At 45.3% G+C, this 70,970-nt stretch overlaps 2 protein-coding genes across 2 annotated transcripts; both read left to right on the forward strand.

The window, feature by feature from the left end:
- The first annotated feature begins 10,146 nt into the window (after positions 1 to 10,146).
- HMOX1 (heme oxygenase 1) lies at positions 10,147 to 19,635 on the forward strand. The gene is made up of 5 exons (XM_033162437.1): positions 10,147 to 10,419; positions 11,497 to 11,617; positions 16,190 to 16,681; positions 18,134 to 18,242; positions 19,311 to 19,635. The coding sequence occupies exons 1-5, from the start codon at positions 10,400 to 10,402 to the stop codon at positions 19,436 to 19,438; spliced, it is 870 nt and encodes a 289-aa protein (XP_033018328.1). The 5' UTR covers positions 10,147 to 10,399; the 3' UTR covers positions 19,439 to 19,635.
- A 3,462-nt stretch (positions 19,636 to 23,097) lies between these two features.
- Positions 23,098 to 47,731, forward strand: MCM5 (minichromosome maintenance complex component 5). Its single transcript, XM_033162140.1, has 17 exons — positions 23,098 to 23,163; positions 23,556 to 23,731; positions 24,187 to 24,313; positions 24,941 to 25,069; positions 25,714 to 25,886; positions 27,168 to 27,323; positions 28,680 to 28,846; positions 29,768 to 29,939; positions 30,676 to 30,787; positions 31,530 to 31,673; positions 32,341 to 32,406; positions 32,748 to 32,924; positions 33,540 to 33,652; positions 34,372 to 34,500; positions 44,003 to 44,145; positions 44,536 to 44,663; positions 47,325 to 47,731. Exons 2-17 carry the CDS (start codon positions 23,565 to 23,567, stop codon positions 47,424 to 47,426), a joined length of 2,205 nt encoding a protein of 734 aa, XP_033018031.1. The 5' UTR covers positions 23,098 to 23,163; positions 23,556 to 23,564; the 3' UTR covers positions 47,427 to 47,731.
- Positions 47,732 to 70,970: the final 23,239 nt, after the last annotated feature.

Consider the following 70,970-nt stretch of genomic DNA (forward strand, 5'->3'; position numbering starts at 1 on the left):
TTCTTTCTTTCTGCAGGGAGAACGATGTTGCTCACCGCGAGCGGCGGCCGCCGCTTCGCCGTCCCGGTTGGGGCATTTCCCCTATAGCCCAGCTCCATGGTCCCTTCACCCCCACTCCCCCTTTACAGGGGGAACGAGGGAAGGGTTCGGAGCCATAGTGGGCCCGCCGGGGAGCCCAAGGCACGGGACGCTCTTCCCGCGCCTTACCGGAGCCCCGCTTTGCGGTAGTGGGGCTCCAACCCCCGGGACAGCCTGGGTCGCCTCGCTGCCGAGGCAACCCACGACTGCCCGCGATGGTGTCGCCGCCGGAAGTCCCATTTGATCTCATTCTCTTCTACATATGCTGTGGTCTAAACCACTGAACCTCTTGGGTTTGCCAATCAGAAGATCGGCGGTTCAAATCCCCGCAACGGGGTGAGCTCCTGTTGCTCTGTCCCAGCTTCTGCCAACCTAGCAGTTCAAAAGCATGCCAGTGCGAGTAGATAAATAGGTACTGCTGTGGCAGGAAGGTAAACAGTGTTTCTGTGCTCTCTGGCTTCTGTCATGGTGTCCCGTTGTGCCAGAAGCGGTTTAGTCATACTGGCCACATGACCCGGAAAGCTATCTATGGCCAAACACCAGCTCCCTCTGCCTGAAAAGTGAGATGAGCGCCACACCCCATAGTTGCCTTTGACTGGACTTAAACATACAGGGGTCCTTTACCTTTACCTACATATGCAAGAGAATGAGGTGGTACAATCTGAAAAGAGTTGAATGGTCTACACCATTTCAGACTTCAGGCCTTACAACTTCCTTCCCCTGCAGCCTAAAGTGGAACAGTCTACTCTAGGCACACCAGACCAACCCATTTTGCTCCAATCCTAAATACTGGATATATATCTCCTAGCTTTTCAGAAGCAGAGGCATCTCTTGGAGAGTGCAGCCAATGCAATCGCACTGGGCATGGAATTTCTGGGGTGTTGGAGCAGGCTCTGCCACTATTACTCCAACGGAAGGCAAGAGGCATTGGGGAGGGGGCAGATTTTGGCGTCACACAGGGTGCCATTGATATCTGAGATGCCATGGTCTGTCACTGTTAGAAGTGCTGAGAATATCTGAGTGGAACTGGAACTCAATAGAAACTGCTGACAGTATCAACTTTTGTGACATGTCCATCAGTATATTCCCTTGCGTTTTCAGATAACTGCTGCTTGTAGCGGAAATGATTTCCTCTTATTATTTTTGCCAGTGGAACCCTTGGGGCTGAGTTCACATGACCGTTTTTAACCCACAGGAAGGTCATTTCCCCTTCCTCTTTTGTATGATCCACATAGAACTGGATCATTATTTCATGATGGCCCAAGATTAGTTGACCAAGCCTCAAGGTGAGCAGCTAAGAGTTAATAGAGACAGTCCAAGAATTAGAGCCGTTCTATAGTCTGGGGTCCAAATGGGAGGGCAAAAGAAGAAGGCAGAACAAGAAGCAGTTTAACTGCAGAGACAACACAAGAAATGAGGTCCAGAAACAACCTGGAGGATAAAGCTCTCAGAGGCTACTAGCTTTGATGGCTATGTTCCAACTCCACTAAGTGGCAGGCACTGGGAATCACAGGGGAAATGCTTTGCTCCCAGGTTCTGCTTTGGTGCTTCCCATAGGCATCTGATTGGCCACTGTGAGAACAGGATGCTGGACTAGACGGGCCATTGGCCTAACCCTGCAGGGCTCATCTTATGTTCTTACAGTCCACGGTCCAAACAAGGGGTGGTCTAGTGACCGTCAAGGTGGCAAGGTGCAGAGATATTGTTCCACCACTCTGAGCCTGAAACAGAAGGCTTTGAAACCTGGCCTTCCAAGGCTTCACCCAGAACACAAAGATACCTGTGTGGCTTGCATATTTCGCCTTACAGTACTTGTGAAGCTTACTCACATATACATTTACTCTGGAGGAGTTGCTCCTCAGGCATACAATCGGTCTTCTAGTGTCTGGCTGAGGTGTAACAACATGATCCTTATGTATTGTGCAGGATTAGTGTCGGGGGGGGGGGATAAGGAGTTAGGACCAATGGATGCTCTGCTACTCATGTACCAACTCTTCCTATTTGCTGTCCCCTTTTACTGACACATAAAAAACCCACATCAGTATGGAGGAGCCCTTCAGCCATATTTTCTGCATTATGAGTTCTAGCTACAAAACAACAGCACAATGTACAAAGAAAGAGCTAATGGTCTGAATTGTGCTGACTAACCCTCTCAAGAAGCTTCCAAGTCATGCATCTGTCTCTACATCTTGCTGTGTCATGGTAGGCTTTGTTTGCCTCTCTACACTTGCTGAGTAAGCGTTCCAGTCTTGAGGCCACTTTTGCTGAGTCACTGTGGTGGGAACATGTGAGCCTGTATGAATCAAATGGTTTCCTGCTGCTTTTCCTGAGATTGCAGCTGTATGCATTGGCTCACATCCCTCCTCCTCCTCCTCCTCCTCCTTCTTCTTCTTCAAACCCTCAGAATGATCTGGAAACAACTATTTTTTCCAAGCGATCTGACTGATGTGCCTTTAACTCTTTCTGTTCCTTAATGACTCCTCCAGGGGAAGGAAGTATGAATAATACATTCCCTTACTGCACCTATTTCTTATACAGAGTTTTTACCCTGTTGTGTTCTCTGTTGAAATAAAGTAGATTTAAAAAAAAAAAAACCTGAGTTGGGTTGCATTGGTTTATAAGCTGGCAAACTTCCAAACCTTAATGCAAGGCAGCATGAGCAGGAACAGTAAACTTTCTAAGAGATTATGAACTTGTTAAGAAAGACGGCTATGCAGATTTACTAAACAATGTCATGACTTTTGTGACTCTGGGTAGGTCATGTCTAATATGTCCCTGAATTTAGGACAAGGCAAATAGTACAGTTTTGTTTTTAAGAACATGTTTGCTCAGCTGGCATGAAAGGGGGAGAGATCTGCAGCAACTTCTATCCAGCCACCATTGCCACCTAGGTAAACCAACAGCTCATTCTGTGTTCTCAACAGATGTAATTAAAGAGCCAGTGAAAATTGGGGTGGTTGCGTTAGAAATTCAATTCAGTTCACATCTAAACATGAATCTACCTCCTTTGCCCTTTCTGAAACAATGCATGACCCTAAACACACCCGTTCTTCAAAACTGGCACTTTCTTCTGGCAAAATACATACACTAGAGTAAAGTGTGCATGTGATGTCCGTAAGCAGCAATTTTTTATTTTTTATTTTTTTGGAAAGGGAAATTAGTGGGAAAACACTCCAAGGTAAACATGAACACTAAGTTGAAATGCTAATTAGTAGAACTCAAAACCAATGCAATTTGAACAAATGAAACATAAAACAAATAGAACTTTCAATAAACAAGAAAAGGCAAATTAAACTCCTCCTCCCCCACAAAAAATGACTGTATTTTATTCTCGCATCTCTTACCTCTGCTTTTAACCAAGTTGTTAATCTGAAAAGACAAGAAAGCCATACTATACACATTTACCTGGGAGTGAGTCCTGTTGAACTGAATAGGACTTACTTCTTAATAAACATGCTTAGGATTGCACTGTAAGAGCCAGAAGTGTATGTTACTATTTCAAAAGCACAGAAGGCAGATCTCTTAGCCCGAGTTCATTTTTCCACTTTCCAGCTTACAGTGAAGGCTTTTGCCTGGTTACGTTCTGTTCAGTGGGGCTTAAGTCCCGAGTAAGTGTCTATAGAACTGAAGCCTAAATGTCCAGAGAAATTCCCTATCCTCAAGAACAATGGCTATTATATCTTCAGCCCACAGCCCTGAAGGACAGTTTCCTGCATTGTGTTCACTGTCAGTCCAGCTTCTGTCATATATGTTAATACGATGAGTCACTGGTGTGTATGTGAGTGTACATTAGTAAGGTGAGGGTTCATTCCAGAGATGTCGCGTATGCACTTGCACAAGTAATACTTACCTGGGACTCATTGTGTGCTCTCTTCTCTCCAGATGCATCATTAATACTGCAATTAGGAACAAGGTCATTTCTGGCATATCAGAGATGCTTTTTGTTTTTGAGCCTGCTAAAGGATAGTGTTCCTTGGTATGGCAGGACAAGCAGTAGTTAAAGGAGTCATAACCACCTGACCTCCAGTTTGCAGTGGAACAGCTTCCTGATTTCATAGAATTGTAGAATTGTAGAGTTGGAAGGGACCACAAGGGCCATCCAGGCCAACCCCCTGCAATGCAGGAATCTTTTGCCTAATGTGGGGCTCGAACCCACAACCCTGAGATTAAGAGTCTCATGCTGTACCAACTGAGCAGGTTTATTGGCCACCCTTGGAGCCCTTTAGAACTCACTATGCTCCTTCCCATTCCAATGACTTTCCTGAACTCACACCTACACAAAAAATGAGCCTCGCCTATCAAACTGCCTTTGTGATCTGTGGCAGTTCCAAGCCAATGACTGATTGACTTGAAATCAGTCTTAGGCTCTGTATTCACATCTGCTGTGAGTCTAGTCCAGAACCACATGCCCTCCCATCTAAGCTGAGTCAGACGCTCTGAAGCCTATATGATCTAGTGATCAACAAATATCATATAGGTGAACAGGTGAACCAAGGGATCACCATCTATTTTCATTTAATCAAAATAATTTGGGTCTGCATAGTGTGTATGCATTGCAGTTTCAGCCCAGATCCAGCAATCTGGCCAATTTTATTCTGACTGGTAGCTGCCAACCCAGTCTGTTCCAATACTGTTGTGTTCTGACTGGTAACAGCTCTCTGGCAGCTGAGGGGAAAAGACTTCCACGTCCCCTGCTACCTGGTCCTTCTAAGCCAGGGACTGAACCTGGAACTTTCTGTGTGCAAAAAAACATGAGCTGTCTACTAAGCTATGCGGTCCCTCCAGGAGTGGCTCATCCCATGGTGCAGAACAGCAACAACAGCTTCCTAGCAGTGGTATTGCTGGCACTTAACCAGGAGGGGAGGACTGAGGTGGTGGCAAGGTCAAAGCTGAGAAGATGCACTAGAAGAACCTATTGGGTCGGTGCTCCCACAAGTGCATCCACACAGCTTCCTCTCAGTAAGTGGCAGCAACATTGCTGCAGGGAGACTATTGATGCAGCTCTGACCCACCAAGTGAGCCACGCCTGGGTCTTTTTCTCCCAGACAGGAGGCTCATTGTCAAGGCATCAAACCACTTTTGCAAATGGAGAGATGCTGGCTACTATCCTAACAGGAGATGTTATTGTGGCTGTTTTTAACATGTGTATGTCACAGCAGGCTGCAAAGTGGCTTGGCTAGATTAATTTGGACAGTTTCCTGAGGGGGAAACGCTGCTGGTTTTGTGCAAATGAAACAAACCAAGGGAAGGCATTGCAAGGATGTGTGTGGTGCTCTGCTAAGGTCCCAGGAGCTACAGTTCTATTAGAAAAATGGACCATAATGACTGAAACTATAGCTGTGTTCAGGTGGTTGGCACCATGAACACCTGTCTGATCCCGAACACCCCTTTGCACATCAGCCTTGCCGACTCCAGTCTCCAGATGGTCTGAAGGGAGATCATCAGTGCACTTAGCTGAAAACATTAAGAATCTCTGAATGTGTGAAGATCAGGAGTGGAGAGATGGGTCCAATGTACAGGAGGACATTGGGGTGAAGCTAACAAACTTTGTGTCCTCACACATTTTGCTGAATGGGGTTCTAGAACAAGTGGCCCAAGTACAGGACTATGATGAAAAGGGAGATTGAGAGAACCACATCAGGAAGCACTATTGCTATGGTGTGGGACTGAAGGGAAAACTTTCCAATGTGCAAATTGGGGGTCCATTGGCCATTACTAATACAAGCATTTCCCAAAGATTTGATGACTTGGAGCAAGAAGGTTCTAATCCACAACTTTCCTGATTTGAAATATATGATCATTGCTTCACAGCTCCTTTCTCCTCTCTACACTGTGAGAATAAGAGACCAGGTACAGCCTCTTACACCCTGATATAACCGTGTTTATTCATAAATCCAATTTATTTCCCCATAATTTACTTTCAAGTAGATGAGCTTGGGACTTCATCCATGATATAGAAAACTGCAACCAGTAGCAAGCATACTCTATCAAATGTCTATATTTCATGGAGTGCATTGTTTAATGCTTGACCAAATGCATTACATTAGGCTACAGATCATTTGTAGATTTCTCATGAACTGGAGAAGACAGACAAGCACTAAGTTTGCCATGTAAAGTGGGGTACTGTATGTTGTAACCTCTGCTCTACTCAGCAGTTCTGGCAGATTTGTTAATTATCATGATGGCTAGAAAGCTGATTGCTTTGAATGCCAGCTTTGATTTTCAGCACTATCTTCTACACAAATGTCTAATGGGAAATGTCCTTGGAATTCCTCACTGTTTTCCTGGCATGTGAACCATGATATCAAGCTCAAAGTTTGATCTGTCTGTAGAAAAACAAACGACTACCCCATAGGAGTATAACATGTGAGTTGCCTGGCTGTGGGCAAACATAATTGTGGTACCAAAGCACTTGTGAAACTAGTTTTGCTTTCTTAATTGTTAAATTCACTCAATAATTGTTAACCTTTGTCCATTCCCTCTTACATTTCCCTTGCACTGACAAGGAGGCCTTTCAGCCTCTACAAACAAATCTGTTACCGCTTTCAGAAAAGCTGTTGCTTTTTCCTGTTGCACACAGCTGTACATTCTGTTTTCTGATTCAGCATTTCCTTTTGAGGCTTTAGCAGCACATTTTGCTGTGTCACGACATTCCCTTATAAGGAAGGCATTGCTTTTGCTGAGTAATTCCCCCGCCCCCCTCTCCGAGACTAACCTCTGGCATTGTTCCCTGAAGCTGGAAAAAACACAGCTAGTGTTGGGGGTAACTTAAGGCTGGTTTTCAGATTTACTGTCATGTGCTATAACTGGTAATGCTGTTGCATGTAAGTCCCAGTGTACAGTTCCAGGAACATCTAACCTTGTAACAATGGTGAAGCTAAGGAAATAGGGACCAGGGCAATCTTTAAATGAAAACGCAATGTAAGCAAACTTAAGCTTTCTAAAGGAAAAACAGAATGTAATGATAATTTAAGAAAATATTATTGTGCAGAAATACTTCAACGCTATTGTTGAACCAACCACTGTGGCCATTTTTTTCAGAGATCTGTCAGATTTAGAATAATAGAATTGTAGAGTTGGAAGGGACCACAAGAGGCATCTAGCCCAACCCCTGCAATGCAGGAATCTTTTGCCCAACATAGGGCTCGAATCCATGACTATAAGAGTCTCATGCTCTACTAACTGGATTTATTTTATTGTTATTTATGGTAAGGTGCTGTGCCTTCAACAACTAGATGAGGGGAGAAAGTTCAGCAAAGCAATGGGTACTGTTGAGCATCGTGGGGTGGGTTTTTTGTGATACTAGGAGTCACCAAAAGCATACATGCTGTTCACTAAGCATACTATTTCATCACTGCTTTCTGTTGTGGTGTGTATCTTTCTGTCACACAAAAACCACTGGTTGGTGCAGGTGGAAATAGGCATATTTCCCCAACTCCAGGTGATCCTAAAGTCTGCGCAGTAGGCTGGTTTCTACACAGACTCACATATTCCTCTCTAAGCTTCCATCCAGGCAAGCAGGAGGAATTATTAGAGTTCAGAGACACATTCTAGCTGGGCATGAACACGCAAAGGGCCTGGAAAGAAGGGCCGGTGAGGGGAGTCCTGAGGGCCAGCAGAGAAGCATGGGCATAACCAGGATTTTGTTAGGGGGCAGAACCATCATGATTGGTCAGTTAGTTAAGTATTTCTATTGTTTTATTTGATCTAGGGGGGCAGCTGCCCCCCCCCGCTATGCCCATGCAGAGAAGCTTCAAGAGCTTCATTTGCCCCTCATCCCCCAGACCTGAGGTTCCCATCCCATTCTATCAGCTGCCTACACCACACTGGAATTATTCTTAAATCCTGATAAATGTGGGGTCTTTGTGACAGACCAGGTTTTATACCCTGTTTTCCCCATACTGTTCTTTCTCTGTCCCTACATATTGAAGTGGGAAAACTGCTGTCACGTTAAAAACCTTGGACAGCCGTGATGAATAGATGAGTGATGCCAATGAAATACCTGTGAAAACATGATGGTGCTCCGTGAGGTAAATCCAATGCCTGAAAGTGAATGATATGTGAGTCAAGTGAACTGTGAGGTAGGCTGTCATTTGTAGGCTCCGATCCCTGCTCCTGCTCCTAAACTGGAATCTCTCCAGAACTTCGTGGTAATTGTCCTTCACGGTCATTCTCACATGGAACCATTAGACAGTCATCAGCATATATGGTACTTCGCTATATCAGCTCATAGAACGCATCACCCTCTTGTGACATCTCGTGCTGTTATATACTCATTTTACTTTACACGCAAAACGAGCACAGTGGCGGAACTGCTTGCCACATTTTGGCGCCTCAGGCAAAGGACAAGATGGCGCCTCCTTTCGTTCCATGTGAAACAATTTTGGCCAGAATGGCATTGGAATCTGACATTGACACAAGGAATGAATGGGACAACATCTGACAGCATTGCACCTGGCTAGCTAGTCATGCAACAGACCTGAGCACATTCATTATGGTGTTCTGGAATTCTCTGCTTGTGTCCAGCGAAGAAAAGTGAAGCTGTGAAGAAGCTTGACTGAGTCAGCTGCAGTGTCAACCCATTTGCCTTTCCCGAACTCCCAGCCACTTGGCTCAAAATGCCTTCCTCTTAACCCAAAACAAATGAAAATGGACACCCTCAGCTAGCCTTTTTCTACATGGCAGTACTGGAGAGGCCCTGCATCTACGCTGGACCAATCAGTCAATGAACCACCTTATATTATGATGTCGCTTAACATTCCATCCCGCCATTAATTTCTGCCAAGTGTTGCCACCTTTCTTATCTGCCCCTGCTCCTGTACTTTTCGCAGCAGCTTGATTGGCAGGTAGCATGCTGTGGTACTACTTCATGCCATGAAAAGCATCTCCTACTTATTTTCAAGAACACAATAGCCTTAGTGTTAGTGGAACAGACCAAAGGTCTTCTGCCTATCCCAGAGATGGGGAACCCTGTGACCCTTCAGATGTTGTTATCGATTCTCAACTCCCATCAATCTCAGTCAGCATAGCCAATGGTCAGAGGCGATGGGAGCTGGAGTCTAACAGCATCCAGAGAGCCACACAAGTTCCCTACCTCTGAGCTATCCCGATGCTTCAGGAAAGCCTACAAGCAGGACATGAAGACAATGACCCATTGTTTGTCCCCAACGCAGAGGTTGTACTTCTTCTAAACATCATAGCTAATGGCTTATATTTCTATAGATAAAATTGTAGTAAAAGGAACAAGGTCAATGATATGTGATCAAGTCCTCCCTCCCCTGCCCCGGCCAGTTGACAATACTATTCATTGCCTTTTCTGATTCAATTATACTTTATTTTCTGAAAATGGCCCCATCAGCAGTGGTGCATATTTTAGACTCTGGGGTTACTGGTCTTAGAAAGCAGGCCTCTATATTTTAGGCTGTTGGTATTTTGTTTAAAAATGAATTTATTTATTTATTTAAAACCCTTTGGTTTCTCTATTTGCAAAGCTGAGATACAAATATCTCCCCATCCATCTTCCTGACAGGGTTGGTGTGATAGGAATCATCCCCACTGAACTCATGGTCACTGTTGTTCCAAAGTAAACATGCATAGGATCAGGGGGTTAATCAGGGAAAACTGAGGATCTCATTGCGTAGTGGAACAGAGAACCTGGCGTCTTCTGATGCTTCAGGGTTTCAGGGAGGGGACATTCCCAGCTGTACCCGGAGATGCCATGGATTGAACCCGAGGCTCCAAGGCAGATGCTCTGCTACTGAGCTATAGTTCTTAATTAATAAATGAATAATCATAATGATTAAAAAAAATACTTAATGCACCGAAAAGCTGTTTCTCCCCAGTGTTTGCATGAAAACAGTGGCAGATATTCATGAGTCCTTGTACTAGTATTCCATAGAATATTCCAGGTTAGCCTGATTTAGAGGGAAGACAAGGAGTTAAAACCAGCCTGGGCAAAATGCCCAGGATTCTTGAGAGAGATGTCTCTCACTTGACATCCTGTTGTTGTGCTTAGTTGTCAAGCTGCGTCAGCTGACTCTCCCTCCTCCCTCCCTTTCCCAGAGGAGGAAGAAGAGGGACGGGTTCAGCTTCCTCATCGAGGGGAGTATGTGCGCGTGCATGTGCGTGGTGCAAGAGAACTGTACACTGAGGTCAGATGTTTCCTGGGCTGAGCACGTGACCTCGGAGTAAAAGTATAAAGAAAGATGCGGGGAGACCAGATGCCTAACTCAGTAGCTTCTCAGACTCTGGAGAGAAAGGGAGCAAGAAGCCGATAGTTAAGGAAGAGAAGAGAGCGGCCACAGAATAACAAGCGAGGAGAATGGCACAGCGCTCCGAAGGGTAAGTGGCAATCCTGGGTTGGACACAATCCTTTGAAGGAATTTACACAGACTCTCTCAGGTGTTACGATTAGCAGCAGGGAGGGAGGGAGGCTCTTGGTAGGTCCACCATCCTCGGAAGTGCGGTGTGTGTGTTGCCCAGGAGAGGGCATTCTCTGTGGCAGCGCCTAGCACTCCTGGAAACCCTTCTCACCCAGATGTGTGCCGTCTGGCACCTGAATTGGTATGGCTTTCATCACATGCTGAAGATGCACCTCTTTACCTTAGCCTCTGATTACATATACACCGTACATATTATGCACATTATTTCTCCCGAGGAATCATGGGAATCTGTACAGAACTACAGTTCCCAAGCAACAAACTATAGATCCCAGGATTCTCTGTGGAGCAATGTGTGTGAAATGTACGTCATTTTGTGGGACCTACCTCTATTGTCAGATATTTTGATTTTGCTGTGGAATGGCTTCATTTTATTTTTCAAACTGGGACCTTGTGGTGAAGGGCAGAAGAAATCTCATGAATAGAGTACTTTTGCATTTGTACTTTTAGTTTTATATGGCATCACTGTTTCTCTCGACGCCTGCATGCATATAACACCTGACAACTGAGGCTAACATTTAATGCGTATGAAGAATTAGACTACTCATGAAAGCTTATTATATCAATATACATTTCTTATTTGTTAAAGACTTTGTTGTTCAGAGGCATGCCACTTTGGGGGGGGTAGTATCTGAATTGCATATTTCTAGTTGCATAGACGCCAAACATTCAAAGCACATTCAGAATATCTCCCCTCCCAAGAATCCTGGGAACCGTAGTTTGTTAAAGATGTTGGGAAGTGTAGTTCTGTGGTGGGTAAACTACAGTTCCCAGGATTCTTGGGGGGGGGGAGGTGTGCTTTAATTATATGGTGCGTATGCAGCCCCTTGCTGAAGAACAAAGGGGTCCATTTTCTTGTCAGGAACTGAGGAAGTTAATTTATCCTGCTTTGCCACAAACTGCCAGTTTACTTCTATGCAAAAGTGCTAGTATGTAAGATGCTTAAGTTAACACTGAATTTCCCCCCCTCCCCCGCCAGAATGTCTCGGGACCTGTCAGAAGCCCTGAAAGAAAGCACCAAAGAGGTGCATGCGCAGGCAGAGACCACAGATTTCATGATGCGTTTCCAGAAGGGGCAGATGTCAATTCATGAATTCAAGGTACTGTGCCTGTTTTTTATTCCAGAGCAGAGGGGGGTGGCGGGGAAGACTTTAAACACCTCCAGGAGTTTTGTTTTACAATCAAGCGGTATATACTTTTTATGAAATCAGTCAATCAGTGACTTGAGGTTGGGATGCTTGTGCCAATTCTGGGTGTAGGTGGAGGAAAGCGGTACCAGTTAAATAGCGTGGAAACGGATTCATCTAAATTAATAACGTGCTGTGATGTAGTGCCCAGAACTTCAGTTTTAAATTCCAGTTGGGAGAATACTGCTCATGCAACTAGCAGTTCCTAGGACTACAAAGTCCAATTGATTAATTGATTAGATCAGTGGTTCCCCGTTGGTGGCCCACGGACCCCAGTGGATCCGTGTAACCCACCCAGGGGTCTGTGGCACCATTTGCATAACAAAAACTACCATAGATATATCAAAGTAGGGGGTCCATGCCTTCACTTTTGAAGAAGAGGGGGTCTGCAGTACTTAGCTAGCTGAGAACCACTGGGTTAGAATGATGGATGGAATAATGTTTTTAACTGTAACTTTCAAAAAAAAGTTTTTCACTGCAACTGCTTTTAAATGGTTTTACTTGTTTTTACTGTTTTGCATTGTTTTTTGTTTTTAAATTATGTATTTGTTTGCTGCCCTGAGCTCCTTGGAGAGGAAGAAGACTGGTATATAAACCCAGCAAATAATAATAAATTAATTGATTTTTTAAAAAAGGATTTAATTTACTAAAAAGGTGCCTCCGATGAATTGAACATTTAAAAAAAAGATTTAAAACAAGCTTTCGTTTTGTTTGTTTTTAAATGGCAAGCACCATCTAATAAGCCTTGTCTATCAGATAGAAGAGAATTGATTGCATTCATATTTCACTCCTCCTCCAAGGAGCTCAAGGCAGCACACATTTCCTTAGGACCCTATGAGGTCGATTAGGCTGAGATAAATTGTTCAGCCCACAGCAGGGTTTGAAGCAGAGGTCTCCCGGTCCAACTCCAATACTCTTAAGGGCTCCCAGCTTCCTGAAGGGGGGCGAGGGGAGGCCAAGAGGAGAAGGAGAGAGGGGGGAGAGCCTAAATGTATGGGTCGAGAGAAAGCAATGGAAGGAAGAGGAGGAGGAGGAGAAAGAGGAACAGAAACCATCAGCAAATGATCTCTTCAGACCTCTGCCCTGGCAAGAGCAATCTGGCCTTCGCCTAGCAGTCTGCTGGGGCAGGGGAAGGAAGTGGGGGGAAAGAGGAGGGAGGGAGAAGAGGAGGGGCAGAAAGAGAGCAGAAGAGTGGGGCACACTGAGAGAGAAAAGGGGTGACAAAAAGAGAGAATATGGGCTGTCCATCCATCCCACTTTTTGCTCTAGCCCCCACTCACTACCAGCTTTCCCCACTACAACAGTGTGAGCCCTGACAGATCACTCCAAAGGGATTGCATCTCTTGACAGAAAGATTTCCTAGCCCTTCTCTAACATTTAGATCATACTGGCACTCACAGAAACTGCACTTTTTACATTTCCTAGGCGTGTATTGCTGAACTGCTGTATTTTCATTCTGTTTCACGCCGCAGGCAAGGGCATAATTTTCTGGGTTCATTTCGGAACTTGAGCAAAATCTGCCTTCCAAGTGTGCCTGCCTGAGCTACTGGAACTAGCTAATTAAACAAATGCTAATGAGCTGAACCTTCTAGTATAACCAGTTAGAGGTAATTATTAGGCATAAGTCCTGAATGAGGTGGCACAAAGCACAAACACAGATTGAGCAAAGCCAACAAGGGGGGGGGGGGGGGAGGCAGCAGCAGCAATGGTGAAATTCTGGAGAGGTGACTTGTACATTACCCAGCAAAAACACAGTTATTATTGCCATGAGATTTCCGTTCTTTGTTGATTGTCTGGTTTCTCTTACAACAGACCAATGTAGTAGGCAGGGAGAGCATAAAGATGGCAGGTCATAAAGAGTTGGTTCAACAGTCCATTGCTTTCTGAAATTTATACACACACACACACACACACACACACACACACACACATATATTGAAGCAGAAGATACTGATCTCAACCATGAAAACCAAACCAATTCTGGTGCTTAGGAACATAGGGATGTGCCTTATACTAGGCCAGACCAAGCTTAGAACTCTCTACATTGACATTCTCTATGGTTTCAGACAGGAAGTCTCTCTCAGCTCTATTTACAGATGGCAGGGACTTCCTGTCCACAAGGTCTCTATCCCGAAGCTATGGCCCTCCCTCAAGTTCCGAAAGATTATCAGACATAAAAAATCCATGTCAAGGGAAGGCGATCACACAAATGTGGAGAGAAAGAGAGAGAGAGAGAGAGAGAGAGAGAGAGAGAGAGAGAGACCATTTGACATGTGTGTGGTATCAATTTTTTGCTTTTGGTCACTTTGTGGAAGCTCACAATGGTGACCTCTTCTCAGGTGTGTGGAAATCCAGGTCTTAAAGGGCTTTATATAGGTCAAAATGCACACCCAGTCGCCATCCGGGATGTGCAATAATAGCCTGCACTGCTGGTTGACTAAAGAGAAGTTTTGTGTGAAGGAATTTAGGGTGTGTTCATAAAGGCAGTTGTGAACAGGCTCAGATGCACCATCCCTATTTGACTTTAGAATCATAGAATTGTAGAGTTGAAAGGGACCATGAGTGTTATCTAGCCCAACCCCCTGCAGTGCAGGAATCTTTTGCCCAACGTAGGGCTCAAACCTACGACCTGGAGATTAAGAGTCTCATGCTCTACTGACTGAGCTATCCCAGCTCACACTGGTGGCTTCATCCCACTGTGCTGCTCTTTTGCCCAACTGTGCCATAATCATCACATAGAGTACAGGGATCCAGAATGGGATGGACAGTCCAGGCAGCTAAACTAGTGCTAGACTCTCTCTCACTCACAGTGCATGTCCTTTGCATTCTCCTTGCCTGCACAGATGCTGAACTGAGGTCAAAAGAAGCTGTAGAAGGGATGTGTCAATAGCCATAGTTACTATTGAGATGAATGGGAATCATGCAGCTATGAAACAGAACTTCCATGTGAGAGCCCTTTTGAGTGTGGGTCTCAAAATACTTTCCTCAAATGGTTGGGCAATGTGTTGCTGCATTGCCTTGCTTACTGTGTTTAGCTAGGGTCACTTCCAGGCAACCTGTTCATCAAGCATTCATCTTGAATTGTTTGCACAAAGCTTGTGGGGTTGTTATATATTGGCTACAGTGAACATCTGTTTATGGAGTAGTTAGATGACCTTGCATCATGCAAATATTACTCCAGAATTTCCAGTTCATTTCTTCCCACCATTTACCTTATGGAGGATGGAGGAGAGAGAGTGGGCTTTGCTCCATATCGACTGTAATGGTGCAATCTGAATTTACTGGCATGTGTTTGAACCCACAACATATCAACAGTCTGGAAGCACCTTAGATCTTTCATGGAACTTGGTTAATGTTTAAAATGTATTTAGTTGTGTGTGTGTGTACGTGTGTGTGTTTTGTATTTGCAACAGGGACAAAAAGTACTTTACCAGAGAATTTGTAAAGCAGCAACGTAGAAATAAGTCCAGGTGCTTCTATAAAGCTACAAAGCTGGTGGATTTGACAGATTTGCTGTGTTGTATCCAGTGGTGGCTTTTTGCTGATGGAAAATTCACTTGCACAAAGTGGGGCACTCATAAGTAGAGCCCAAATAGATCAGACCAATGTCTCAACTAGTTCGGCTTCCTGTTCTCACAGTGACCAACAGGATCCAAGTGCAGCAGCAACTTAGATTTTATCATTCCCCCCTACCCACTGCGGCCCAAAGTTAAGAGAGATCAATGGAAAGTGGGTGCCCCACCTTGTGCAAATGGAAATGTTTTCTGCTAGGGCAAAGCCAGCATTGGATGGTAGGGCCAGCCCTGCACTCCATGTTCAAGCAGATGGAACTACTGCCATCCCATCTAATTCAACCCTGAGGTGCCAGGGATTGAATATGATAGGTTATATACACAGAAGTGTATACTTGATTCTGACCAAACTAAGCCTCCTGGAGCACAATATACATCAGAGCACAATATACACCAGGAGGCTTAGTTTGGTCAGAATCTAGTATATGCTTCCAGAGTTAATGCTAAATACATGACTTCTAGTAAATGAGCCACCATAGCCACTAGAGGACCATGAAAATTTTTGTCCTGAGCTCTTTAGACTCTTCTACAGTTCGAAAGCACATCAAAGTGCAAGTAGATAAATAGGTACCACTCCGGCGGGAAGGTAAACGGCGTTTCTGTGCGCTGCTCTGGTTCGCCAGAAGCAGCTTAGTCATGCTGGCCATATGACCTGGAAGTTGTCTGCAGACAAACACCGGCTCCCTCAGCCAGTAAAGCGAGATGAGCGCTGCAACCCCAGAGTCTTCCGCGACTGGACCTAACGGTCAGAGGTCCCTTTACCTTTACCCATGTACTATTTGAAACCAAAGGGGCACATTGGTTGCCAGATGCAAAATATATTGGCATTATTTTCAGCTCTCCTACCCCACTGTACTGCAAAAGGGAGACTTTGGAGCTAAGCTTCTCCCCTCCCCTCCATCCTTTGTTTCAGCTGTACCTGGCTTCTCTGTACTACGTCTATGTGGCCCTGGAGAAAGAGTCTGAGCGGAATAAGGACAACCCAGTCTATGCCCCTGTTTATTTCCCAAATGAGCTGAATCGCAGGGCAGCTTTGGAGGAAGACTTGGAGTATTTCTATGGGCCCACATGGAGGAAGGAGATCCAGTGTCACGAGGCAACTCAGAAATACGTGGACAGGCTACACCATGTGGGCCAGTACAAACCTGAGCTTCTGGTGGCCCATGCTTATACGCGTTACTTGGGAGATTTGTCCGGGGGTCAGATTCTGAAGAAGATTGCCCAGAAAATGTTCCATCTGCCCAGCACTGGAGAAGGGCTGTCGTTCTTCAACTTCCCTGGAGTCACCAACATCAGCAAGTTCAAGCAGCTGTATCGAGCGCGGATGAACAGTCTCCCCATGGACTCAGCTACTGAGGAGAGAATACTTGAGGAGGCCAAGAGATCTTTCCTGCTGAATATAGAAGTGAGTAATCAGCTAGCTACACACTCTTGCCATGAAGCTCATAACTCTCTTGAAAGTCACAATAACATTTGTGTTGACACTCTTAGGAGATGGTGAACATTTCCAAGAGCTGACCGAGCTTCTTCTGATTAGAGATTTATTTTTGTAAGGTGAATCAGGGTCATTGAAATAAGGCATTTTTTTAAAGTAGGATCAATTACAAAGCAATAAACTAACCTTTGACTTTTGAACAGCTCTTCCTTAGCCTCAATGTTGAACAAAAAGAGAAAAAATAGGAGATGATTATGATATTGGTAATGGGGTATGGTAGAAGCCAGTTTGAGAACAAAAAATGCAGGCAGCTGTGTTGGTCTATTAGAAAAAATCCAAACAGAAACAGTGTCATAAATACCTAATACTTGTTCCAGTCTTAAAATGTTAATTTGGAACATTCTTTGCAGGCTACATCAACTTCCCTGGGAGTAAGCCCCATTAAAATCAGTGTCACTTACATCTAAATAGACATTTATAGGATTGAACTGTAAGGCTGAAATCTTAACTCCACTTACTTGGAAGTAAGCCCCACTAAATTAAGGATAATTAGGTAGACATGGTTGCTGTAAGTTACTTTTGCATCCATAGAATCACAGGTTATACTAAGGTTTGTTGGGACAAAAAGTGGTGGGCACAGTACTTTTGAAAATCTAAAAGGCAGCAGCTATTTGAGTCTGTCCTAACTGGTGTTTGAGATTGCTGGCAGGCTGTGATTTATCTTGAGTCCAGCTCTTCCAACCTCCAAATTAATTTTAAAAAACAACAGGATCAACATTTGTCAGTGAGCATTTTAAAACGAAGTACATATGCAGTTGATGGATGGCCCGGTTTATTATTTATTTCCCTCTCCAGAAGGAACTAAGAAGTTCCAATCCCTTTAAGATCAAAAGTTTCTTCAGTCTGGAGGGTTTAAACTAGAGCCAGCTCACTTTTTGTTTGGCTGCACACACACCAACCATTTAAAGAACATCCTTCAGAGGATCCTAGGAACTGCAGTTTACCCTTCACAATGCTACAATTCCCAGCACCCTTAACAAACTACAGCTCCCAGGATCCTAGAGGGGAAATGTGTGGTGTGTACATAGCCTAGCTTCCTGATGCAACTGGTGCTGTCCCTACATCTTTCTTCATTTGCAACTTTCTCACATAGGGATACAAACACACATGTATGCAATGTCCCCACCAAGGACCAGCATTCATACCCTTTGTACAGTATATGACACTGGAAGATTTGCTTGGTGTTCCTCAGCAGGTTTATAATGAAAGGTAGATGTTCACATGCTCCAATATAAAGGATGAAAGCAAGTGAGGGAGATTGGAGGACCTTCAAACTTTATTAAGATGGGTTGTGGTGGTGGTTTGCAAAATCCTAAAAGGGGAAAGAGTGCTTTTCAATAACAAAACGGTGATCTATCTCAGGTGTTCAAGGAGCTGCAGAGACTGACAAGCCAAGGGGAAACCACAGAAAACCTCCGCCTTGAGGAACCAAAACTAGACCTCCGCACAAGAGGATTCAACAGAACTCACAGTAAGAGAATTTCTTAATTTGAGCCATTCCTCATCTTCCAGCCACACTGACTACAGCAATCATCCTAGGAAGCTGCCTTATCAGAACACTGATCCATTTAGCTCAGTTCTTCCTATTACATTGACTGGCAGCAGCCCTCCAGGGTATCAGGCGGGTGTTCTGAGCTACAGCACTTTCCCGAGACAGGTATTAGTGCTGGCATGGGTCTTGCCATCAGGGGCATCTGACCCTGCCTACTGTGCTCCCAAGCCAAGCTCCCTTCCTTTTAGCCCCATTAATAATGGAAAGAGGAGTGATTCCTATCATAGCCACTTTTCATTAGAAAATATGTGCTGACCCTGCAATTATCATTAATAAATTCTCGTGAGGTGCTTCAGTGTTTGATATATATTGAAAGATAAGAAAGGCCCTGCTCACAGCCTCAGAATGTAATATACATGATATTAAAGGGAAAAAAGGAATGGGGTGGGAAGAGGAAAACAAGCATTGAAGCAGCTGTGGCTCCATAGGCTACCGGATGGGGGTCAGATGAATGTCCCCTTTGCCATGATGAACTTCCTGAGAGGCAGGGGGTGCAGCCTCCTAAGGGCCCCAGGACACCTGGTTAGTGGAAGAGGCCAAAGTATTATTTTAAAAGTCTATCCTTCTCTCACAATCCCTCCTTCTGCCCAGCTCCCTAGGGTTTCTGTGCTGCAGAATGCACAACACAGTTCTTTAAATGAAATAAGATTCCACCTTGTTGAATGAGATTTATGCCTATAGATGCACATGTAGGGCTGCAAGCCTTATAGTTCTGAAATGCAGCCAGAAAAGTCGCTATGCTGACTCTCCCTTTTGTGGAAACTTTTGCTTTCTTTAACCACTCGCTTGCAAGGCTGTGTCCACCCGGCTGGCTCAACTGCACCAGCGCTCTGTAATATTGATCTTCTTGTATCATTAATCTCTGGTGGCTGCTCTGCTCAGTGTACCTGCCTCGCACCCAGTGACGGCATCAGCGTGGCTGGAGCATTGCTGAATGTTCTAGAAACGAAGCTCCCAACCTGACCAATTTCCATTCTCTTAATATAGGTCCAAAGGAAAGTGATCGTGTGCAGATGAGGCATCAGCAGATGCTACCCAGCACGCCGCTCCTGCGTTGGGCTCTCGCCATCTTCTTCTTGGCAACAACAGTCGGTGTGGGCTTGTATGTCATGTGAGCAGAAGGAACCTCAGCCATGCCTTTCACCAGCACCTGCCTCATCCTGAACTAACAGACCTTTCCTTCGTGGAAGAAAGCCTGCTTAGATAGCCTAACTTGGGCAATCTGAGCTCAGCTGTTCTCACACCACTAACTTGACAAATGACACGAAAAGACTCTTAAAAGACTTTAGAAAGTCAAATCAAATGCTGGTATTGAAATGCGAGAGGGAGCCATAAAGACTGATAACTTGCCAGCTGGGACAACTGAGGAATAAATGTTGCTCCTGGTACATTGCCTAGTGTTATGTCATAGTACTGTCTTACTGCAGACTTCAGCAACCTGATCCTGCCCCCCTGCCTCCGATATTTTGGACTACAAGTCCCAGCAGCCCTAGCTGCTACATGCTGGCTGGGGATGATGGGAGTTGTAGTCCAAAAATCTGATGGGCACGAAGCTGGTCCAATGTTGTGTTGCTTGCTTCTCCCTATCCTGAGACAAAAATGCATTGCTCAAACTATGATTTTATGTAATAATGTTTCTGTTTTATGTAATGATGTTTGTTTTTGAAATGCATTTGTACCTCGGCCCTGTATTTTTGGGGGGGCGGGGGTGGGATATATTCTCTTGCATCTGTAACTTGCCTTTTATAAATTATGTGCTCAAACATTAAACCTCCCTGTGAGTAGAATGAACTGTATGCGTCTGATTTTAATGTTTTATCAAATTGTGAGTAGAGCATTTTTCTTTTCCTGTGTACTATATTAACTGATGCTTAAAGGATATTGGGCTGATCAGCGCTCAGCCTCAAAACTAACTCACCTTTGTGTCTAAAGGCAAAACTGTTGAAACTTTGTTTGTGTTTATTTTATTTATTAAATTTCTATACTGCCCTTCACCCAAGGATCAGAGGGCGGTTTACAATATAAAAACACAAAAATATTTAACATAGTAACAAACAAAATAATAACCCACAATTTCTTATTTAGAAAAAAAAATGCAGGCCCTGTGTGCTCAGCACTGGTCTAGTTTGCACATGACACTAAGCCATGGTTTATTAAATCATGGCTTAGCATTAAGTGCCCAATGGTTTCACTGGTTTGTTTACTGCTAGCAAACCATGATCTGAATCCATGGTTTGCTGTTAATTTATGAACCTTGGCTTGTTTTAATGATAGTTTGGTTTTACATGCAAACTCATCACCCTTAATTAACCATAGTTTGTTTAGCCACCCACACCATAGGCACTCACCAAGCTACAAAGTCACAAGGCAAGAGCAGCTAGAAACATAACAAAATTTTGGAGAAACAAGCAATGGTTTGCTTGATAGTCTGTTGGACAATTTGTGGTTAACTTGTAGTTTGTTAAGTTGGTATTATTTGCAAATTAGTTCTTTGTAAAATCCCTGGAAAGCTAGGATCGACATCCATTGTTTAGGAACAGGGTGATGTGTTGCTTCACAAGCACCTGTAATCAAGAAATTTGTTTAGTAACCATAAATGTAATGTTAATAGCTATTCTGTCTAGTAGTTAGTGTCTGTAAAGGAGGATTTACCACCCTAAAGAAATTTACAATACAGTCAAAACCTCGGCTCCTGAATGCCTCCGTTTTGGAACAATTCGGCTCCCAAACACCGAAAACCCGGAAGTATGGCTGGAGTTTGATTCTTTCCATTAATTCTTTCGTACTAAGTAACAGTACAGACTTGAGGTGGGTTAAGTGACCGCACCACAGTTAACATGCTGGAGAAGAGGAGAATAGCATTTCGCCAGTGGCATGGCATCTTGAATGCTGGGAAAAAGCAATTTCACATTTTCACTGCAAAAAGGAGAATAGGCCATCTGGAAGCCCTGTAACTTCAGCAGTCATTGTAAATTCACCATGCACAGATAATTTCTTTACAAATGTTTTTGCACCTCCTTATTCCTTAAAGCACAATGTTTCCAAGAGAACTAATATTTGTAAGCACACTTTTTAAAAGCTAGCTCCACCTACAGATGAGGCCTGAGCATTACATGTGCAGAAGAACGAGAACTGTACAGTTTCAAACACCATTTGCACAGTAGCATTTGGATGTTAAAAACACATCACATATTTTGTTGCAGTTTTGACACAGTCCTGCGTGGTACACCAATATTATTTACTAGGTAGACTTTTATTAGGCATTGTTATTTATTAAGCAGGATCCGGTATGGTTTCAAATTGGATGGGGGTGGTGGTGGAGGGCCGTGTGTTGAGTTTCCTGCATTGCAGGGGGTTGGACTTCCAACTGTGATTCCATGAGTTCCATGGCTGAATGGGAGTTTGAACACTCTTGACCTCTCTCACAAAGCTTCATGGGCACAGGGGCAGTAGCCTCCCCCCCCCCACTCACTCAGCTTTGGTGGACTGCAAGGGGGCAGGCAGCTCAAAGTATGGGGCACATGAGGAAGGTGGCAGATTCAACAGGTGCATCAATGGAATTTCCTCTATGGAGGGGTTAAACGATCTTCTATGTATATGAAGGGGTCATGGTGTTGGTGATGGGGACCAGGGCTGGATTTAGGTTAAGCTACTGAAGGTAATGGGACCCTTTATATGTCCAGCTGTCCTTTGTCAACAACAAATTGTTGCTGTTTTTTGTGTTGAATATATGCTATATGGTAATTTATGGACCTAAAAGGTATCTAAAGCCATTTGCACATGTTGCCATGCAACCAGTCCATGCAGAATCTAGGCACCCTATATATAGGTAAATGTAAAGGTACCAATGACCGTTAGGTCCAGTCGCAGACGACTCTGGAGTTGCGGTGCTCATCTTGCTCTATAGGCCAAGGGAGCCAGTGTTTGTCCGCAGACAGCTTCCGGGTCATGTGGCCAGCATGACTAAGCCGCTTCTGGCAAACCAGAGCAGCGCACGTAAACGTAGAAATATATAGAAACGAGCAAACCAGTTATATTTTAGGGAGCAGGCTGGCAGGTGGGGCGTATTACTTACATCATAGGAGCCTACACTACACCAAACACTGTTGCTGTATGTAGGGTTTTTAAAAAAATATTATATTTTGGAAATGTACATCCAGGTTTTTTTTCCTTTAATTTTTTTGGGGGCTATCGCTTGTTTAGCTTATACGTAAGTCCGGCACAGGGTGCATCTCCGCACAATGCAATTTCCTCTATGCAGAGGAAAGCGCCGCCTATTTAGACTTCTGATTTCCCACACAGTTTTTTACAATCAAAAGAAGCCGCTGTGCCAATGTTGTGGGTGAGCGTGGGGTGCCTGGGGACCTTCTATGCATACGAAGGGGACGTGGTGCTGGTGGGGACAACTACAGGACAGCAGCCCACCCACACCTCTCCACGCCGCCGTCCTGGCAGCCGCCATCTTAAGCCTTTCCGCCTTCTGCATCTTTTCCGCTCCGTTCAAGGCTTTTGGCGCCAAAACCTTCTCCAACAGCAGCTTAGTCATTTCATTAAAGAAAAAAGCAGGCGAAGAGGCGTGGTCTCATTTCTCCTTCATCCAATCGGCTTCGGCGCCTACCGACGTCGCTTCCTCCCGATCGGAGAAGGCGGGGTTAAGCTGCTTGCGCCTGAAACCAATCACGAAGCTCTTAGGCCCTTTGGCCCAATGGGAGCGAGCGGTGCGTGACAATAGGCGGGTTACTTTTTTTTTTTTTGCCGCGAAAACGTCTGGCGTTCTTTTCGCGCCGAGGGGGCGGAAGTTTGTTTTTCCCGGGAATCGAGTTTGTGGCTGGAGAAGCAGGTGGGTCAGGCCGGGAGGGCGGGGAGGGGGAAGCGGCTGTCGATTGTTTTTTTTTAGTGGGGGGAAAGTAAGTAGGTTTTACCTCTGGGATGTCGGATGCAAGGCCGGGGAAGTGGCCCCTTGCTCCCTAACTGTATTGTCTTCATATTCGGAACTTCTTGTCCTATTGATGGCCTGGCAATGTCAGAATCTGACTTTTTGAAAGAACACGCAAAAAAGTAAAAGTGCAACTGACTGTTGCACCTTGGCTTTGTACATGCTCAGATGCACTTTTTATCTTTCTGGGCATTCTACTGTGGTTTGGTTTAGGTCTTAGATGCCAACCCGTGCCCTGGTCTCTTTCCCCCCCTTTTTTTCTTGCTTCTTTACAGCTCCTTCCTTTTTCTGTACAGGGAATCGCCATGTCTGGTTTTGATGACCCTGGCATCTTCTACAGTGACAGCTTCGGTGGGGACCCAGTAGCTGATGAGGGGCAAGTCCGAAAGTCCCAGCTGCAGAAACGTTTCAAAGAGTTTTTAAGACAGTATCGGGTTGGAACAGACCGGACTGGCTTCACCTTCAAATACAGGTGCCTTCTTCCCCTTTTTTGTACCCATTTAACTTGAAGGCTGTAATGCAATAACTACTTATCTAGGAGTAGGCCCCTCTTTGAACTTAGTAGGACTTAACTCCTGAGTAGATAAGTGTAGAATTGTGCTTTTAATGTATTGTGCTTTGAATATATTACTGGCTGGGATTAACATGGCTCTGTTTACAGTATTTATAGGTTGTCCTGTGGCAAAGTTCTCAGGGTCTTATGGCACCTTAGGGTGGCATGAGCCATCCGACAAACTGTCACAAGACTCTTGGATTGTTTTCACTGCAAGAGGCTAACATGGCTACTACCCCTTTGCAAAGTTCTCAAGGTCAAATAACAAAAAGAAAGGAACATGAACACAGTAGAATGTTAGTGTGTATTAGGGTGTGAGCTTGTCACTTTGAGGTCCTGCCAAACTAAACTTGCCCCCCCCTCCCCATATTAAGAGATGAGCTTAAGCGGCATTACAACCTGGGGGAGTACTGGATTGAGGTGGAGATGGAGGACTTGGCAAGCTTTGATGAGGACCTGGCAGACTACCTGTTCAAGCAGCCTGCTGAGCACCTGCAGCTGGTATGTATGGGGCAAGGGTGAGAAGGGCCGGGAGACAGAAATAGTGGGTTGCAGTCAGATGAACATGGGCAGCATTGATTTATTATTTTTGTTATTACATATTATATCCCACGTTTCCTCCAAGGAGATCAAGGTGGCATGCTTTATTCTCCACTGCCCTTCTCCATATTATCCTCACAACAACTCTGTGAGGTTGGCTAGGCTGAGAGTTGGTTACTGGCCTGAGGTCACCCAATGAGTCTCATGGCCAAGTAGAGATTTGAACCCTGGTCTCACAGGTCCGAGTATAACCACTCCACCATTCTGGCTCTCCCCAAGGGGGACCTGAAACAAAACATTGCTGGTCAGTTATGCCCTCCTCTGTTCCATTGCCGCCCCCCCCATTCTTTTTCTTTTTTGTCATTCAGCCATCACTTAGCATGCTCAATTCTCCTTTGGTAGTCTTGGGCTTTTTGCCCCTGCCCAATGTACTTCTGCTTACCTTGGGGTTCACCCAAGCGTGCTGATACCTCCCTCATATTTCTTACTGGCTTCATTTCTGTTGACACTTACCACCTGAGCTTGCTAACAAAGGGAGTGATAGCCATTGGCTTCTGATGTTCTGAGCAGCACCATTCTTTTTCTCAGCTAGAGGAAGCGGCAAAGGAGGTGGCTGATGAAATAACACGCCCTCGTCCAACGGGAGAGGAGACTCTTCAAGACATTCAAGTCATGCTGAGGTCGGATGCCAATCCAGCCAATATCCGCAGTCTCAAGGTGAGCTGGATGGATTCACTATGATAGGCTGAAGAGGAGAAGCTGCAGTAGAGCATTTAAATTTGAAGAAGCCCTTTGAAAAAAACAACACATGGTCTTGCTAGCGAGTTAGTAAAAGTGGGTGACAAGCAATAGTTTCGCAAAGCCAAAAGCAATGTGGGTCCCCTCTGCATCCATAAGCCTTGTAAACAAGAAAAAGGTGGTAGCCACCTCTCATTTGCTTGACCCAGGAAGTTTGATGGTTCCCTCTCTCTGTGTTGGCAGGGAGAAAGCAATCCTTAAGTTCACATAGGAAGCTGCCCCTGGAAATTTTCATGCCTATGTCCAAATCTTCCACAATTCTCAGCTTCGAAAATAAAATCATATAAAAACCATATTCTGTAGTCGGAGTACGTTAGGCACATTGTGTACATTCATTAAATGTTTTGATTTGCATTCTTGGCTTTATTTCCCCGTTTACCTACCTGCATTTAGAAACGGGAACACTTCCGAGTTTTTAAAAACTGATTTTGTTAGGTACAGGGGGAGAGAAATTGGGATTTGTGGATTTACTGCATTTGGCTCTGAACACTTTGGAGTGCAGTTTGCAGCTGTTTCCTTTGGAGCTTGTTCACAGCTGTGTTTCCCTCCTGCTTGCTTTGCAGTCGGAGCAGATGTCTCATCTGGTGAAGATCCCAGGAATCATCATTGCTGCAACTGCTGTGAGAGCTAAAGCCACCAGGATCACCATCCAGTGTCGCACGTGCCGAAACATCATCCCCAACATTGCCTTGCGCCCTGGCCTGGAAGGATATGCTCTTCCTCGGAAATGCAGCACGTAAGGCTGAAAGTCCCTTTCCCAGCGCATCTCTTCCCTTGTTTGTCTGCCCCATCTCACGTGCAAAATCCTTCTGCAGTGCAACCCTGCAGATGCCCAGCCACATGTATACAAGTATACATTATTTGGAGCTTGCTCTCAGGACACTGGGATTTAGTGGAGCTTACTGCCATGAAACCAAGTATGAGTTTCTGCAGTCTTACAGAGCAATCTAAACTTTGCACTACCAAGGCTCTGCAGAGGCACAATCAGGCCACCCACAGCAGATGAAAGGTGGGGGGGGGGGACCAGGCAGATCAGCTGTGAGAGCAGCTCAGGATCTAGTGGCTCTCAGTCTGGCCCAGCCCCAGAGTGCCCCACTTTGGGGGTTTGCTGGTCGGGATACTTTTAGTCATCGGGCTGAGCCAGGAGCATAGCTGTCCACTTTCCCCCTTTTTTAAAGGGAAATTCCCTTATTCCGAATAGGATTCCTCGCAAGAAAAGGGAAAAGTTGACAGCTATGGCCAGGAGATGCAAGCGAAGGGATGCCTTCACTCAGTACATGCATGCCCCAGGGGAAGGTTGGATTGCAGCCCCTGTCATTTGTTTTATGGCAGACGTTAATCACACTTGAGTTAAATGGATCTTGTTCTCAAGTAGGCAGCCGTAAGACTGCAACCTTAGTTTTGCTTAAGGTTTCCTGCCCTCTTCCTAAGATTTTTGATACCTCCTTCATGGGAAATACAATTGTCCCGTGTTCTCAGAAAGGACCTACGTAACATGGGCATGCTTAACACGAACGCCCCTCAAAAACCCGGAAGTTTGCGCGTTTTTGCGCATCCGTGAGTCACATGCGCTCCGGGGAGGACTTCCGGGTCGCGGAGGTCCGTAAGTCGAACGTACGCAACATGGAGCGTACGCAACTCGAGGTATGACTGTATGCAGAAATAGCAAAACTCACTGGAAGAATAAGAAATCAAGATAATTATTGAATATTTACAGATCAATTGCGAACAGATGAAAACATTGGCAGGATTATTGTAATAACCTGCAGTTTATATTTAAAGTAGATCATCAAATGAGCAAATCAAATGAATTTGGATATGCAGAAGATATTAAAAAAATCAATTTAAGGAACTGCAGAAAGGGGGCGAAGGAAGTCAAACTTTGAAACGTTAAAATGATTGTAGAATTAATAAAATGTATAAATTTGAAAAGTATAAATAAAAACTCTAATGTACAATCTGCTCCCATCTTCCTTGCACCCATTTTCTTCTCTCTCCCCCCCCCTCCCCTTTTCAGGGAACAGGCAGGCCTAACAAAGTGCCCTTTGGACCCATACTTCATTGTTCCAGACAAGTGCAAATGTGTGGATTTCCAGACCCTGAAGCTCCAGGAGTCGCCAGATGCTGTCCCCCATGGGGAGATGCCCAGGCACATGCAGCTTTACTGCGACAGGTGACGACTTCCATCAGCTGATTTAGACAGGGAACTTTGTTGTTAGGAAGAGGGGTTTATTTCTCAGTGGTAGAACAAACACTCTGCAATCAAAAGCTCGTAGGTTCAACCCCCTAGGCACCTCCAGGAAAAAAGTTCAGATAGCAGGTGATGGGGAAAGTGCCCTATCTGAAAGCCTGGACAGCTGATGGCAATCAGTGTAGACCAGGGATGGCTAAGCTCTGGCCATCCAGATGACGTACTATAACTCCCATCAACCCCGACTGGTTCCCATGCTGGCTGGGACTGATGAGAGTTTGTATCGAAAGCTGAACCAGTCATTTTTATGATAATTCTGCATTGTTTTATGGTATATGATGCTTTTGGGGTTTTTTGTGAATTTTGCTGTGTATTACCCTGGTATTTATATGAGGGCTGGTCTATAAATACTCCTAGAAATATTAAATAAACAGTATCTAGTGGGGTCGCAGGTTCCTAATCCTTGGTGTAGGCAGTAATCTAGGTGGATCAAATGATCTGATGCTGATGTAAGACAGCTGCCTATGCTGAACCTGTCATAAGAATGGCTACATCGAACATTTGAGTCGGTTGCAGTGTCCTCTGGCTCTACAAAATTGGGTAAAAGAAGGTGCCAGTTCTTTAACACCTTCTGTGTACTTTTGGGGTATGGGTTGTTAGTTAATGGTGGTTCCTGAAGACATGAGAACGTAGGTGGGCCACAGGAATGGCCCTGTTCATATTTATTTAAAACTGCAATCCTACGCACACTTATCTGGGAGTAAGTTCCAGTGAACTGGCTGGGTCTTACTTGTGAGTAGGCATAAATAGGACTGCACTGTAAAGCTATTTAACAAATTTGGAAGGAACCCAAAGACTTATTTTTCTAGTCCAGTTCCCAGCTGGTACACTGGGTGAACCACCCACCAGCTGAATGATGCAGGAACACAGCGATTGCCATCTTGCTTATGTGCATGTGTTGAAAACAAAATAGGAAAGTGTGCATGCACACGAAAGCTCATACCAAGAACAAACTCAGTTGGTCTCTAAGGTGCTACTGGAAAGAATTTCCTATTTTGTTTCGACTATGGCAGACCAACACGGCTACCCACCTGTGTTGAAAACAGTTAGAGCATTCTTGGCTGCTTGTTAACCACTGTGAGCATTCTAAAGATAAAGATGTACAATGGAAAAGCAACATAAAAATGACAAAATTTTGCCTCCTGGGCCAACTCTGCAATATTTGAGGCATGCGTACTTGGTAAGCTTTTTGTCATTCAAGAGGAAACAAAAGGCAATCTTATAGTTCCACTTTTCTTTCCCTCCTTGCTTATGCTAATAATTTGGGTTTTTTTCCAGGTATTTATGTGACAAGGTTGTCCCTGGGAACAGAGTGACCATCATGGGCATCTACTCAATCAAGAAATCTGGCCTCATGAAGAACAAGGGCCGGGACAATGTTGGCGTGGGCATACGGAGCTCTTACATCCGTGTGGTGGGAATCCAAGTGGACACGGAAGGCTCAGGTAACGCTGCTTTTTGGAAAACCCTGCTCCTTTGTTTCTGATTCTTAGTATTGTCCTGCCCAGTTTGCGTTCTTGTGAACTTGAACCACCTGCTCAGGAATGCTTTGATTTGAAGAGCAGTCCTTTGGTGTTGTGGCTGAGAGGCAACCTAACCTCACGTTAACCCAGGAAATTCCTGTCTCACTACTCAAACTCTGTCCCGCTGTGCTAATTTGTTAATGTGGCACATAGAAGTGCTATCAGTTTGATTTGTAAATTCAAGATCTGTGGGTATTGAATGCAAATAACTTGGTAGAATAAACAGGAGCAGACATGTATATGTCTAATCGAACACATCCATCTGTGGAAGTGGCACTTTTAAAAGTGCCACATCATGTTCATTCTGCACTTGTAAGGAATCTGCCTTTTAGTGTGGCAACTCCTGCTCTTCTGTTCTCTTTCTGGGTCTTGCTAAATTTTATTTAATTTTTTTTACTAGGCAGGCCTAATCAAACGTGAAGTTAACATGCACCATAATCTACTTTTTGCTTGCAATGTATATAGTATTTAACTGTGGATTTTATTTATATTTTGATTTTATTTATTTTTTTTAAAAAAACCAACAACTTCATTCTAGTCTTTGACTTCCATTGACATTTTTAATGTGTATATTAGATACTTTGTAAACCACTTAGAGGTTTTATTTACAACTAAGCCGTATAGAATGTTATTAAATAAATAAAACTTCTCCACCCCTATTCTTCTGGGGATGTGTCCTCTGCTTTGTGAAAGAGGGATGGAGTTCTTCTAAGTGTACAGAAAGAAATGGTAATGTTTGGGATGGGGGAAATGTAAAAAATGGGGACTACTGTGACATTGCAGTGAATGCTTAAAATAATTTAAAATCGAGTGTCCTGAGTGTTTATGTATTCTCTCCTCTAGGACGTAGTGTCAGTAGTTCTGTGACTCCTCAGGAAGAAGAGGACTTTCGACGACTCACTTCCATGCCCAATATTTACGAAACGGTTGCCAAGAGTATTGCTCCCTCCATCTATGGAAGCAGTGATATCAAGAAGGCTCTTGCCTGCATGCTCTTTGGAGGCTCTCGGAAGAGGTATTGGCAATTGGCATGAAGGGAGAACAGAACGGGAGTTAGAAGAAAGTGTCCTTCCATGTCTCCCTCCTTCCATGTTGAAGGAGAGCAGCCCATTTAACAGTTGCATTTGTGTCCAATGTGTGTCATGACTATTCCTGTCGAGTAGGGGCGAGGCATACCAGAAGTATATTAAAATGAAATAAAGGCCATGTTGGCCACATGCCTTCTTCACTGAGGATGTCTCTAGTTGACCTGGGCAGTTCCTGGCTTAGTACTCAAAACTTCCACTCAGTAACTTGGGACATAATGCATTAACAAGCCAATCAAATGATAGCACAAGCATCTGTGGCTAATTTAATGCCAATAACTTGGTAAGGTGGAATGGAAGAAGGTGCCACTCCTTCCCAATGGCCTTGAAGCTCTTGGCAGCTGCTTTTCAAAATACATCAACTCTTTTCCTAATAGCAAACTCGGGTGGTGAGTGCTGACAGGTGGAGCCAAAATGTGGCTACTGCAGTTTTAATTGAATTTTTAAATTTGTATTTTAATCTGTTATTTTAAATTGATCGTTTTTATGTTTCTTGCTGTGATTTTAATTGATGTTAGCCGCCCTGAGCCCGGTTTTCTGGCTGGGAAGGGCGGGGTATAAATAAAATTATTATTATTATTATTATTATTATTATTATTATTATTATTATTGTTACTAAGAAATGAGCTCACCACCTCTCCTTCTCTCTCTGGCTTCACTCTACAGGCTTCCAGATGGGTTGACCCGCAGAGGGGATATTAATATGCTCATGTTGGGAGACCCAGGTACAGCCAAGTCCCAGCTGCTGAAGTTTGTAGAAAGATGTTCACCCATTGGGGTAAGTGTCCTGCATATTGCCATTTTGGGATTAAAAATAGAAAAATCTGTACTGCTTTATTGCAGCAAAAAGAAATAGCCACACAATGCATCAGAACTACCCAACTGTATTCACAAGAATATAACCTATGTATATATAAAAAATGCATTCAAATTGATCTTTCATGGGCGTGGGTTACTGCTGTCAGTAATCTCTGCTCTAGGGACCTCGTTTGGATTGTTGCAATATACTCTATGCACGCTGCCATTGAAAACAGAAGCTATAGCAAGTGCAGAATATGGCTGCCAGGTTTATTAACTGGGGAAATTATATGGGATCATGGACCACCTATCTTAATAGTTCTCCACCAGCTGCCTGTATGCTACTGGGCTTGATTATAAAGCCTTGTACGGCCCAGACCCCAAATATCTACAGGAGAACCTTCCTGACCCCATAATAGACAATTCAGAAATTTCATTGGGGGTGGGGGCTTTCCTTGCAGTTCCTGCCAGGATTCAGAGTGGGGTGTACATAGAAGGCCCATCTCCATGGTAGGGCCTTGACTCAGGATGATCTCCCCCTTTGAGATTTATCTGTTTCCCACATTATTGGGTTACACCAGTTTTTCCATAAACTGGGCTGCAGAGTGTATGCATCTGACATGACATGCATCTCTCTCTCTCTCTCTCTCTCTCTCTCTCTCTCTCTCTCTCTCTCTCTCTCTCTCTTTCTCTTTCTCTTTTTCTCTTTCTTTCTCCTTCAGGTGTACACCTCTGGGAAAGGCAGCAGTGCAGCTGGCCTGACAGCTTCTGTGATCAGAGACCCATCTTCACGGAGTTTCTTCATGGAAGGAGGAGCCATGGTGCTGGCTGATGGGGGAGTGGTTTGCATTGATGAGTTTGACAAGGTACGAATGGGGTGTGCCAGCAAAATTCCACATTACCATATGTTCAGTGGTTGAAGCAGGTCTCCTAGTACACCAACTTTCTCCAATGTAGAGCCCTCCAGATGCTGCGGATCACATCTCCCATCAACTCTGGCCATTGAACGTGTTGGCTGGGGCTGATGGGAATTTTAGTCCAAAGCAACCGGGAACCGGTTAGCTTTGGGGATGCCACAAAAAGATGAGAGCAGGACAGTGTATTAATATATATTAAGTAATGCATACTATAAGCAGATACTAAGCGGTCATCTGCCCCCCCCCCCCCAATAAAACCATTAGGATTGTGGGCAAATGGTTACAATCCTGAGGTAAAAGTTTTTCAAAATGTTGATCATATGCCGTCTAGATTCTTTTGTTACATGAAAGGTTTGCATTCTGAAGTTTAAAAGTTGGTAGTTTGCCTCCAGCACTGGTTAATGGATAAATAAAAATATTGTAGTGCGGCCCTCAAGGAGGGGGAGACAGGGTAGCAATTTGCATCAGTTGCCCATGCCTGAAAGAGCAGGAAATAGTGTAGGCTGCTTGATGCTCTCTTCCATTCTTACGAGAAACATGACTCCATAATTTTTCTGGATTCTGTTTCTCCTCTCTCCTCCCACCCCCTAACCCCCCCTTTTTTTTGTTTCTATAGATGCGTGAGGATGACAGAGTGGCTATCCATGAAGCGATGGAGCAGCAAACCATCTCCATCGCCAAGGTGAGCTCTGTTGCCAACCTTTTAGGCATGGTGTCCCACCTGCTTCCTTTAAGTATCTTCAGCCTGTGAGTCTTACGCTTAAACTCGGATGTCTGATTTGGCTTTTAAATGGCAAGGGCCCATAGAAGCGGGGTTAATTTCTTCTCACTGGCATGCAAAAGAAAAAGAGCTGATGAGTTTCAAAAGTGGCTTCAAGGATGAACCTTCACCCTATGGGCCTGGTCTGCATTCAGTACTGGCACGTGGGTTTACGTACCCATTGATTTTGCATTATTTACTGTCATGCTTTGGATTCCTGCTGACGTGCCTTTTCCCCTCTTCGCCTCGGTGCGCTCACACAGGCCGGTATCACGACCACCCTAAACTCGCGCTGCTCCGTGTTGGCAGCTGCCAACTCTGTCTTCGGTCGCTGGGATGAAACTAAAGGCGAGGAGAACATAGACTTCATGCCCACCATCCTTTCCCGATTTGACATGATCTTCATTGTCAAGGACGAGCACAATGAGGAAAGAGATATGGTAGGTGGGCTGGGTAGCTCTGTGTACAGGGAAGGCACTGTAGGGCTGCCTGCCCGGGAAACCAACTACCTCATAATAGCAGAAGAGGGACTGTATCTCCAGGCATGGCCCTGCTTTTCATGCGTTTGCCATGGCAGAGCACTTCCGGAGGATGGAGTAGGCCCTTGACCCCAACAGTGTATGTTTTCTGATCGGCTTGCCCTCCTAGGTAGCATAACGTCCTTGATAGGATTTAGCATTTCCACAGGCTGGGAAGCTGAAATCCAAACACCAATCTGAACAAATCTTGTGCTTCAAGTCCCATAACTGCCCCAGAATGGTTTGCTGCTCGATGAGGCCACACAACCTCTCAGCCTCTGGCATGGGAATATTGTGCAGTCTGCCTGCACAAGATGATTTTATTTGCAAGGCTGCAGAGCAAGCTGTAAACTCAGACTGCTTCCTAAAGGATAGATAATAACTGAGGACTAAGGCAGGGCAGAGCCATTGTTAGAGGCTAGCCTGCATTTGTTTAAATGAATTCTTTGCTGGCCATATGTTTCCTGCACGTTTAAAAGACTCCTGTTTGGTGTGCTTCGTGCTTCCAACCCCTCCTGCTCTGTGCTGTATCCACAGATACTGGCCAAGCACGTGATGTCTCTGCATGTGAGTGCTCTGACCCAGACCCAAGCTGTGGAGGGGGAGATTGAGCTGAACAAGCTGAAGAAGCTGATTGCCTACTGCCGAGCGTGAGTCAATTGAGAAATTGTAACACCGTCACCTGGGAAGGATGGCAAGCGCTTCTAAACAAGCTGTGTGGTGGGCTGAGACCTAGCTAGTTGTAATGTGCCCCTTTCTTGCTCTCCATGCCCTCTTTAACTAAAAGCAGCCTGAATAGTTGTGAATGTCACAATGCTAAAAAGCCTTGTCCACCTTAGCTTTTAAAAGCTCAGAGTTTTGTTGCTCTAAAGCAAACGGAGGGTGTGCCATTGAACAGATATTGATACCACCACTGTCCCCCATTCCTAACCCTCCCAACATTTCCACTGTCATTCCTCATCACTTTGCATTCTGCTGTCAAGGGCCGTATCCCACAAACCACAAGGCCAAGTCTTCCAGAACTATGTGAAGGCATATTGCTCCAGCATAACCTTTATAACTTGCAGTTCAAACTTCGGTTTCTGGAATTTGGGCTTCCGCTTAGCTGTTTTGGGTAGTGCTTCTGAGTTTAATGACAGTGCTGAGTCATTGGGGATGCTGTGGGGAAAGCTGGATTAGATCTCCAAAAATCTGCTCTCAAAAATGTAAAGCTGTTTCTAGCTCGGGGTTTGAATGGGATGGAGACTCTTCCAGATGGGTGAGACTGGGGGAGATCTGTGGCGGAGCCAGTTGGTAGGGGAGCCTCTAGTAGAATTGTGCGAGTTCGGTGCTCCTTCTGATTTATTAAGCCCTGCAATGTCCTCTGCAGGAAGTGCGGCCCTCGTCTTTCTGCCGAGGCTGCAGAGAAGCTGAAGAACCGCTACATCCTCATGCGCAGCGGAGCCCGCCAGCACGAGAGGGAAAGCGACCGTCGATCCAGCATCCCCATTACGGTCAGGTGAGGTGGCAGCAGGTGTCTGTGAGGAATGGGAAGGAATGAAAGGATGGCTGCCTAGGAGGCCTCTTGTTCTTTGCAGGCTCCCTAGCGTGAAGCCAGGACAGATGTACTGTTTTTTTTTTTTTTTTATTAAAGATTTTCAAAGGTGGTACAATGTCTCTCTCAAGTTTTTTCATATAACATTTTTATAAGTCAGTGTTGGTGAGACATTAGAAAAGAAAGGGGGGAAGGGGTGGGTGGGACGGGGAGGTAGGTAGGATGGGGTGACTGTGTTTCTTTTTTTTACTTGATATGAGTAGGGTTTGGTGTCAGCATTGTTTATGTAGGTTCTCTGTTGTTTGCTTGTGCTCGTTTGGTGGTGAGAGAGGTCGGAGTTGGCTTGGGATGTGGTTGTTCGTTTGTGGTTGGCTGTGGTGATCTTTGGTTTCCTGTGTGAGTGGGGTTGGTGGGTATTTTGGGTCAGGTTAGCCATATTGATTTGTATGCTGTCGGTAGATTTTTGTCATTGTCTTGTTGGGCTGTGTATGTGATGAAGGGGAACCATACCGGGGTGAAGGTGTCTTCTTCAGTTTGTCCCCGTGTCAGTTTCAGTTTACTGGTTAGTTTTTCTAGTAGGGCTGTTTCCCATACTGCTTGGTACCATTGGTCCATGTTCACTCCTGACAGGTCTTTCCAGTGTCTGGTTATGATGTTTCTGGATGCTGAGAGTAGATGGGTTATGAGTTCTTTGTGTTGTAAGTGGACATTATTGTCTTGGAAGATGTTTAGTAAGATCAATTCTGGGGTGATTTCTAACACTTGCTTGGTTATTTTACATATTTCTCGTGTGGTTGTTATCCAGAATGTTTGGATTTTGGGGCACTCCCACCACATGTGGAAGTATGTGCCTGTGGAGGTGCACCCTCTCCAGCATTTCGGTGAGGTTCCTGGGCGTATTAGCGCTAATTTTCTAGGCGTTAGATACCATCTGTAGGTTAGTTTTAGGGTGAGTTCTCTTCTTTTTGTTGATATGGATTTAAAGGGGGGTTTAGACCACATTCTGGTCCATTGGGTGGGGTTGATTTCGTATCCTATGTCATCCTCCCATTGTTTTTTGATTGTGTCTAGGGTGTTCGTGGAGTTTTTGAGTAGTATTTTATAAATTGCGGATACAAGCCCTCTATCACTTCCCTTTGTCATTAAGATGAGGTTTTCAAAGGTTGTCAGGGGTCTGGTTGCTGCTGATTTTACTGTTGGATTGTTTAATATGGCATGTAATTGGTGTTGTGTTAACCAGGGCATTTGGATGTCTTCTAGTTTGTCCTGTATTTCTTGTGTTGACAGAGGTTTGTTATTTTTGTAAAAGTCTAGTAGGCGATATAGTCCTTTGGATTGCCAGGTTTTGGTTTGGAGGTTTTGTGCTGCTTTGTGGAATAGTGGGTGGTAGGTCAGGGGAATTAGTGGGGATGGGGTTGGGGATAGTTTGCCTGTTTCTGCTTTCCATGCTTTGAACATGGTTTGTGTGTATCTATTAAGTGTTGTGGGGATTTTCCTTAGTTTGTTTGGGAGGAATGGGTATGCTGTGGTGCAGATATTCTCAATTGTGTCCCTTTCTAGGTGTATCCATTGTTTTGTCTCATCTTCTAATATGTATGGGATTATATGGCGTATTTGGTTGGCTCTGTAGTATGCTTCTATATTGGGGATTCCCCATCCTCCTTCTGCGGTGGGGAGGTGTAGGTATTTGGTGTATATTCTTGGTTTTTTGTGTGAGAAGATGAAGGATTGTAGTTTTCTTTGCCATTTGCGGAGTTGGGTTGGGGGTATCCAGATTGGGAGGGTTTGGAATAGATAGGTTAGTTTTGGAAGGATGATCATTTTGATCATGGCTATTTTGTCTGAGAGAGTGAACTTCATGTTGTTCCATCTCTTTAAGTCTTTGTTTATCTGTTGCCATTGGGGTTTGTAGTTGTGGAGGTATAATTTGTTAAGGTTTTTGGTTATTTGTACTCCTAGGTATCTGAACTTGGTGTGGCAGAGTTTTATCTTGGTGGTGTTAGTGAGTTCTCTTTGGATGTAGGGTGGGGTGTTAAAGCACATGGCTTCCGATTTTTCAAAGTTTACTTGTAGGCCTGAAACCGTTGCAAATGTGTTGAGTTCTCTGATCAGGGAGGGTGCTGTGTTCGAGGGATCTGGTGTTGTGACCATTAGGTCATCTGCAAAGAGTCCTAGTTTATAGGTTCTGCCTTTTATTTCTACCCCTTTGATGTCTGCGGCTGCTCGGATTCGGATTGCTAGGGGTTCCAGCGCCAGGATAAATAGGAAGGGAGATAGTGGGCACCCTTGTTTTGTGCCTCTTTGGATTGTTATGGTATTTGAGTCCATATTATTAATTCTGCATTTTGCTGAGGCTTGGGAGTATATTTGGTTGATGGTTTGTAGGAAGTAGGGGCCAAATTTCATGCTAGTTAGTACTGCTGATAGGTATTTCCATTCTAGGCAATCAAAAGCTTTGAGGATGTCTAGGGACATAATTGTTAATGGGAGTTTAGTTGCCTTGCTGTGTTCCATTAGGTTCAGTAGTTTCCTGATGGGGTCTGTAATATTGCGACCAGGGACGAAGCCAGTTTGGTCTGGAGCTATTAGCTTGGATAAGAATTTTTTCAGGCGGTTGGCCAAGATTGATGTGAATATTTTGTAGTCTTGGTTTATTAATGAAATTGGGCGGTATGATTCTACCTTGAGGCTGTCCTTCATTGGTTTTGGGATGGAGACTATTTTGGAGAGGGTCCAGGTTTTGGGGATGGGCCCTCCTTTCATGATGTCATTAAAGAGGCGTGTCATGTAGGGCATCAGGGGTTCTTTGAATTTCTTATAGAATTCTGCTGTGAAGCCATCTGGGCCTGGAGCTTTGTGTGGTTTTAAGTTTTTGAGGATTGTGTCTATTTCCTCTGGGGTGATGGGACTGTCCATATATTCTTGTTCCTCATTAGTTAGAGTAGGTATGTTCGTCTCTGTTAGGAATTTTTTGATTTCGTTCTCAGGTGGGTTACGGGAGGTGTATAGATCAGAGTAGAATTTTGCAAATTCTGCAATTATTTCTTTGGGGGAAAATGTCGTGTTGCCACCTTTTTTGGTGATGCAGTGTATTCTTGTTTTAAGTGTTTTTTTCCTACATCTATTTGCTAATAGTCTGGAGTTTTTCCCTCCGTATTCATAGAAGCGCTGTTTTGAGTATAGAATGTTGATCATTGTTTTGTTGATTTCTAGGGAGTCTATTTCTCTTCTTTTTTGTTCTATGAGTTGAAGGAGTTTTTTAGATCCTGTTTGTTTGTATCGTGATGAAAGATTATTGATGTCTTGTTCTAAGTTGTTAATTTTAGAGGTGGTTTGTTTTTTAAGGAGTGCTTTCTCTTTTATGCAAGCTCCTCTGGTGACTGCTTTCATTGCGTCCCACAGGAGGGGTGTTTTTATGTTATCTACATCGTTTTCCTTGAAGTAGTTTTGGAGGGTTTTTGTGAGACTCTCTCTAATTTGTTTGTTTGTAGTTAGGGTGGGACTGAAGGACCATGATGGGGTGGTTTGTGTTTCTTCTCCTATTTTAATGGTGACTTCTACTGGGGCATGGTCAGTGATTTTGATGCTGCCTATTTTCGTTGATTCCACTAGAGGGATCAGACCCTGTGTGAGCAGGATGCTGTCCAATCTGGACATTGTGCCATGGCGTCCAGATTGGAATGTATGGCTATTATCTCTTGGATTTTGCTCACTCCAGATGTCGTATAGACCCCTGCTTTTTAACATTTTCAGTAATTTGTAAGAGTCCCTAATTGTTGGGGGGGGTTTTTTGAGGAAGGCTGTCCATGAGGTTGTGGGGTGGGTGTTTTTTAGGGATATGCCCTTCAAATTTAGGTTGAGGTCGCCTCCTAGGATTGCTTCCCCTTCAGAGAAGGAGAGAAACCTGTTTAGCGTTTTTTGGAGGAATTCTAATTGTTTTGAGTTTGGGGCATATATGGAGCCAATTGTCAATTTAGTTTTGCCATCCAATGTTCCTTTGATGAAGACGAATCTGCCTTTTTTGTCTTTTAGGACTGTTGTGGCATTGAAGTTCAGGTCTCTGCTGAGTATTATTGCTACGCCACGGGCTTTTCCTGAACCATTTGCCACCCACTGTTGATTAAAGCGGGGGTCGCTCAGGAGTTTGCTCCCTTTGGGTGGGTTGTGTATTTCTTGTAGGAAGGTGATGTGTGGTCTCATGGTATTTATGTATGAGGTGATGCGTTTTCTTTTGATGGGGTTTCCCAACCCCCTCACATTTAATGTGATTGCTTTTAAGTTAGCCATCTTGCTTCTCTGTTGTGTATAGATTCCTTGCCAACCCGTCTGGGTTGTCCTCTGTCTCTCACTTTGTGTTGTTTAGTGAACCTGTGGGGTTGCGCTGACTTAGGGTGTGGTGGGGGGAGGGCTAGTGGGCTTAGAAGTAGGTTTGGGTTAGAGAGTGGGGGATAGGTTGAAGAGGGATTCCTATATGTAGTCATATAGGTGTTTGTTTGGGGTATTTTGGACTCTTTGGCGTTTAGCCGGTTGGTCCTGGGTCTCAGCTGGTGTGGAGGGCCATGTTCAGGGACAGGCCGTCCCCCTTGTCGTTTGCGATAAGGGGTGTCCAGTGAGACGGTGTGGAGCGTCTTTGTGACGCCAATGATGTGTATAAGGTTCAGAAGCAGTGCTACCAGTGTTGGTAGCAACATTATTGGTGTGTTAGGGTGGGTGGGTGTGTATTGGTACGCTCTGGTGCCACCATTGTGCTGATTAGGTATCAGATTTTAGTCTGGATTTGGGTTGTGTTATGGGGGTTGGAGTTGTTGTTGTTGTTCCCCCCCTATTGTAGGGTGGGGGGTTGATGGAGGTGTGGGTTGTAAGTTGTTGGGTGATGGGGTGTGTGGTTGGGGTTGTCTGGACTGGTGTTGGGGTGGGGATTTCTGTGGGGTATGGTTTTGGGGGGTGTTGATGGTGTTAGCAGCATTTATGGCTTGGGAGGGAGGGGGGAGAGGGGGGGAATCACCAGTCCTGCAGTTTGGGTTGTCTTCCGGTTACCTCATTCAGTCGTTGCTGCTGGTTGTAGGGTCGTTCCGCTGTGAAGTGTTGGCTTGGTTGGTCTTGGTCCGGGTTCTTGTGCTGAGTCTTCGGTGGGATGAGTCTGTGTATGTCTGCAGTTGTTTGTATCGATACTTATTGTTGTTCCGCTTCTCTTGCTTCTTTTTCTTCTTAACTGTTGTCCATTCGTTTTCTGTTGTTTCATCATCGTGATTGTGGCTGTTGCTTGACGGGTCTTCCTGTTGCCATTCCGGTGGAAGATCGAGTCCGAGGTTTTCCATTAGTTGCTGAGCTTCATTCTTGTTGGTAGCCATGTATTGTGCTGTGTTGGTTGTTACAATGAGGCGGAAGGGGAAGCCCCATCGGTACTTGATCCCTTCTTGTTGGAGACGTTGGGTGCATGGGCGTAGGTTTTTTCTCCGGTTTAGGGTATCCTGGGATAGGTCCTGAAAGACAAATATGCGGTTGTCTTTGTATCGGAGGTTGGTTGATTTTCTGAGGTTGTTCCATATCTCTTCTTTCTTTTTGTAGCGTGCAAAGCACACGATGATGTCCCTTGGGGGGGCGTTGGGTTTCGGCCTAGCTCTTAGGGCTCTGTGTGCCCTCTCCAGATCGTCTGTCTCAAGCTTCAGGCCTGGGATTGTATTTTTCAACCAGTTTATAATTAGTTCTGCTGGACTTTTCTCATCTGTATTCTCAGGGAAATTGCGGAATCTGATGTTGCAGCGTCTGTTTCGGTCTTCGAGGTCTGCTTGCTTGATTCTCATTTCTGTGTTTTCTCTTTCCAGTTCGTTTATTCTCTTTTCCATTTGTGCGTACTTCTCCTGGTATTGTGTTATTGTTCTTTCTTGCATTTGGTTCTTGTTTTCTAGGGCTTTCACTTTAGAGGTTAGATCATTGATTAGTCCCTTTAGGGGAGCCATTGCGGCCTCCATTTTTTCTGCTAATTTTTCTGTTAGTTTTTCTGCTAGTCTCGCTTCCATTTCCCTTAGGTCTTGTTTCGTTATTAGGTTGTTGTCATCTCGGGGGGGTGTTGTTGTGGTCACAGCATTGTTTGCTGTCTCTCTGGTTGGTGCCATTTTAGTCTCCCTGGTGGTTTTGCCTTGAGGTCTGCTTCGTGTCCTCTTGGAGTATGGCGTGTTGCGGTTAGGAGTTGTGGTGTTGGTGGTTCCTGGGTATTGCTGGGTTGTTGAGCTGATCGGGCGTTGTTGATTGGTGGCTTTGGCAGAGCGTTCAGGTTAGGCGGCCATTTGTGTTGCTTCTTAGCTGTGTCTTAAGAAATTCTCTGGGGTTTCTGTAGTCACCTCAGTGGTGGCGTCTTTTCGGGGAGCAGGTAAATAGACAAATGGGTAGGCCGGCAGATGAGGGGTTCGCAGGAGGGTGGGAGAGTTCAGTGGTTAGGGTTTTTTTGGGGGGGGGGTTGTGATTACTATAGAGTAAGGGTTTTATCTTAGGGGGGATTGGGGGGGACGAGACTCCCCTCTTAAAGACAGGCTGAAATGCAGTCTAGAGAGGGGGGTTGATTTAAGGAGAGTGGAGAAGAAAAGGGGAGAGGGAAAGAAAAGGAGGCTGGAGCACCAGGGTTGGGTTGGGAAGTAGAGGGTGGGATGGGAGGTATGGGTAAGGAGGGGGTGAAGTAGGATTGTTTTGGTTTTGATTGAAGAAAGAGGGGGGAAGGGGGGTTAGAGGTATAGGGAGGTGGGGGTGGCTTTTTATTTATTTATTTTATTTAATTTAATTTGCCCCTCCCTTTACTTAAAGAGGGGAGGGGAATGAGGGGAGGGAAAGGAGAAGGAGTAGGGGTCGAGTAAGTAAGCAAACAAATAGACAGACAGTAAGAACGAAAATGGATTTAGGGAGGGGGAGGGGAAAGAGAGAAAAAATTGAAAAAATTGAAAGAGGGGGGGAAGATGGGTGTGTGTGTGTGTGTGTATGGGTTTAAAAAGAAAGGACAAAAAAGGGGGGCAAAAAAGGACAAAGAAGAATTTAAAAAAACAAAAAACAAAAGGGGGGGAGCTTAATAAAAATATATATATGTATAAAAAATGAAGTTAAAAAAATTTATATATATATATATATTAGAGGGGAAGGGTTTTTTTTATTTTCCTTTCCCCCCCTTTCTTCTTCCCTATAGAAGCTAAAGAAGAATGGGGGGGTTCTGTTTATTTATCCACCCCTTCTTTCTCAACCCCCCCCCGTGATAGCGAGAGAGGGGGGAAAAGGGGGGGGGGAAGAAGGGGGAAAAGAAAGAAACAATAAAAAAGATCAAGGGGGGGGATTTTCCCTCTTTTCTTCCTTTCTTTAATAAGAAAAAACAGCAAAAGGTAAAAAGTAAAGGGTAAAAAGTAAAAAAAAATATAAAAAAAAATAAAAAAAATTTTTAAAAACCCCTCCAAGACGTGGTGTCCTTCCAGAAGGCCTCCCTCTGGGCTCAGGCCTTCTTTTTTTTTTTTTTCCTTTCTTCCCCTTCCCTTCTTTTATTGCAACGGTCGTTGGGGAGGTAGGCTCCGGCCGGGCCTGTTTTCCTCCGTGCCCTTCTTCTGCCTACCTCTCCCTTCCCTCGGCGGCGGCTGTGGTGTTGGGCCGCAGAGTTAGGGCTTTTTCTTCTCTGGGTTGCGGGAGCCCGGCGACGTGGCGGCGGCGGCGGCAGCGGTAGGGAGTCGGGGCTCCCCCCCCGGTTTTTCCCCCCTTCCCTTGGGTTCGGGGTGGTGGGGGTGGGAAAGGGCCCTCTCCCACCTTTCTTTTCCTGGGGGGGGAGTGGCTGTGGCGGCGGCAGCAGTTGCGGGGATGCGGCTTCCTTTTTCAGCCCTCTTCGGCCTTTCCTCAGCCCCCGGTGCGCTGGCGCTTCGCGGGGCTGGTTGTGCTAGGGCGCTCCCAGGCCGCTAGGTCGCTCCCAGGCCGCTAGGCCTCGGAGCCCTGTCCTGCCGGTGGTCGGGTGTTCCCGCTCTCGCGGGCCCGTCGGGGGGGCTCCGGTGGTCTCCCCCGGCAGCTCCCGGTAATTGCGTGGCGGCGTGGCGGCGGCGGCGGTCCTGGCGGCACGGAAACCGGTCGGGAGGCTCTGCTGGCGCTGACCGCCTTCAAGAGCTCCTCGGATCCGTGCCGATCGCCATTTTGCCTCGCCGGAAGTCGACAGATGTACTGTTGAGACAAGATGGTCAGATCTTTCTCAGGGAAGTTGCGTTGGATGACAGATGTGTATCCTTGCCGGCTGCTTGGATCGAGTGGGGGCACAGAGGCTCTATGAAGGTCCTCTTCAGGAAGCTTGCCTGATCGGTTGGGCTTGGCCTGGGCCATGAAATGGGACCATGTGCTGATGAGAAGGGAGAGTTGGTTATGTGAGGCTTTGTTCTCTGCCTGGCCTAGTTTTTGTTGAGATGGTAATGTTGCACCTCTCCAGACCTCAAGTGTGTAGAAAGTGTTTCATGACTGAATGTTCTTGGCACAGGAATGGGAAACCTGTAGCCTTCCCATACATTGCTGGGTTAACTGCTCCCGTAATCTCTTGACCAGTTGCAATGCAGATCCTCTACAATTAAAAAAAATAAAAACAAATCCCTGCACATAGAAATCTCAATGGAAAGCATAGGATTGGGTCCCTTCTTTCTTGTCATATAGCTGCTTTATTTTCCTACTTTGTATAGATGTGCATTTGAAGGGCAACATGTCTAGGCTTAAGGGCAATTTCTACCCTCCTGTTAACAATTGCAATTTCTAGCAAGTGTTTCTTCTACTTATTCCCAGCATTTGATTGAGGCTTTGCCTCCATAAATGGGTACCAGGTGGCGCTGTGGGTTAAACCACAGAGTCTAGGGCTTGCTGATCAGAAGGTCGGTGGTTCGAATCCCTGCCATGGGGTGAGCTCCCGTTGCTTGGTCCCAGCTCCTGCCCACCTAGCAGTTCGAAAGCACATCAAAGTGCAAGTAGATAAATAGGGACCGCTCCAGCGGGAAGGTAAACGGCGTTCCCGTGCGCTGCTCTGGTTCACCAGAAGCGGCTTTGTCATGCTGGCCACATGACCCGGAAGCTGTCTGCGGACAAACACTGGCTCCCTCGGCCTATAGAGCGAGATGAGCGCCGCAACCCCAGAGTCGGACACAACTGGACCTGATGGTCAGGGGTCCCTTTACCTTTACCTTTGCCTCCGTAAGTTTCCATTTCCCTTGCTGTGATAACTTTCATTTCTTTCCTCTTCGAGATATATAAAGTGATATCTCGGAAGTCGAATGGAAACCATTCCGGAAGTCTGTTTGACTTCAAAAACGTTTGGAAGCTGCAGAAGTCGTGTTGGACGTTCAGGTTCCAAAGAACGTTCACAAACCGGAACCATTCACTTCTGGGTTTGCGGCATCCGGGACCCAAAACATACAACTCGCAAGGTGTTCGGGATCCAAGGTACGACGGTGTATGATGTTTCATTTCTGCCATGCAGGCAGCTGGAGGCCATTGTGCGGATTGCAGAGTCCCTCAGCAAGATGAAGCTCCAGCCTTTTGCCACGGAAGCAGATGTCGATGAAGCCCTGCGGCTCTTCCAGGTGTCTACGCTCGATGCTGCCATGTCGGGCAGCCTCTCAGGTGAGACAACAAAACGGCAGCACACTTGCACAACACCCGTGTCCTCTGGAAGTGTTTGGGTATACATCGTCTTGTTGGAAAGATACAAAATGTGCTCTTTCCAGTGGAAAAGGCAGTCAGTAGCCTGTGCCATTGATTTATAAGGTGGGTTTAGGCCAGGCCACTTTCCCTTCTGGACGACGTTCCAGAGGCCACAGGCCAGCAGGGTTTCAGGCAGGGAACATTCCCAGCCCCTATTTGGAGATGCTGAGGATTGAACCTGGTACGTTTTGCATGTAGATGCACTATACCCCTACAATGTACAGTGTTAACTAGGGGGGTGCAGTGGTGCCCACAGATTTTTGCATTTAAGCTTCTGTAAAGAGAACTGCATTTAAATCTCTTCTCTAGGCGTGGAGGGTTTTACTACCCAGGAGGACCAGGAGATGCTGTCGCGCATTGAAAAGCAGCTCAAGCGTCGCTTTGCCATTGGCTCCCAAGTATCCGAACACAGCATCATCCAGGATTTCGTGAAGCAAGTGAGTTCAGTGGGTCAGGCAATTCATGGCAAACCTGGGAGAGGCTGGCAGAATTTGCAACCTACCAAGCCACACGCGACCTGTTTGCGTTCCTTCAAAGGCAGTAAAAATTGTTTTAAGCCAAGGGTTGCAGTATCATGAGATGCTATCCAGCCCTGGTGTGCACTTCAGAAATTTGGCTTTGTTGAGGTTACAAGTTGCGCAGGCCTGAGCTAGAGCCCTTGTGGACTACTACTTCCATTGAAGAGAAACTTTTGTACTGCTCTTAATGGTTTTACATTGCTGTACAACTGCCCTGGTATTTTATGAAAGGATATTTATATTCTATAAATAGAGATAAGTACACACATCTTATCTCCTTATCCACCTTCGTTGAAGAGCAACAGACTGGGGGATATTTATTTAAAAAACAAACACTTCCTAGCTGTTTTCACGGTTTCTTCATGGTGCTGAAAGATCTGAAGTATGTGTTTTCTGAAACAATAACACTTTACACTCAAGGATTTTCTACCTGACCTACCCACCTGCTTGAGGTTTACTATAACCAAGCCTAGAATTGACTCCCTTCTTTTCTTGTTAACACCAGACACTTAACACACCTAACGCAGTTGAGGGCTCTTCACTCACACCTGTTACCCTTGTGCCCTGCTTATGAGATTCCCAGAGGAATCTGATTGGCCGCTAAGAGAACAGGACTGATCCAAAAGCTTTTCTTTAAGTTCTCACCTTGCTTCCGACGCTGCAAGTCATCTCTGAAGCAGGTTAAGAGGGGTCTGTTCACTTCATCTCCATGGGGACAAGCCAACATTTCTGCTTTTGGAAAGCCAAAGCTCCCGCACCCCCTAAACAGATTGCATGACGTCTACTTGCAGGCTGAGGCCACAATGCCATGTATCATTGCCCAGTAAGGAAAGGTTCTGGAAAAGCTGCTATGGCACCCATGGGGACTGTAGGGCAGCTTTCTCATGAGCTGTTCACCCACAGCAAGCCCTGGGGTGAGGTTGAACAGCTGACCACACTCGCCATTTTGATTTGCCTCTGAGCGTGCCATCTTTGGCAAGCTGTTGGGGATAATGCTCTGAAGGGCACATGAGGGATGCAATTCTGCTGCTGAAGTGAAGCAGGGGCAGCCCTGTAAGCTGCCTGCATAGGAGACCAACTAGGAAGCGCATGAAGGGGCTCTGCGCTCTTTTGAAGGAAGGAGGAGGGGAATAAGGCGTGACTGTCCCCACACGAGGATGTGGCTTCTATGTGCAAGAGGGCTGTAGAGCTATCGCTGGAGCCTTGCTTCTCGCCATTGAGGATGCAGCCATGCACACTACCACTGCCACATCCAGCTCTGACCCTTCTCTGCTCTCTCAAGTTACTTGAGCTGGATTGACCACACTGGGAATGACCATAGACCCACAATACATAAATAGCACAGAGTGGGAATGAAAAGAAGAAGCAGCTTTTGACCTTCTCTGCCTCACCCACTCCACTTTTCCATTCAAACCCAGCACTGTGTTCTTGTTGCATCTCAGAAGCAAAGCTTCTCTGCTAGAGCAGACACTAATTTGGACATCCTGCATGATAACTTTACCCAGGAGCTGGCCTCTTAATTCATCCAACATCCCCACCCCCACCCCAGTTCAGCGATTGTTTTTCAGCTTGGGTCCAGTCTACCTGCGAGATCTCCTCATTCCATATATGTCCACCTGACTACTTTGACCTGTGGAACTGGTGCTGTCACAGGTTCCACTCTCCCCATATTTGAAAGTACAGTGGTACCTTGGTTCTCGAACTTAATCCGTTCCAGGAATCTGTTCGACTCCCAGAACAGTTCGAAAACCAAGGCTCGGCTTCCGATTGGCTATAGGAGCTTCCTGCACTCAAGCAAAAGCCGCATTGGATGTTCGGCTTCCGAAAAACGTTCACAAACTGGAACACTTACTTTTGGGTTTGCAGCATTCAGGAGCCGATTTGTTTGGGAGCCAAGCAATTCGAGTACCAAGGTACCACTGTAACTGATATCTTAGTGTGGCAGCACTTACACTTTGGAACTCCCTGCCTGTTGATATCAGACAGGTGCCTTCATTGTGTGCTTTTTGGCGTAGGGGTGCTTTTTGGCGTAGGGTTACCAGACGTTCCCGGAGACAGTCTTCGGATTCACCAATTGTCCCCAGACAAAATCTGTCCCCAGATTGTCCCCGGATTTTAATTAATGTCCTCGGATTTATGCCTGGGGACTTCCGGTAAGGCAACATGGTGGGCGCCATGGCAGCAAGCAGCACCGGAGGTCCTGGCCATGTCAAAGTTCCAGCCAGCCAATCCACTGGCTGGGGGGGAGGCTATTTAAACAGAGGTGCGAGTGTCCCCAGATTCCTGGGGGGGGGGGGAAATCTGGTAACCATATTTTGACTCCCACTACAGGCAAGCCTATGCAGACATGTAGAATATTGACAAGTGTTTTGTTTTTGTTTTTTAATCCTACCATTGATTTTAAATAGTTCTTTAAAAAAATTATAATTTCATTGTTTTATCCTTTTCGTAAACCACTTTGAAGGTTGTGAGTTGTTTTCTTTAAAAAAAACAACCGACCGAGCGGCATATGCATTTTGTGAAATAAAACAAACAGTGGGCCTCACAGACTCTCTTCCTGCTCTCTCGCCTGCTTCCCAGAAATACCCTGAGCATGCCATCTACAAAGTGCTGCAACTCATGATGCGCCGTGGCGAGATCCAGCATCGCATGCAGCGCAAGGTCCTCTACCGCATCAAGTAGAACGCCACTTCCTTCCGTGAGCTTCAGAAGCGGATTGGCTCTCCCCACAAATTGGCACAAAAGTTCTGTGAGTCCCCCTCAGGCTGTTTGCTTCCTGTCCCGACCACAAAGGTCCTTCAGAGACTGGCCCATCTATGTCTTGCGGATGGAAACTCTCCATGGCACAGAGGCTGATAGGAGGAGCTGCTGCTGCTGCTGTTATTATTTTCTTTCAGCTTTCCCATTAAAGTGTCGCCTTGATGTTTTGCTAGAATATCGAAAGCTTTTTAGCTGCATTAAAACTTAATAAATAAAATATAGTCGTGTTTGTTGCGGGCGTGTGATTGTTTGGTGGGCTGCCCGGCAGGCATGCAAGAGGGTCATCCTCCCAGCTTGTTTCTGCTAGATCCCGTTGACACAAGGCCTGGAAGCTTAGTCCAGGAAATTAATACCACAGTCTGAAGTGATCTACATTGCATGGTGATCTCAGGTGGGCCTGCATTGAGGTCGCTGAGAGTGAAGCGTTTGCAGAAAATAAAAATCCTTCCCTCGAGTGTTGGTTCCAAGGCATGTTTATGCCACCTGATTCTTGTGCACAGCGGTGACACATCGGTAATTAATTAATTGCCAGTTGCTAACTGAAGTCATTTGTGTGTGTGTCATTCAGTGGTAGAGGCAAGGAAGGAAGCGTGCTGATGGTTGCAGAGAGGAGATGCTAGGATAAATCTTTCCCTCCCCCCCCCCCCGAAACAGATATAGCAGGTCCAGGGAATCATTGGCCCTCCAGATGTTGTTGAACCACAATTGCCATCAGCCCTGGCAAGAATGGCAGTGGTAGACAGGGATGGTGGGAGTTGTCATTTGGCAACATTTGGAGAGCCAACACCTGACAGAGGTAAACTTTGGGATCTGTTGCCACGGGATATGGGGGTGGCCACTGTAGCGGAATAATGCCTGCTGATGATTCAAGTTCATCATGGGTTAACCTATCACTCCCATGTTAGGTAGGTGTTCCCTGGGAGGCGGAGCTAGTTGGCATTCTAAAAGGAGGGGGAACAACCTTGAAAGGCAGTTGGGGGTTTGGCAGTTGGGGGTGGAGGATTAGAGAGAGAAAATGAGAGGTTAGGCTTTGGGGAATGGGAGGAAAGGTCATTACCATTGCTAAAGGGATGCAGGAAATATTATAACAAAGCTGAATTACATGAGAAGAAGATTTGTACCAGTAATAACCCGAGACATCCATGTTTTCAAGTTACCTAATAAAGTTAAATGTGCTTAACCTTTCGCTGACTGTGGCAGTGTATCAGTACCTTAAGAGGTGTGACTAAGAGGAGAGAACAAAGATTTCTTGGAGAAGAGGAAACTGTTTGCTTATTCTCCTGTCATACAGAGGGCTGGACAGTGAAGCCAAGTGTGCCACTTATTTGCCTAAAGGGGAGGCAAACTGCAGTAGTTGGGAACCCTGGTAGGGAGATCCCATAGGTGGCAAGAGGTATTCAAACGTAGAGCCCTGAGGTACCCCAGAGACAACTCCCATATGAACACTGAAGGATTCATCCTAGTTGTCAGTGAAACTTAGGGAGAGTCACTGTTGGGGAAGTATCGAAGGGGAGGGAATTGGATCTCTCACAGCCACCAACTTTGAAAGGGAGTTAGACCGTTTCATGCAGGGTAAGTCACGATGGCCATTTGCTACCTTTGCCTAGTGGAGGTAAAATGCCTCTGAATACCAGCTGTCTACAGACACAAGGAGGAAAGGGCTATTGCCCTCATGTTCAGTTCCTGGGCTTCTCACATTCCTACATTGCAGGGGGCTGGACTAATGGACCCTTGGGGTCCCTTCCAGCTCTATGATTCCACGATCTACATCTCATTGGCTGCCGTGGAAAACAGGATGCCGTACTGAAAAGGCCTTGATGATATTTATGCAGGGCACTTAAGAGTTACTTCTAGACGGCCATTAATGCCAGAGCAGAGGCAGCAGAGAGTTCAGCATTATTCTTGCAAGTAGGGAAAAGGGTTTTAACCAGAAAGGAGCCAAAACACTTGGGCCAGGTAGCAAATGCTCGCAGGTGAGTGGGGTGCACACCTGCACAGCTTTCCGGCATGCGCTTATACTCTCTTTTAGGGAAAGATAAGTTTCTGCACACAGTGCAAATGTTCTCTTGTACTTGCTCTGAGGGAATATGTCCTTACTACATTTTTATTTTGTGCTGTCCCTCCCCCCACAGTGTTGCACAAAGGAGCACCTCAAAAGGAAATTCACTAAAGTCACCCTAAGAAAATCCTCTTCTACCATGAAAGCCAAATAACAGGACCAACATAATAGGGATAGTTAGAAGAGCTGTGCTAAGCTATCCCACAAAGCCTTGGCAATAAAGTGAACTCTTTACCTGCCCAGTATATTAACACAATTAGGTATTATATGCACAGGGAACGGCTTTACACAAACGGCTTTACACAAACCATCTTCCTTCCTAGTTGGTTAGATTGGGCTGCATACGGTGGTAGGACTACACAGAGCAGAGCCTTTAAAATCAATGGGCATGGCTAACTTACCGTAGATTCATTCATTTCAGTGGGTCTGCTCTGAGTTTAACTCAGTTGCCTACAACACATAGTAAATCTTAAGGGCAATGCCTGCTTTTAACTTCTGGGTAGTGTATTGTGGTTTGAACTGGACGTGGGTGGCGCTGTGGTCTAAACCACTGAGCCTCTTGGGCTTGCCGATCAGAAGGTTGGTGGTTCGAATCCCATTGCTCTGTCCCAGCTTTTGCCAACCTAGCAGTTCGAAAGCACGCCAGTGCAAGTAGATAAATAGGTACTGTTGTGGTGGGAAGGTAAACTGTGTTTCCGTGCGCTCTGGTTTCCATCACAGTGTTCAGTTGCACCAGAAGCGGTTTAGTCCTGCTGGCCACATGCCCTGGAAAGCTGTTTGTGGACAAATGCCAGCTCCTTTGGCCTGAAAGTGAGGTGAGCACCACAACCCCATAGTCGCCTTTGACGACTTAACCATCCAGGGGTCCTTTACCTTAACCTTTTTACCGGTGGTTTGAGGCATTTTAGTAATGGTTATTAATGTTCCAATGGTAACAACGTTGCTGTTGTGGCTTGGAGAAGTTTGACCTGTGACTTAGCGATTTGGAGACAATGGCAGGAGGTCCATATTGCGAACCTGTCATTTTCTCAAACTGCCTCCATGCCTTCTAAAAATGACAATAACATGGAATTTCTGCAATTGAAAAGTTCACTTGAGTGCTACATAGATAATGGTCAGTAGAGGGCAGTAGCGCTTTGAGAACAAAGTGCAGGGACTCAATGAGCCCTTTGTTGAGATGTGTTAAAAGTTGGTTTACCAAAATTAAAAGGAAGAGACGAAGTGGCTTGTGATCAGAGAGTGACTAAGCCATCAGCTTCTGCTGCCCTCAGCTGGAAGGGTACTGAGCACTACATGAGATCTGCATGCAGATTCATGTCTATTCTTGGAACATGTGGACTCATACTCGATAATAGGCAGATCCATTTAAATGTGACAAGTGGGGGTTCTCCATGACAAGCTATAACTAGCTATTGCCTGGTTGCTTTTTCTGGATGAATTTGCTGCAGCACGATCCAGCTTTTGCAAAAAAAAAAAAAAACCCAGTTTCTTATGGTCTGTGTTGCATTGTCAATGAAAGGCGTGGCTAAATCATGTAACGGTTGCGGTTTACGGCAAGCTAATAGGTTTGCCCCACTGAGGTAATGGATTTTGTGTTTCCCCCTCTCATCCGTTTGTTATGTTCCTTCTATTACATTTTAAGTTGGCGTAGTTTTGCATCCTGGTTTAGAAAGCATTGATCTCTTCCCCCCCCCAAGCTGCTATGGGTCCCTAGAGATGGCTGGAACCTTAGTTTCCATGGCCAGCTAGTCAGGGACGAGTGATGCCATTTTGGCTCTTGGGCTGGAGTCTGACAAGGCCCAAGACCAGGTGAGAGGAACCTTTGACCCTCTAGATGCTACTGAGCTACAACGTCCATCGATCCCTGGCTCTTGGCCATGCTTGCGGGGGCTGATGAAAGTTGTGGTTCAGTGGCATCTGGAGTGCCAAAGGTTCCCCACGCCCGCCCTTGGTTAAGTGGCAGTGAGTTCCAGAGCCCATTACAGGGGTGTAAGGACCTCTGAGCTTTCCTTTCAGTTTAGTACCACTGTCAATACCTCAAGACCCTCTGTGTAAAATATAAATGAGTCTCAGAGTGCATCTCTCGCCCACGTCTGCATACTCCTCTCAAATTAAGGGCCAATCTTTGTGATTATTTCCCAGAAGCTGATGGCAGTGCAGCCTGCTGTTAAGTCCTTGCTTTGTGGCCATTTCCCCACTGCTCTCTGGAAGAAACTGTTGAGCAGTCCTGCACAAGCTTCGTACCCTGTTCTCCATTAGCTAGTCTGGTGGATCTGTTTGCTAATTAGCAGCAGAACTGACAACATCGCCCGCAGCAGAGAATTGGCAAGCTCTGTGACCTTAGCATGTGCTAGGGACTATTCATCCTCTCAAAAGCCATTGTGCGTTTCCACACCCAAATGAAACCCCTGTGGCAAGAAATCTAAAAAAAACCCTGCGCAGCAGGGAGGCTGGCAAAACTCATTGAGAGCATTTGGTCTCTTACTGTCCTAATGCAGTGGTTCTCAAACTTTTTCCTCTGGGCCACACTTTCAGAACCAACATTTGCCACACCAGTTTTTTTTTATTATTGATAAGAAACATATTGGAAAACAAAAAGAAGCAACTCCTAGCGGTTCTTGATTTATAACATGGAACGCGACTACTTTATAAAATGATCATGAGACATCCAGGAAGTATAAAACAATGCAGAACATGAATCATTCCCTAAATATAAAATGGATTGTCCTTGAATATTCCTGCCACGCTTACCATCCTCTCCTGCCACACCCTTGGAGAACCACTGTCCTAATAGTTTTGGCCTGTTGCTAACTTTCAAACAGTTCTTCTATGCAGGAGGTGCCTTGCAGTGGAATGGTGGATTTGAGGGAAGAAGGGGAATCTTTTGCGTGGACAGGCGAGTCCCCCAAACCCTAGGCGACCCCCGAGCGGAATAATGACACAAGACAATATGCTATGGGATTAAAATTGGCCACAACTTTATTAAGATAAAGGGAGACCTTGGCTCAGGCATTGGGCGTTTATCCTTCCCAGCCCCCCAACCGGGGATCTGGGAAATGTCAGGGTTATCCAGAATGTGTGGGGATTGGGCTGGCTCTGGAGAACATATGTTCAAGCAGAGAGCCCGCCCCCCGTTTTGCCGCCAGTGGTGGGGGAGAGCAGTGACAACCTCTTGGCGTATGGCCAATGCCTCCCCCCAATACCCCTTTAACAGGTATTTAACGGGGCGGAAGGTTTTGAGAAGTAACCAGGTTTAGCTTTTGCTAAAAGGAAACATGGCACAGCCTGCTGAATATTAATGTGAGCAAAACCCACAGTGTTCAATGGGGATCTGCTCACAGGAAGTGAGTAGTAGGATTGCTGCCTAAGGGAAAGAACACAAGGCTGAAAGAATGCAAGGGTTTCCTAATGTTTTCTGATCTTGCTAGAACTCCTTTTGTTTTATTGTTTTATGGAGAGAGAGAGAGAGAGAGAGAGAGAGAGAGAGAGAGAGAGAGAGAGAGAGAGAGGCGGGGCGCACGCGCAATGGCCAGGGAAATGTAACAGCCCAAGGCTCCTGGCTGCAGCAATTTCAGAAATGCTTATCCTTTTTTAATGGGCCAGAAGCTTTTTGTGGCAAGAAACACCCATGCAGTGATGGGGACAGATGTGAGGAGGTGGTACCGAAAGCGCAGCCTCCTTTGGTAAATATCAGTACCGGATTTCATTGGAATAAACACTGACATGCACATGCACCTAATGAGAGTCAGCAGCTTGCAAACTGAAGATTTGATTTGATAATAGGGCCGATTAACATGGGGTGGTCTTGCCTCTCACGTCGCAGGGTGTGGCATCCTTCCTCTGCAGGAACAGGCAGCAGCTCCACCAATAGCCTTGGGAGTCAGTGCACATGCCACCTCGCCCAAGTACACATGCTTGAGCCCTGCTGACATTTCCCAAACGGCAGGCTGTGGTGGTTCTTTTTGGTCCCGTGGAGGGGAGAGAGATCCCATTAATTGACCTGACATTCACAGAGCGTTGTGCGCGAGCGATACAATTAAAGAGCACTTAACTGCATCCCAATTCTGCGCAGGGACCAAGGGGTCAAGTGTAGTCAAAGCTCGGGTCCGGCTTCTGCCATTTGCCTTCCAACAATTCTAATGACTTCCGACATGCTTACAGGGGAAACAAAAAATGCCGGAAGGTAGCAAACAGAGCAGAGACCCGGGGCTGAGAATGGGGCGGTGCTAAAGAAGGGAGTGTTTAGGCAACATAGAAGCAGCAGAGTTTTGTTCTCTTCGTCTTTCCAGCATCCAAATCTTTTAAGATCCAAATGCTCAGCGGCTGCACTCCTTTGGCATGCAAGTCGCTTGTCTAATTTTATTAGAGCTGCTGGGAGCAGTGATTTTTGTATGCTGATGGCATGCACAACTCTATTTCTCCATAACATCCGAATCAGGGGAGGCCTTAATGCAGCGGTGGACCGGATGAGTGCCAGTAAACTGAGTTTGAACTCCAGGAAGATGGAGGCTCTGTGGTTCCTGCGCCCAGAAGATATGCAAGTGAGGAGAGTATTGTTGGGCTCAGGCCCTGCTGGCCACGGTGAGAACAGTGGTGGATCAGGTGGGGCTTCGACCTCACTAAGCAGCAGGAGATATGTAATATGATGCTGTGCTAACCACTGGTGGGAAGTTAATCTGCCCAGGGTTGGTGTGTGACTGTCCTGCACTGCAAGAGGCTAGATGGCCCTTTCTTGGGATCGCTGCTCTTGATGCTCCTTTCGTCGGTTGCACCAATATTGTGAATAAGGAAGCGATCGGTCAGAATTGCAAGCATCGCGCTCCATCTGGGTGGGCTGAATGAGTCATGGATATGAATTTGAACAACCAGCGGCACGTGCTTGAGAGTGACAGCACCCCATGCAGCGCCGGGAGTTCAACTGCACAAGAGAGCACTCTGTGCCAGTTCAGAGGTTGCCATGGAGACCCAGAAGCGCTTTCACTCTTGCATTGCCTCCTTTTCCCTTCCCTTATTGTCAAACTTCAGGTGTAGAAAAGTCTCCTGTCTGGCCTGCTCATCACCCCTTGGTTGTTTTGCACCCTTCTCTTGCTTTTCAAAGCCCTCCCCACCCTGCCTGCCCCCTAGTTTGGTCTTCAGGGTGCAATCAGGACAGTGAGTGCTTTGTGCAGGATAAGAAATAATAATAAAAATTAGAAACGATTGCTTTTTATAAAGTCCACATGGAAACCTATCAGCATTTTAGTGTGAATTTCTCCTTATATACACACACATTCATTTTCCCTATTACACACCTTTTTGCAAAGCAATTTCCCCAAATTTAATGTGGTTTTTTAAATGTTATTTTCTTTTTTTTTACATGATTTTTATTAAGTTTTCTCGTAATTCTTCTTTAAACAAACATTGTACAGCATTTATAAATTACATATATATACAGAAATTATGTCTCACACACATAAAAAATACTCTTATGCTAATATCCTGTAGAGAACTTGTACAATTTGTTATAAAAAAAAGAAAACCCACTTCCCCCCTTCTGCTTCCCCCTGTTCTTCTTCTGTTTTCCTTTGCCACCTGTATCCACGGATATATGCTTCTTTATTATGATTATCATCTGTCACATATTTTCAATCTGTTCCCATATTGCAAAGCCACTCCTTCAAATTTATCTTATATTATTAATAAAACATTAACTTATATTGTCCAGAAAAAAACAGCTTTGTTATAAATATAACAGAACTAAATCATGTATTCATATTCCATTTGTATCTTTTCTCTCTTAATATTGTTTTATAACTTCTTTGATTTCCCAATAAAGAATTTTTTTGAATAACTATGAGACTTGCGTTTTCCTTTCATTTTCTATATTCCATATAACTTATTCAAATACACCCTAAATTTGTCCCATTCTTTTCCAAAAGTTTCACCTCCTTGTTGCCTAATCTTTGATGTTAGTTTTGCTATATCCATATATTCGACCATCTTTTGCCTCCATTCCTCTATGGTAGGAATCTGTTGCTGTCTCCAAACTTGGGCCAGCAAAATTCTCGCTCCTGTTGTTGCATAAAGAAATGTTCTCACATCATTTTTCTCGATATCTTCTCCTACCATTCCTAACAGGAATGCTTCAGGTATTTTTTTAAAGTTATATCTGTAAATCTTTTTTAGTTCATTGTATACACATTCATTTTCCCTATTACACACCTTTTTGCAAAGCAATTTCCCCAAATTTAATGTGGTTTTTTAAATGTTATTTTCATTGACATGTATGCTTTCTAATGAACGCTTTAGCCCAGTATAAGACTCGTTGTACGTATTACTTGACTGGGGGACTAAATCGCAAAATTCAGCAAGTGTGAATGTTGGAGGACAGCTGTGTTTTGGTTTTCATGTTGCTTTGGAAAGTGCAGGTTTGATAGAGTCACGTTTAAATACAAACAGAATCAAATTTCTCTCCCACTCCCTAGGAAATGCATCCACATAGCACACAGGCTGCAAGAAACCATCTTCAAGTCACTGTGAATCTTGCAGGGGAAGGGGACTGTGCCTTGCTCTTGTTCAGCGGTCTCTAAACAACGGCCCAGGGGCCAGATATGGCCCAAGGGACTCATTTATTCGGCCCCAGGCAACCCCCGCCACCCGCTGCCGCTGCCCACTCTTACCAGCGCAGCGAGGCTGCCCACTTCCAGGTTGGAGGAGCACTGGGAAAAGCTTGTGCGTTATTTCTGGTGCACATGCGGGTCAGAGGAGGCCCGTTCACATGCGCACAAGCTATTTCCGGTGCTCCTCTGACCCAGAAGTGCACCGGAAATAGCGTGTGTGCATGCGTATTGGCGCTTGCTCCCCCACCCTCTGTGCGATTGGCACTGGAGACACCGGCCCGAGGCGCGGTAAGTTAGCTGACCCCTACTCTTGTTCAGTCTAGCTTGCTTCTGGTGAGCTGGTGCAGTGGCTGAGATACTGAGCTATGAATTAGAAAGTCCCTGGTTTCAAACAGTTGTAGTCCAACAAGATCTGGGGCGCCAAGATTGAGGAACAGTGTTGTAGCCCAGTGGTGTACCAGAAGCATGGCCCAACGACAAAATGATGCCCTGCTACAGATCAACCCATTTTCACTCATGCAGCCAAACACCACTTTTCAGCTCAGCCCACAGGGAAGCCCAGAGCGTGCCTGCCTGCTGAAGAATTGCACATTCTTCTCAGGAGCATCTTTTTAGGAGCTTGCCTCGATAACAGAGATACTACGGTCATAGGAAGAAGCTTGCCTAAGACTTCAGACACTCTGTACAAACTTCTCACCTTCGTTGCTGGAGGCTGTCCAGGCCCCCATCTAGGGGTGCGTGTCGAGTTTGTGCTGTTTTGTTTTGTTCCTTTGTGCCCTGGCTCTGGCCGGACGTGGCAGCATTAAGCACAGGGAACGCTCGGTGGGGGGGAAGCTGGAGAGTGCAACGTGCCACCTGCTTGCTGACGCGGGCTGCGTGGCAAGTAGCATCACCTTTATTCTTTGCAAAAGGGCTCCGGGGAGTCACTGAGGGGCAAAATTGGGGGCGGAAGCCTAAAGCACTCGATCGCTTTGCTCTCTTGCTACTTTAACCATGAGCTAAATACGATGAGTCGTAATGTACCCTGTGCCGAGTGTTTCTTCTCCTCATCCCTGCTGCTTTTTATGGCAGGCCTAGCGACGTCAGTACTGTCCAAAGAGGGAAAGGAGAAAGGAGAATGAATGTTCTGCTCGGAAATAAATAGCTGGAGGAAAGGAAACAGCGACACTGGTTTGTTTCCACATTAGAGCCTTACCTAAGCATCGCTGAGATGTTGCTTTCCCTCCCCAATAAGCTAGAGGCAGAATTTAAGAGGCGGTTCTGCCTGGCTTTGAGTATATAGTATTATATGATCAGCCACTGCCTTCCCCCCTGGCTTATTTGTTCTTTAATGTTTACCCACACACATGTCCTGTTTAGCATAGCTCCCCTGCAATGTTAATTAAAACGTTCCCCCTTGCAGGTTCAGCCCACTGCATTGCTTCCTGTTGAGCCCAGCTGGGGATTAGTGAGGGATTGCCCTGTAATTAGTCCGCTCTTGTTTGCTATGGAAGGGGCAATTACCTGGTGCTTTTCTTTCAGCATTGCTGGGTGTGTCCCCCCCCCCCAACTCGCTCCTGCCATAGCTGCATTTCCATTTTTAAAAGAAAACCGTTGGAGAGCTGTTTGTGGACCACCTGCTGCCTTGCCTAGTTGCTCGCCAAACCAGAGTGAGTTCCTTTGCTATATTGCAATTATTTGAAAGTGTGTATCTCACCCTCTGTGCTGATTTTCAGCAGGATTGTGACATGGGAGGGGTGAGGCGGGAGAATTAAACCCACACTCCCCCATGTGCCACAGTCCTGATCCTGCTCAACTCCTCCCTCACCACCCCACACCTATCATTGTTAAGGTGGCGGGGGGGCGGGGGGATAGGGACAGTTTCTGTAGTAGTAGTAGTAGTAATAATAATAATAATAATTTTATTTATACCCCGCCCATCTGGCTGGCCTTCCCCAGCCACTCTGGGTGGCTCTCAACAGAATATTAAAACAGGATAAAACATCAAACGTTAAGAACTTCCCTAAATAAAACTACCTTCAGATGGCTTCTAAAAGTCAGATAGTTATTTATTTCCTTGAGATATGATGGGAGGGCGTTCCACAGGGCGGGCGCCACTACCAAGAATGCCCTCTGCCTGGTTACCTGTAACTTTGCTTCTCGCAGGGAGGGAACCGCCAGAAGACCCTCGGAGCTGGACCTCCGTGTCTGGGCAGAATGATGGGGGTGGAGATGCTCCTTCAGGTATGCTGGGCATCTGAAATGCATTCAGTTTCATGCAATTTAATGCTGCATCTGTTTTGGCCCTGGCAAGAAACTTCAGCGAGAGAGGCTATGTGCTCTTTGTCCTTCCAGCTGTTAACCATCCCAATCTGACTGCTCTCAGAGGCAAGATTCTGGGACAGATTAACACTTCGCCTTACCAAATAAGGTTGTCCTTATAGGTATTTTATGAGGTCCCTACAAACCCAGTCTTTTGCTCAGTATCCTCCGATCACTCCCTGCTCCATCTCACATTCACCCGCATTTTCTTCTTTTGTGTGTGCTGTGAAAGATAGGTGCGTGGTTGTTCGGCGTGTAGAGAACGCAAGGCTGTGGGAGAGGGACTGTAAGTTTCATCAGAATTTCCTTATGTTCTGAGTGCAGTGATGTGTTGGCAAAGGACATGTGACAATTACAGGCGGGCTGATTGACAGCTTTTGGCATTGCAAAATACAGTGATTACATGGTACAGTAGGTTATGCAAGCTTGTGTAAGACTTAGAAACGAATGCTATTGTCTATCAGCTAATATATGCGGTTGAGCTGTATCCAAAGAGATTTTGGTATTATATGTGTGAAAGAATGAATCTTGGAAGTGGATCAGAATAATCCAGCAATTTGTTCACTGTAACCTACAGTTTGCCAATAATAGGGGGCTCGCATTTGGGTTGTGAGATCAGCAGCAGTTAGGAGAGACGGCATTTAGTACATTAACACAGTATGTCTCTAAGAGGGAATTAAAGCCAAACTTTTAAAGTGTTTAAGCTCAACTGGCGAGTTTGTTGAGCATTGGAAATGGAGTGGGGCAAGCATAGATTTAATTCTGAGAAACAGGAGAACTGTTGCTGAGTGGACCATGTAACTCAAGTTTGGATTACTACCTGTTCTGAATGAGGCCACACTCCCTCAAAAAAGGTCAATTTTGTACTTGAGGGAGGCGCTCCTTAAACCTGCAGTTTTGCTAGGATTGATGGGGCAAGTGCTCCCCCCCCCCCAATTTAGCTGGTTTGCCAACTATGGTCACAGCCACCTCATACATTTAAAGCACATGGATTCTCTCCAAGAATTCTGGGAAGTGTAGTTTAAGGGTGCTGGAAAGTGTAGTTTTGTGAGCCGGACCACTCCAAGGGGTTTTGCTGCCATGAACATGGGCAAGTAGTTTCATCCTTTCAGTCCTGTTCCACATACAAAATCACAGCAGACTGTTGAATCGCATTCTAACATCCTCCGTTGGGCCTCAACGCCTCCTTTAATGGGCGTGGGACAGGCTATATAGCACACACACTTACACAGAGCTTTCTCCACTCACTGCCCCTCAATATTTGTCTCCTGAGGCAGCTGCCCAACTCTGCCTGATGGGAGGGCCGGCCCTATAAACTTCAGCTCCAAGGATGATTGGTGGGAAAGCAATGTGCTTTAAAAATATGGTGTGGGTGTGAATGGACTTTCCCACAGTCAACCGGGCTCGCTCAAGACATATTGCTGCCTAAGGCAGAGGATGACATGATGACCCTACCATTCCTTGAACAGTAGCTGATTGGCCTGGCAGTAGAACCTCATTTCCATACTGGCAATGCAATAATGTCCACCACCACACCCAGGGGAAGCAAGCCAGATATGATGCATACACAGTCATGCCCTCCAACTGAAGGCAGCAGCAAGGGACTGCTGCCTCTGCTGCCCCCGCCGGCATGTGCCGCCTGAGTTAATCGCCCCACTTTGCCTAACAATAGGGCTGGCCCTAACCAACAACCATGCTGCAATGACATCCAGACCAGATTATTTACTAGTTAATTTAGTTAATTGTGTTTTACATGGTTTGAGCATCCCAAGGTTTGGACTCAGAGAGGGGGAAAGAACACTTGGTTTTATGAGGGTGGGTTGGGTAGGGTTAAATATAAGATGAGCAAAATGTTTTGAAGTGCAAGTTATTTTATTGTATGGCTATATCTCAAATTTAAAAAAAAATTGTGGGAAGGAAGCCCCACAAGCGTATGATTTTGTACTGAGTATCTGTATCAGAGTGCAAGGCGTATTGTATAAAGCCTGTTTTAAATGAGAAAAATTCCCAAGGCTTTTCTTGTCCCTATGTTAATAAAAATAAGGTTGAATATACGATGAGAAAACCACCATAACACCAGAGGAAATAGTGCAAATTAAGAGAAACTCATTATTTTTGTTTTCCCCAACCAGTCTTATGACTCCTAACTCCATTTGCTGACATTTGACGGGAGACATTTTTTTGCCTTTCATCTATGAAGAAAAAGTTGCCTCTGTTTTAAATCATCGCAACCAGTGGTGGTAAATTACACACAACTAAAATATGCTCATTAGCTCTAGCCCTCTGGATCCTAATATATTTCCTATGCAAGTCATAGTACAGAAATTGTGTTGACGTTGTTCTTCTGGAAACCACCATGGCAGGATTGAGCTCAGGGTTTTCACCATAAGAGGAGCTATTGCTCAAAGGCAGAGCATAGAGAATCCCAAGTATGGAGAATCCCAGGGTTCAATCCCCAGCATCTCCGAGTAGCTCTAAGAATGTTTTCTTCAGCCACCATATGCCTGGGTATACAGGAATGTTTTCGCATTCCACTTGAAAGTTAATAGTTATGGAGACAAGTGCACCTCACCAAGGAGGGCATTCTACAACCAGGGAACCACTGATGAAAAGGCCCTGTCACAAGTCAGTACCTACTGGGCAGGCCCCAGAAGATGGCTATTGTGTTCATGTTCTACTTTTGGGCTTCTCAGAGGAATCTGGTTGGCTACTGTGATAAGAGAATGCAGGAATAGATGGGCCTTTGGCTTGGTCCAGCCAGGCTCTGCTTATGTCCTTATGGTGTGGGAAGAGATATGGAGAAGGAGAGAGAATTCACGCTTGCAGGTGAAAAGCAGTTTGAGAGGGCCATTTTCAGATGAACACTGGTGTGAGGGGAAAGGTTTAAGAAGCCCCTTTCCCCATCCACGTGATGGTGTTCTGGTTCAAACTGCTGCCTCAGGGACTGAATGTGTGTAAAGACCAACCAACCAGAAAGGGAATTGTAACATGTCGTTCCACCCTGAGCCTTCTTCACATGAACAGCAGATGACATGGTTCATTCCACAAATGGTTTTACCATGTGCAAAACCATTCTGGGAATGTACCACTTGCAAACGGCAGGCGGAGGTGAATCACATGCAGATGAATATGTCTCAAAGGGCAAAACAATTCTACACATAAAAAAACCCAACCATATTGGGGAGAAGACTAAGATGGAACATCACCATGACTCATTTTCTGTAAAAGCCAGAGAGGGAAATGGAGGCACAGAGAGGAAGTAACCTGCCAAAGGTTCCTCCTAAAATCATTAGCAGAGCAAAGCAGTGGGGGCCGGTCCATTAGGGCAAGTGGGGCAGTGCCCCATATCGTCAATCTGCATTCAGCCAGCCTCCATCCACCTTCTTTATTACAAGCAGTCCAGGGGATGGCGTTGCCTGTTAGCTTTTTCCTCCTCCTCTGTCTCAGTATTGCCCTTGTTGAACTCAGCAGGGAGGAAGATGAGGACAAATCTAGAATTAGTTGACTCCACCTGTCATTGGCCACATTTACATCTTAAATGTAAAGCAGTGTGATCCCATTTTAAACAAAGAATTTTGGTAGCTGTAGCTTGTTAAGGGTGCTGAGAAGAATAGGAGTCTTCTTACAACTCTCATTAACCTTAAGAAAGCGCAGCTCCTAGGAGTCTTTGGGGGGTAGCCATGAGTGTTTAAAGTTGTACCATAGTGATCTGTATGTTCAGTGTAAATGTGGCCATTGACTCTGGCTCCATCTACTGTTTGGGCTCCCTGAATTCTGTCCTACAAGCCCTGATGGGCCCCATCCACCACAGGAGAAGAGTCAGGAAGACAAGTGTGCTGGTTCTCGGCCTGCTCATCTTTGTTGTGAAGTTCATGTTGCTGTGGAAACCATAAAGATAAATTTTCTTGAGTTCTCTTGTGCATATAATTTCTGAAGCCGGGCAATTCAGACCTCATGGTTTCCACAGCAACATTCACATCAACACGCTGCACCCTCTAGTAACCTACTGTTCTGCACTGAGGCGCAAACAGAGTGCTATATATACAGTAACCTGGAAACAAGGGGCTAGCTCCCCGCCAAGCAATGGCTCAACTCTCCTAATTGACTTTTAGGACATGATGATAAATTGGAAACCAAGAAGGGCCAAAGAGCCTGAGCAAGCCAAGAAGCCAAAGGCATCTCAGCCACTGTAGTTTTGGAGGGCCTTTGGGTAAGACACTCTCTTGGTTATTCTACCTCCTCGCTGCCATTATCACCAGCAGTTTTTGCTCCTCTACATCACCATTGCTTCTCCCTATTGGCTTGCCAGGCAGAAAACCAGTGAGCAAGCAAGTAGTAGCATCTACCATTCTTCTTTACCACCATCACTGTTGTCTGAGCCAAGGCTAGAGATGGATGAGTGGAAAGAGCAGCTATAGGGGGCTTTTATCACTGAGTTAGGCAAACAGAGGGCAGCTGTCCAGGGGTCTGCCAATGAACTTCATGACTGAGTGTGGGTTTGAAGCCTGGTCTTTCTGGCTATCGTCCAGCATGCTGGCCATTATAATGAATGCATTTACTTCCACAAGTCTATCTAGATGGGAAAACACTGCCTTGCTTGTTTTAATACCAACTTTAACAGCATAAATCAAGTTTTAGAATGCCAATTCCTGTATCTCACAGTTAATTGTGCATGGCAAATAGAAAATGTGCAGGGAAATGTCTGGTTGTTTGGGTACATTCCCTTTACATTCACCCCAAACTTTAGAAATAGAAGCAGCAATAAGGAACTTAATATTTTGAAGTTCCCGAAACTTTGGGTTGGTTCCTGTGTAAACAGCTTGTTCCCACTAACTCTATGAACAGCTCATCTTGCTTATTATAAACTCTGCATGCATTTTCTCTTCTGGAGAATGTTGAATGGTATGGGAATGCACACGTGCAACACCCTTTTTAGTTTAGATCCATGACTGCTAAGAAAAACGCCAAGTTTATTTGGTTCACATTGCATGGGGAAATTCTGAATAACTGACTTCTTAACCCCTTTGCTCCTCAGAGAGTAAGGGCAGCTTCCTGTTTATTCTGTTCTTGACCAAAGAGAATTGCTGCTGCTCTCATTGGTCAATACTTTAATATTGTTTGCATGCAACAAGAGAGTTTCTATTATGATTTGAGGTGTTCTTAAAACACCACACATCTGCCTGTGTATTTACTAACTAGTCAGATCCATGAATTTGGCAACGTGTGTCTTTCTGTCATCACTGTGAAACTGCGTGCTAGGAAAGGTTGCTCCCTCAATTACCGGTAGTCATTCTCTCTAGAATTAATGTCGTGGAAAGTTAATAGGTGAATCTGTCCCACCTTTGCTATTTATAGTGGTATAGTTGCTGGGGGCGAGGTTGGTTTTTTGGCATGCTTCCACACAACATCGTCATTATTATTCAGATAATGTACTGGAATAATGTACTAAAAATTGCTTTTCCTCCTACCACAAAAAATCCTAACTTTTGTGAAAGATCCTCAATATTTTGATGATGATGGAAGCTACAGTTCAACCAAAGGTTCCCCACACCTGAAACAGAAGATGACTTCAAATAAAGGACTGCTTCTGACAGCCCTTCAACTGCCCTCTATAAAGTAGGACACATGGCAACCCTCCTGCCAGTCCTGTTCGGTGCTGATTCAAATACTTATAGCTTTCATGTGGTGGCTTTGGCAAAATGGGCTGAGTTTTGAATGTAGATTAGTTTTTTGGGTGGGTCAGCACAATATTACCACTGACTTTCTAAAAGTACCATGCATAGCATACAGAACACCTATATTCAAGTCTCCAGGGCCAGATGAACTACATCCAAGAGTATTAAAAGAACTGGCAGAGGTGATTTCAGAACCACTGGCAGTAATCTTTGAGAATTCCTGGAGAACAGGCGAAGTGCCAGCAGACTGGAGGATGGCAAATGTTGTCCCTATTTTCAAAAGGGGGGAAAGAGAGGACCCAAACAATTACTGCCCAGTCAGCCTGACATCAATACCAGGAAAGATTCTAGAGCAGATAATTAAGCAAATGGTCTGTGAGCACCTAGAAAGGAATGCTGTGATAACTAAAAGTCAGCATGGGTTTCTGAAAAATAAGTCATGTCAGACTAACCTGATCTCATTTTTTGACAGAATTACTAGCCTGGTAGATGAAGGGAATGCTGTGGATATAGCCTATCTTGATTTCAGCAAGGCCTTTGACAAGGTGGCCCATGATATTCTTGTAAAGAAGCTGGTAAAATGTGGGCTAGACAATGCTACCATTCAGTGGATTTGTAACTGGCTGACTGACCGAACCCAAAGGGTGCTCATCAATGGCTCCTCTTCATCCTGGAGAGAAGTGACTAGTGGGGTGCCACAGGGTTCTGTCTTGGGCCCAGTCTTATTCAACATCTTCATCAATGACTTGGATGATGGGCTTGAGGGCATCCTGATCAAGTTTGCATATGACACCAAATTGGGAGGGGTGGCTAATACCCCAGAGGACAGGATCACACTTCAAAATGACCTTAACAGATTAGAGAACTGGGCCAAAGCAAACAAGATGAATTTTAACAAGGAGAAATGTAAAGTACTACACTTGGGCAAAAAAAATGAAAGGCACAAATACAGGATGGGTGACACCTGGCTTGAGAGCAGTACATGCGAAAAGGATCTAGGAGTCTTGGTAGACCACAAACTTGACATGAGTCAACAGTGTGATGTAGCAGCTAAAAAAGCCAATGCAATTCTGGGCTGCATCAATAGGAGTATAGCGTCTAGATCAAGGGAAGTAATGGTACCACTATATTCTGCTCTGGTCAGACCTCACCTGGAATACTGTGTCCAGTTCTGGGCACCACAGTTCTAGAAGGATACTGACAATCTGGAACGTGTCCAGAAGAGGGCAACCAAAATGGTCAAAGGCCTGGAAACAATGCCTTATGAGGAATGGCTTAGGGAGCTGGGTATGTTTAGCCTGGAGAAGAGAAGGTTAAGGGGTGATATGATAGCCATGTTCAAATATATAAAATGATGTCATATAGAGGAGGGTGAAAGGTTGTTTTCTGCTGCTCCAGAGAAGCGGACATGGAGCAATGGATTCAAACTACAAGAAAGAAGATTCCACCTAAATATTAGGAAAAACTTCCTGACAGTGAGAGCTGTTCGGCAGTGGAATTTGCTACCAAGGAGTGTGGTGGAGTCTCCTTCTTTGGAGGTCTTTAAGCAGAGGCTTGACAGCCATCTGTCAGGAATGCTTTGATGGTGTGTCCTGCTTGGCAGGGGGTTGGACTGGATGGCCCTTGTGGTCTCTTCTATGATTTTATGATCTCCCATGTTATCTCAGATGAATCATAACAGGTGCTACTGTGGCAAGATTTAGGAAGCTAAGACAGAAGTTCTACTCTTTATGATTCCACATACCTGCCTCAGTCCACATTGCTTTTGAGCATAGTGTCTCTTATTTGACCAAATCTGCATATCTGCAAACTAGATGAGGCTCAGCTTTGTAACATAGGCTGGAATCTGATTTCTGCACATGATCAAAGCAATGGGGCAAGCATCTTTGCTCAAGCTGAGTGAAATCTAGGTACAATGTGCTGAAGTGTTCATGCTTGTTTTATTTATGTTACTATTTACATGCTACTTTTCAACAAGAAGGCAGGGAAGGGGCTACTAATGAGAAGGCCCTGTCATGGGTTCCCACTGATAACTCCCAGAAGTGAGATGCAGAGCAGAAAGTTGCTTGGTGTGCAGGATCATGTGGGTAGGTTGTGTGTTCTGTTAGCTCTCCTAGAATATGTGACCTCTGGTTTAAATGCAAGCAATGAACTTTATGCATCAATGTGCTTGCTTCCTGTTATGCCTTGGAGCTAAAAGTCAGAGGAGGAGAAGGCCAGCCAGGCCTGTATCTTCAACTGAGCAACTGGACCAGACTCTTGATGCTAGTGTTCCAGGGCCAACGGAAGAGCCCAAGGCTGATAGTTCTGAGTGCAAGGAACCAGAAGCTGCAAAACCCAAGCCCAGAACTCATGCCATCTCCTGAGTCTGATTAGCCAGAGGAATGAAGTTCTTCCCACGTAACCACATCTTCCAAATGACACAAGAAGTATGCAAGGCAGAAGGTCCCAGAAGGGCAAAGAAATGCTCATCTGCTGGCCAGGGTGTTATCTCTTTAAGAGTCATTGTCTGGAGACAATGAGGGTGAAGCATTGGAAAGGTGGATTGGACAAAGAGCCTTTTAAGACCTCAGCTCAGCTCCACCCATTTTCAGAGTAAGTTGCTCAGCTGGAGCTGTCCAGGGTACTGCAAACAACTGTCTCGCCTTCGAGGGTACTTGTAACAGATGTGTAAAACACTTCCAATGGGAACCCTGCAAAAGGCAAATTCCCCAGTGAAATGTATATGGTCCACATAAGTACAGTTGTATCCATTCACAAATGGGTTCTGTTCATGGTTTTTACTGAATGCACAAGGTAGGGCCCAACAGTCCCACACTTCTTCTAGACACATTCAACTTCTTCTAGACACATTCAGTGAATGTGTTTGGAAGGTGTGGACACAACAGGGTGTTGGTCTCCAAACTATCCCATCCATAATCTTTGGAGAAACACTCTGGGCGATGTCCAACAAAATGTAAAAATACAATGAAACTTCATATATTAAAAACTTCCCAATTCGGGGCTGCTTTCAGATGCCTCCAGAAAGTTGTGTAGTTGTTTATGTCTTTGACATCTGATGGGCAGGTGTTTCACAGGGTGGGCATGACTACTGAGAATACCCCTTGTCTGGTTCCCTGTAACTCCGCTTTTCATAATGAGGGAACTGCCAGAAGGCCCTCAGAGCTGGACCTCAGTGTCCGGGCTGAACAATGGGGATGGAGATGCTCCTTCAGGTATACAGGTATACATTCTTCCCATACCTCCACACTAATTTAGGAGGAGTTTAGTGGTGTTTTGTCCATTCTGTAGCCTTGCCAGGAAAGCGGAAGGCCTTTTATGCTCTAATGCCTTTTATTTCAATGGCGTTTCCTTGCTTGTCAGGATGCTACAGAGAACAACCTAGAGAGAAGAACCAATTTTTTTCAGCAATGTTCTTCATATTCGAAATGTTTCTCTGGAAATGTTTACATCAACACACTTCATGATCCTTTCTCACCAGAGAGAGAGCAAGCAAGATACAGAGAGATACACTGTTTCGTGATCACATGCAAAGATCTAACTACAAGGTGAGAAAATCCTGCAAGGACGGGTCTGAGTCATTTTGCTGCCTAAGTCAAAGGAAAAGATGCCACTTCTCCACCCAAAACACAGAAACCAACTGGACTGGCAGATGGATCTCATTTCAGCATTGATCCTCCACTGTACCCAAGGGCAGCAGACTGGCTTAGAGACCACAAGCCAGGACACACGGAACACATAGCTCTGTCCTCCAGAATTGGCTCTCCTAGCATCTGCCAACTGAGATGACTGCCTCATCCTGCCGAAACCCAGAGCCAGCCCTGAGTCCCATTAAAGGTCACCTATTGGCTGTTGAAATGTACTGGTCTTTATGTCTCATCAGCAGACAAAACAATAGGGAAGCTATTTGCAATGCTGGATCATTACATGCCAATTTGCAAATATTATTTTGCTTTCAGGCGCACTTTGTGCATTTCTTTGCTTTCCCTCTGTGGGTTTTCCCTATTGTTCTTTTGATTTTGTCTCCATGGTATCTGATGGCCTGCTAGCCTGCACTTTGCAGCATTGTTCACTGCTCGCATAGCTCCATCCCTAGCTCACTGTCCTGTAATATGTTCAGTCCTCTCCCTTCAATGCAAGTCTTTAAAAAATCGGTCAGATCAATTAACCTTCTCTGTTATCCTCAAGCTTCTCTAAGAAGTGGTTCGCAGTTATGGGCACATTCTCTCAAAGAGCATCTTGTTTTGGCAGATTGTTTAAGTCCTGTTTGTCATGGCTTCTGTGTTAATGGAGTGGTTGTGATAACGAGTGGAATCCTCCCATGTTGTGAAAATGGGTGTGATTATCATTTGGTTGGTTCCAAGTAAGTAGCCAGGACTTACAGTAGGTCCCATTGATTCCACTTCAATGGAGACTGTGCTGTAATGGGAACGACAAGCAACTAACATTGTCTGGATCCAACACAGTCTTGTTGCCTAGAGTCCTTTAAGCATAACACCAGCTGACTACCCTTGAAAGTGGTAGGTGCTACCAATGAGGAAAAACAGATAGCTTCAGTTATTTCCTAAGTTTTCTGTTATTCAAATACAATGCCTCTTAATGGAGCCAATTCACAGTCCGCTCTGGCCAGCCATCAAGTGTACAGAACTCAATCGATGTACATGTGTGCCTGCATAAATACCATACACCGAAAAGCAAAGAATCCTGGGAACCATAGTTTGCTAATGGCACAGGGAAGTGCAGCTCTATGGGGCAAACTACAGTTCCCAGGATTCTTTGGGGAGTATGAAAATATGCTTTAAATATATGGTGTGTACACAGCTTATGTGTTGTAAATGAAGGTTAAGACCCACTTGAATTTAGGGTGGCTGCCCCCATCATAACTGCAGGAGGGAAATGAAGGCTGGGGCAGGATTGTGACCTTGTGGTTTTATGGGCTAGAACAAGTGCAAGGAACTTTGGGCCGTCCAGAGGCTGCTGAACTACAACTCCCATCAGCCCTGGCCATTGGCAATGCTTGCTAGGGCTGATGGAAGCTGTAGTTTGGAGAGCCAAAAGTCCCCCAGTCCTGAGCTAGAGCAAGTACAGGTACTTTCTGTGTCTCTATCCTTAGCTTATCATTTTCACCTTTTCTCATTGGTAGATATATATAATGCATTGTATGGGGAAGTTTTTAATGTTTGATGTTTTGTTGTATTTTTAATATTTTGTTGGGAGCCGCCCAGAGTGACTGGGGCAATCCAGTCATATGGGCAGCATATAAATGTTATTTATTTAGCATAAAAATTAGTAATGGATCAAGCAGCTCTTTCAGCTATGACCCCCACCCCCCAATAAAGGTCAAATTTTAAGAGCTTTTTTAAAAGTTCCAAGAGAAGTTAAGTGCTGGATTTAAACTCAAATACATACTTCATCTGAGGAGTGGAAGTATGGGCGAAATGATCTTCCACACCACAGCCACACCATAAATTGAAAGAGCATTGAAAGCATATGGCTTCCTCAAAAGGCAGCATCAATTTCTGTCCAGACACACTCTCTGGGAAAGAGGTTTTCACAGACAGGAAGCCAATACTTGGAGGGAAAGAACCAGATCGCTGCTTTGGGAGCAAGGGGCGAGAAAAGGTGAGGGATGGCTGTTAAAATTGTGCGCTGCTTGAGGGCTCACCCGAAGCAAATGGCTCCCCGCTGTTGGAAGCAGGATTAGGTGGGCTTTTGGTGTAATCCAACAAGGCTCTCCTTATGTTCTTGTGTTGTTGTTTTTTTATATTTAAGGACTTATCCTACTGGAAGGGGGTGTTGGTGGATAAGTACAGCTAATTACAGAACTGTGAAAGTGCCCGTAGGTGCATCTGTCCCTATCACCTTTGCAATGGTACTGTACATTTCTCCACAAGCATCTGGCACCAACATATAATACTCTGAAAACATGACATGCCTCTGTATCTGCTTCCATTTGAATGCAACTGTATAACCTACTAGTAGTTGTGTTAACTGAGGATTATAGCTGGTAAATTTGGATGGTGTTACCTAATGCTAATATACACTGCTCAGGCTTATGCTCCAGGGAGATCACTTCAGTGCTGCTAACCCAGCGTTTTTGACTTCACCCCTGGAGCCACCCAGGACAGATGGATGCCACAACAACCCTATGAATCCACATTCATTTCTTTGCTTTGCAACTGTTTCAAGTTCCTCTTTTTCCTCCTTGACAATTTTATTATTAGGAGGAAAATGTCAGCCATGTTGGTCTCCCCTTGCACTTTATTCAAGGCAGTTACCATGGGGACCCTTTTCGCAAATGATCCACAAGTAGGTCATTTTTTAATTATTATTATTATTCAAGGGCGGAGGGGCTACAATTAAGCACTGCCGCACATTTTAAATTTCAGCATCAGCTTGTGCAGTGATCTAACAGATGGCCACCAACTTGGAAGGCTTTAAAGGGGGCTAGACAAATTTGTGGAGGATAAAGGCTATCAGTGTTTGCTAGCCATCATGACTGCCCAGGACTATATGCTTCTAAATGCCAGCTGCAGAGGAACACAAGTGGGTTGTCTGCTACTGCATTCATTTTCTGCTTGTGGGCTTTCCAAAAAGGCACTGGTTGTCCGTTGTAAGAACAGGATACTGGACTAGAGGGGCCTTTGGTCTGATCCAGCCAGACTCCTTTTACCCTTATATTTCAGCTCAATTGCTGAGGTCATCTGTTAGAGCGACATTGGAGAGGCTCATTTGACGACAACCACGAGACTTTAGCGTCATCAGCCCAGTGTATTGTGGAACATTCTGCCCATAGAGATTCAGCAGGGAGCTTCTGTTTCAAGTTTTTAAA

This window comes from Lacerta agilis, chromosome 10 (assembly GCF_009819535.1).
Source record: "Lacerta agilis isolate rLacAgi1 chromosome 10, rLacAgi1.pri, whole genome shotgun sequence".
NCBI lineage: Eukaryota > Metazoa > Chordata > Lepidosauria > Squamata > Lacertidae > Lacerta > Lacerta agilis.

What these genes read in the sequence shown, in the direction of transcription:
- MCM5 (XM_033162140.1), top strand. Translation starts at nt 23,565, where the DNA reads ATGTCTGGTTTTGATGACCCTGGCATCTTCTACAGTGACAGCTTCGGT. An exon ending in TTTGGAGGCTCTCGGAAGAG is followed by an intron (nt 29,940 to 30,675) that starts GTATTGGCAATT and finishes TTCACTCTACAG; the next exon opens with GCTTCCAGATGGGTTGACCC. An exon ending in AAAGATGTTCACCCATTGGG is followed by an intron (nt 30,788 to 31,529) that starts GTAAGTGTCCTG and finishes TTTCTCCTTCAG; the next exon opens with GTGTACACCTCTGGGAAAGG.
- HMOX1 (XM_033162437.1), top strand. Translation starts at nt 10,400, where the DNA reads ATGGCACAGCGCTCCGAAGG. An exon ending in TGTCAATTCATGAATTCAAG is followed by an intron (nt 11,618 to 16,189) that starts GTACTGTGCCTG and finishes CCTTTGTTTCAG; the next exon opens with CTGTACCTGGCTTCTCTGTA. An exon ending in AGGATTCAACAGAACTCACA is followed by an intron (nt 18,243 to 19,310) that starts GTAAGAGAATTT and finishes CTCTTAATATAG; the next exon opens with GTCCAAAGGAAAGTGATCGT.